The 72,089-nt window shown below is 47.5% G+C and overlaps 1 protein-coding gene across 1 annotated transcript; it reads right to left on the minus strand.

Moving 5' to 3' along the window:
• Positions 1 to 36,490: 36,490 nt before the first annotated feature.
• On the minus strand, positions 36,491 to 54,078 carry dio2 (iodothyronine deiodinase 2). Its single transcript, XM_052016793.1, has 3 exons — positions 52,114 to 54,078; positions 50,488 to 50,601; positions 36,491 to 36,584 (listed from the first exon to the last, which is right to left on the minus strand). The coding sequence occupies exon 1, from the start codon at positions 53,768 to 53,770 to the stop codon at positions 52,973 to 52,975; it is 798 nt and encodes a 265-aa protein (XP_051872753.1). The 5' UTR covers positions 53,771 to 54,078; the 3' UTR covers positions 36,491 to 36,584; positions 50,488 to 50,601; positions 52,114 to 52,972.
• Positions 54,079 to 72,089: the final 18,011 nt, after the last annotated feature.

Consider the following 72,089-nt stretch of genomic DNA (forward strand, 5'->3'; position numbering starts at 1 on the left):
CACTCTACACAAAAGATGCATTCACTATGTTTTTCGATGTACATGTGACTAATAAAAGATATCTTATCTTTTTAATGTTTTCAGGTCAACAGTGGTTTTTCAAGTGAGGAGGGAAGACAACAAAAATCAGCATGGGCAAACATCTCACGCAGGGAAGCTTCAAAACATTGCAATCCTTTTTTCCCCAAAATTTCCAACAATAATTAAAATCAGAAGGAATGAGAGTCTAACGTTTGCAAAAGTTAATTTTTTAGTAATTCAGATGTAGAGATTTACTTACCCTTTAGGAAGGCACTCTAACTTTGTTCAATAACTTCAGTGAGTATCAACCAAGGGCTTTAGCAACATCATACCGCTCCAAATGTGTTTCAGCACAGTACCGTCAGTGAGATACCAGGCTGCTATAGAAGCACGGCAAGGTCCTGATATCCACCTTTAACAGAAGCTACTGGAATTGCTGTTTGATTCACTCTTGGAGCACCGAGAGCCTCAGTGTTACTTCTGCAGCAAGACCTAGCCCAGTTGGATTGACTTCCAGAGGGAGAGGTGGTGAGGAATTGAATGATCATGATGGTCCATCCAACCTCTGCAACCAATCCTGCATCACATCAAACAAACCAAGTTCAGAGAGGCAGAATTTGATGGGTTCAGCTTCCATCAAAGACACAGAAACCATGGTTGAAGGTGGAGCATCTTACAAACAGGATGTTAAACTCTGAGTCCTTGCTCTTTCAGTTTGATGTTAAAGGTCCTGTGGGACTATTTTGAGTTATAGTTAGAGTTATCCCTGGGCATTATTCAACATCATCAAAAAATTAGCACCTCGTCAGGGAATCTTCCTCAGCCTGGGAGACGTACAGGAGTGAGAGAGATCGGTTGGTTGAGTGGTGTCGCAACAACAACCTCGTGCTCAATGTCAGCAAGACCCTGGAATTGCTTGTGGACTTCAGGAAGGGGAAGTCGGGAGAACACACACCAGTCCTCATTGAGGGCTCAGCAGTGGAAAGGGTGAGCAGCTTCAAGTTCCTGGGTGTCAACATCTCAGAGGATCTATCCTGGGCCCAACACATTGATGCAATCACGAAGAAGACACACTAGTGGACCTGCTTCATTAGGAGTTTGAGGAGATGTGGTATGTCACTAAAAGCTCTTACAAATTTCTATAGATGTACGGTGGAGACCATTCTGACTGGTTGCATCACCGCCTGGTATGGAAGCTCCAATGCACAGGATCACAAGAGGCTGCAAAGGGTTTGCAGACTCAGCCAGCTCTATCATGGCAAAAGCCTCCCCACCATTGAGGACATCTTCAAGGGATGGTGCCTCAAGAAGGTGGTATCTATCATCAAGGACCCACACCATCTGGGACACACTCTCTTCTCATTACTGCCATCGGGGAGGAGGTACAGGAGCCTGAAGACCCACACTCAATGATTCAGGAACAGCTTCTTCCCCCCCACCAACAGATTTCTGAACAGTCCATAAACCCATGAACACTACCTTGTTATGCTTTTATTTTTGTACTATTTACTTATTTTTGTAATTTAGAGATCTTATGTCTTTGCACTGTACTGCTGTCGCAAAACAACAAGCTTCATGTCATATAAGTCAGTGATAATAAACCTGATTCTGATTCTGGAGTTAATGGTCCTTTGTGGTTTAAAATTCCTACATCAAGCACCTGTGAAACTATTCTTACCGACTTCAGTCTGAAAGATACACCTCATTTCCTGGTGTCGATGTGCAGGATGCAGACAGCAGGATCTCGAAGAGTATTTCATTAGCTCCAACAAGCTAATAAACAAAGTCAAGGTACAAACCGCAGGACAGGTTCACACTCCCAATAAACCAGTTTTTAAAACCACACATCTTAACATAAACTCATCAAATGACTCTGGGTGATTTTTTTCACCTCAAAACCCATGAAGCTCAGCTAATCAACTGCATTTCCTTTTATAAGGGACTTTCCTGTGGCACCCAGCAAATATTTTACAGAGATTAAAATCTATCACACTCACAACCAGTGATCAGACACAGTCACGCCTTGGTTCTGTGTCTTGTGCCAGTCTTTCCATCCATTTGAACGTAAAAGATTGCAAGCACTGCTGAACTCCTCTGTCATAAGTTCAGAAGTTGGTCCTTGGTTTACAGAAAGAAGCCAAACATGCTTTCTTTCCCCTTTTCCAAAGGAGGTTTATTCAGTGATGACAGCATCGCATTATTACAATACTATAGTATTCTACTGTAAAAGTAACTGGAAACGTAAGGGTTAATAATGTACAGCTGTTATTGCTTCAACCATGGTGTGTCTATAGTTGTGACTGCAAGATGTGCAGGTGCTTGTGTGAAACAAAGAAGTGCTTAAGGCATATCTTGTTTTTTAAAGTCTGCTGTAAGCAACTGTCCATGTATATGCAGCTCTGCATGTAGGCATCTTTAGATTAAGTATAAAGGAGGGGACACAAACCTGTAAATCTTTCAGTGGGGATCAGTACAGAGCTCGAGTTACACTGTTTACTCTTTCCTCTGTATCCCTCACTCCTGCTAGCGTTAAATAATAAAGCACTAATTGTATGCTCCTTAGTTCTGCAGTTGTCTATTACAATGTGGACTGACTTCCACACCACGATTCACAGTATTTGCAGTCAATTGTTTCAAATTATAACGCAGTCATCTCTATCCAGAACTCACTTGAGCCCCTGTGGCGCCACTGGGCCCGGAAGGCCTCCAATGTACCCGTGGATACCGTGTGCTCCTTCTCCAGGGACACAACGGGGGGACAGACGTGACCCCGGAAGAAGGCAGGCAGTCAGCTCGGGCAGAAGCCTCCACTGCCAAACATGCCTGCCCCTCTGGACGACATTCAGACAGAACCAGTTAAGTCGCCGAGAACAATTGCGCCACATGAGTGCCAGACAATGTCTCGGGAAGGCAGTCAACATAATCAAGTGCCCCTCCCATCCTGGTACGTGGATTTCACCCATGGGTTCCACTTGTCCTTCCCACCACCCAAAGACGCACAGGTCGGGAGGTTAATTGGTCGCTGTGAAGATCCCCTCCTCTGTAGGTGAGTGGTAGAATCTGGGGAATGTGGGGAGAATCAAAAAATGGGATTATTATAAATAGGTACTTGATGGTTGGCATGGACTCAAGAAATCTGACAAAAAAAATAGAAAATGCTGGAAACACTCAGCAGGTCATGCAGTTTCTGTGGAGAGAGAAAACCAGAGCTAACATTTCAGGTCTGAGAACTGAATGCTGCCTGACCTGCTGAGAGTTTCCATTTTCTGGGGGTTTTATTTCAGATTTCCAGCATCCACGGTCTTTAAAGACAACCTTAGACTTTCTTTCAACATCAAAGTCACTTCTGGTGAGAAATGTTCAACACAGGAAAGCAGAGTCAATAAACCCAGTCTCGCCACAGCCTTGTCAATTTGAAGCAGTAACCAACCATCAAACATAATTGACCAGTCATCAAAATGTCACAGCAACAGCTCCTTGAGTCAATAGTGTGGGTGAAGGGTTCAGTACAATAGAAATCATAAGAAGTATTGTGATAGTTTTAATAAAAACGGTTGTTTTTGAAATAATCATTACAAGGAAAACAACATATAAATAAAGTTCCAAATTAATTTCACTTGTGGGACACAGGGATCACACAAAGGCCAGCATTTATTACCTGTCTCTGACTGTGCTTGAGAAGATGGTGGTGAGCTCACATCATGCTTTGCTGCTGCCCTGGTGAAGGTGCTCCCACAGTGACGTTGGGTTGGATTTTGACCCAGTGATGGTGAAGGACCGGCAATGTATTTCCCAGGTGGTGCGCGGCTCGGAGGGGAACCTGCAGGTGGTGGTGTTTCCATGCGCCTGCCCTTCTTGGTGGTAGAGGTCACAATGCATTTTGTAGACGGTGCCCACTGTAGACACCGGGCGGAGGTGGAACAGGGACTAAGTGGGCTGCCAGTCAAGTGGGCTTTGTCCCAGGTCTCTCAAGGATCTCCCAGGTGAACCTTAAAAGGTCCCATGACACAATTTCAAGGAAGGGCAAGGGTTTTTTCTGTGGTGTCCCAGCCAACATTAAGGATGGGGATACAGTTAGAGCGTACGACCTCGGGAAAGTGCTTCCATGCACCCGTTGCCTTTGTCCTTCTTGGCAGGCACGGTAGTGTAGCGGTTAGCGTGACGCTACTACAGCGCCAGCGACCCGGGTTCAATTCCGCCCGCTGTCTGTAAGGAGTTTGTGCGTTCTCCCCGTGTCCTGCGTGGGTTTTCCTCCGGGTGCTCCGGTTCCTCCCACATTCCAAAGACGCACGGGTTAGGAAGTTGTGGGCATGCTATGTTGGCACCGGAAGCCTGGCGACATTTGCGGGCTGCCCCAGAACACTCTACGGCAAAAGGTGCATTTCACTGTGTGCTTGTGACTAATAAGATATCTTATCATATCATCATCATAGAAGCTGGCAGTTTTGCAAAGCCTTAATGGTCCTGTAGAAACAGGATCTGCCAAACACCCGACCTCTGCCACCAAGAGGACAAGGGCAGGGTGGAGCACCACCACTTACAGGTTCCCCTCTGAGTGGTACATTGGAAATGCATCAGCGTTCCAATAAATGTGAATGGAAGACACCTGAGTCAGTGCCTGGTGTTCTGTGAACAAATTAGAACATAGAACATGAAATAGCTTTGAGTGAAGGGCCGACACTTGGAGACACAAGGTAAGAGAAGACATCTTTATTAGTCACACAGTGAAATGCACCTTTTGCGAAGAGTCTTCTGGGGGGCAGCCCACAAGTGTCGCCACGCTTTCCAGCACCAACATAGCATGCCCACAACTTCCTAACCCGTATGTCTTTGGAATGTGGGAGGAAACCAGAGCAACCCGGAGGAAACCCGCGCAGACACGGGGAGAACGTACAAACTCCTTACAGACAGTGGCCAGAACTGAATCTGGGTCGCTGGCGCTGTAATAGCATTACACTAACCGCTACACTACCATGCTTGCAGATGCTGGAACCTGGAGCAACAACAAGAGAGAACATAGAACACACAGCACAGGAACAAGCCCTTCAGCCCACAATGTCTGTACCAAAGACAATGCCAAATTAAGCTAAATCTCTTCTGCCTGCACATAAGCCATATCCCTCCATTCCCTGCATATTTATCTATCTAACAGACTCTTAAACACCTCTTTCATATCTGCTTCCACCACCACCCCTGGCAGCCTGTTCCAGGCACCTACCACTCTCTGTGTAAAAAAAACTTGCCCCAAACATCTCCTTTAAACTCTCCCCCTCTCACCCTAAATGCATGTACTCTAGTATTTGACATTTCTACCATTGAAAAAAAAATTCTGGTCGTCTACCTACCTTTGCCTTTGATAATTTTATAAACTTCTATCAGCCTCCGACGCTGCAGAGAAAACAACCAAAGTCTGTCCAAACTCTCCTTGTAGTTCATACCCTCTGATCCAGGCACCATCCTGGTGAACCTCTTCTGCGCCCTTTCCAAAGTCTCCACATTCCTGTAATGGGGAATTGCACACAGGATTCCAAGTAAGTTTGCATTTGTTTCCATGCAGCAGCTAGTGGTGATTCTGGCCTTCCTGACATTGGTTAGTTATTGAACACGATGACAAAAAGCCATTAGTTCCCTTCGCCTTGCATCTCCCTGGCTGTCGGCAAGTCACCTCCACAGGCCGGAGGAAGCTTCAGGGAAGTTCTTCTTCCTGAGCGCACCCAGCATCGTGTTTGGCCCAGACATTGTGGGCCAAAGGGCCTGCTCCTGTGCTATCTTCTATATTCTCTGTGAACACACCGGCAACAATTGGCCACATGGGGGAGTAGAGAGGGAGGTTTGTGGACTGCCTCATTCTGTTACTCCTAGACCTGCACTGTTCAGTCTCCATCAGGAAGATCAAGAGCAGTGATGTCCTTTCAAAGACATGCTCTGGACCATCGGCACCTGCAGGGAGCGGTAAACACAGCCCAGTCCGTCACGGGCTGGTCACTCCCTTCCATTCTGTCCATCATCACGGTGCGTTGCATCAGGAAGGCTGACAGTGTTGTGAAGGATGCCTGTTACCCTGGCCATTCCCTTCTCTCTTCTACCTTCTGGGAGAAGATACAGGAGCCTGAAAGCCCGGATGACCAGACTCAAGAACAGCTTCTTCCCCACTGCTATCGGACTCTTGAACCGATCACCTCTCCCCTTCACATCCCCTTCCTGGTGGTGCTGCCACGGTCTCGGACTCTTAATTCTACCCCTCTCGGTTATTCCGTTATTGTCATTCAGCATTTCTTTTTGCACTACCTCAGTTTGCATTACGGTCTGTGCCCCGTTCTGCTGTTTTGCGCTCATCAATGTATTTATTGCTGTATTTATTATTACCATTTATTTATTATTAAGAAATTCGGCAGGTCCCCATCGACCCTCACCAATTTTCATCGATGCACCGTAGAAAGCATCCGGAAAACATCCTATCTGAATGCATCACGGCTTGGTACGACACCTGCTCTGCCTGTGACTGCAAGAAACTGCAGAGAGTTGTGGACACAGCTCGGCACATCACGGAAACCAGCCTCGCCTCCGTGGACTCCGTCTATACTTCTTGCCTTGGTAAAGCAGCCAACATAATCAAGACCCCACCCACCCCGGACATTCTCTCTTCTCCCCTCTCCCATCGGGCAGAAATACAAAAGCCCAAAAGCACATACCACCAGGCTCAAGGACAGCTTCTATCCCACTGTTATAAGACTATTGAACGGTCCCCTAGTACAATAAGATGGACTCTTGACCTCACAATCTACCTCGTTATGACCTTGCACCTTATTGTCTGCCTACACTGCACCTTCTCTGTAGCTGAGACACTTTATTCTGCATTCTCTACCTCAATGCACTGTGTAATGAATTGATCTGCATGAACGGTATGCAAGACAAGCTTTTCACTGCACCTTGGTACATGTGACAAGAATAAACCAATTCCAGTTCCAACCATGTACACTGTTTACTCTGTGAGCTTCATGTAAGCAAGAAATTTCATTGCTCCTTTGTGTATATGACAATAAACTAAACGAACTAACTAGAATCACAGAGTCATAGAGTTGTACAGCACAGAAACAGGCCCTTCGGTCCACTACGTTCATGCTGATATTTTTGCCTATCTACTCTAATCCCATTTGCCAGCATTACATCCATATCCCTCTATGTCACCCTATTCAAGTGCCTGCCTAAATATCTCTTATACAGTACATAGTAATTGCGTCTGCTTCCACCACCTCCAGCAAGTTCCAGATATCAAACATTCTCTGCGTAAAAACCTTTCTCCTCAAATCCCCTTCAAATCTCCTTGCTCTCACCTTAAACCTATACCCTCTTGTTTTTGTTACCCCTACCCTGGGAAAAAGATTCTCTCTATCCTATCTATGCCTCTTACAATCTTATACACCTCCATCGGGTCACCACTCAGCTCCTTCACTTCAGGGAAAGCAACCCCAGACTTTCCAATCTCTCCCCGTAACTAAAGTCTTCCAATGCAGGCAACGTCCTGGTGAACCTCCTCTGCAGTCTCTCCAGTGCAACCACGTCCTTACTATAGTGTGGTGATTAGAACAGCACGCAGTACTCCAAGTGCAGTCAAATACAAAATAACATCTCAATTTTTATGTCTTATGCCCCAACCTATGAAGGCAAGCATGCCGTATGCCTTCTTCACCACCTTATCTGCCTTTGATGCCACTTTCAGGGATCTATGGACTTGAACCGCAAGCTCCCTCTGTTCATCAGCATTCCTGAGCTCTACCATTTACTGTGTCCTACCCCCACTTGAATCCCAAAAACGCATCACCTCACACATTGGGTTTAAGTTCTACTGGCCAACATTCTGCCCAACAGATCAATGTCCTGCTCCAGCCTTCCTCACTATCCACACCACCACCAATTTTCTTGTCATCCACATACCTCATGATCTACCTTGTTGTGACCTTGCACCTTATTGCACTGCACTTTCTCTGTAGCTGTGACACTTTACTCTGTACTGTTATTGTTTCTACCTGTACTACATCAATGCACTCTGTACTAACCCAATGTAACTGCAGTGTGTAATGAATTGACCTGTAAAATCGGTATGCAAGACAAGTTTTTCACTGTACCTCGGTACAAGTGACAATTATAAACCAATACCAATACCAATACCTGCTAATCATTGATCTTACATTCACCTCCAAGTTGTCAATATATATCACAAACAACAATAGTCCCAGCACCAATTCCTGTGGTACACCAGTAGCCAATCAGAAAAGCCCTCCACCACTACCCTCTGTCACCTTACATCGAGCCAATCTTGGATCCAGTTAGCCAGCTCACTTTGGATCCCATGTGCCTTAACCTTCTCAACCAGCCCATTTCACTTCAAGATCAAGAATTTTTTTCATTTCAGTCGTATTTGGTCCACTCATGATGGTCAAAATTTGAAACTTCCGTGACAAATAATTGGGGTCGGTCAATTTTTAATTTTAGTTGCAGACTCACACGACACAGCAAAATACCCGGAGTCCACATTGACCATTAAGAACCCATCCACATTAATCCCATTTTTACAGCGGCCAATTAACCTACCGATCTGCACATCTTTGGGATGTGGGAGGAAACCAGAGCACCCGCGGGAAACCCACTCAGTCAGAGGAGAACTTGCAAACTCCACACAGACAGCACCGGAGATCAGGATTGAACCCAGGCTGCTGGAGTAGTGAGGGAGCGACTGGGCCACCCTGAAAATCAGAGATTGGTCAATGTCATTAAACAAAAGGGATTCGGGGAATAGATGTAATTTAAAATACATAGGATCATGGAAAACATACGGCACAGCAGAAGGTCGTTCAGTCAACTGTGTGTCTGTACGAGTGACAAATGAACTGCTCAGCCTAATCCCACATTCCAGCACCAGCTCCATCACCTTGTGGGTCACAGCTCTTCAAGGACACACTCACGAACTGTTTAAATATGGTGAGTATTTCTGCCTTTACTGTCCTTTCAGGAGGTGAGACCACTCTGGGTGAATAAAATCCCCAGCTCTCCTCGAATCCTTCTACCAATGGCTTTAAATCTCTGCTTCCTGGCTTTTGAGCCGTCTGCTAAGGGAACTTCTTATTCACTCTATCCAGGCCCTTCATAATTGAAAATACCTCAGCTGTTGCCCAGAGTCTCATCTACTCGAAGGAAAGCAGCCCAAGCCTATTTAATAATTGATTACGGCTGCAATTTTCCAGTCCTGGTACATCCTCGCAAATCTCTTCTACACCCTCTCCAATGCAAACACATATACCACGTAATGTGGTGACCAGAACTGTACACTGTACTCAAATTGTGGGCTAACAAGTGCTGTGCACAGTCCTAGCATAATCCTGCTGCTCTTATATCCTGTGCCTGAGCTAATAAAGGAAAACATCCCATTCATCTTGCTAACCACTTTATCTGCCTGTCTTAAAGGATCTGTGGATGTACAATTTAAAGGTCCCTCTCTTACTCACACTCCTCAGAACCCTCCCAATGTATTCCCTTGCCTTGTTGCTCCTCTCCAAAAGCATTCCCTTCTCTGGATTAAATTCCATTTGCTATTTTCTCATGGCAACTGCTCTGCCCGAGACCACAAGAAACTGCAGAGAGTCGTGGACACAGCTCAGCGCATCACAGAAACCAGCGTCCCCTCCACTGACTCTGTCTACACTTCTCACTGCCTCGGTAGACCAGCCAATATAAAGTACCCCAGGTATTCTCTCTTCTCCCCCTTCCCCTCGGGCAGAAGATACAAAAGCCTGAAAGCACGTATCATCAGGCTCAAGGACAGCTTCTATCCCACTGTTATAAGACTGTTGAACAGTCCCCTAGTACGATAAGGTGGACCCCTGACCTCACAATCTACATTGTTATGGCTTTGCACCTTATTGTCTGCCTGCACTGCACTTTCCCTGTAACTGTAACACTTTATTCTGCATTCTGTTATTGTTTTACCTTGTACTACCTCAATGTACTGATGTGAGGGAATGATCTGTGTGGATGGCATGCAAAACAAAGTTCTTCACTGTACCTCGGTACATGTGGCAATAATAAACTAATTTACTAATTTACTATCTATATCTTCATGCCGTCCCAGACCTAAAACATTGACTGTTCCTCTCTCCACAGATGCTGCCTGACCTGCTGAGTATTTGCAGCAGTTTTTATTTCAGATTTCCAGCTTCTGCAGAACTTTTTTGATTTTAGTTATCACCTTCCTGCAGTCTAAAGCTTTCCTCCTCACTCTGAACCATCCGGCCAACTGTTGTGCCACCTGCAAACTATTTTTATCGTATCACAACAAGCTACGATCTCAACAAACAGCAAAGCAGACCCAAGGGGCTGTAAGTCCCCACCTGCTCCAGTGTTGCTGCCTTCCTGCACTCACCAACTCTAATCTTACCTCCCTTTGAAGCAAGTGAACCTGGATCAGGATAATGCAATATGGCACAATGGCTGGAAGGAAGCACAGCAGGTCAGAGAAAATGATCAACTCAGTTTTGTACGATGGAAAGAATTGGGAATACTCAGTTAGTGTCTGTGGGTGTCACAGGGGTGCATAATAGAGCCACTGCTTCCCAGCTCCAGTGACCCAATTCAATCCTGACCTCTGGTGCAGTCTGTGTGGACTTTGCATGTTCACTCGGTGGGTTTTCAGATGCTTTGGGTCTCCGGTTTCCTCCCACATCCCAAGGACATGTGGGTTGGTCTACTAATTGGCCACCGTAAATTGCTGCGAGAACATCGAAGGTGGAACAATGCATCACAGGAACAGGCCCTTCGGCCCATGATGTCTGAGCCGACCATGATGTCAATTTAAACTGCAGAGTTGCATCTCTATAGAACTCTGGTTAGACCACACTTGGAGTATTGTGTTCAGATCTGGTCACCTCGTTATAGGAAGGATGTGGAAGTTTTAGAGATGGTGGAGAGGAGATTTACCAGGATGCTGCCTGGATTGGAGAGCATGTCTTATGAGGATAGGTTGAGTGAGCCAGAGCTTTTCTCTTTGGAGAGAAGGAGGATGAGAGGTGACTTGATAGAGGTGTACAAGATGATAAGAGGCACAGATCGAGGGGACAGTCAGAGACTTTTTCCCGGGGCGACAATGGCTAACACGAGGGGAAATAATTTTAAGGTGATTGGAGGAAGGTATAAAGGGGGATGTTAGAGGTAAGTTTTTTACACAGAGAGTGGTGGGTGCGTGGAATGCACTACCTGCAGAGATTGTGGGGGAAGATACATTATGGACATTTAAGAGACTCTTAGATAGACACATGAATGATAGAGAAATGGAGGGCTATGTGGGAGGGAAGGGTTAGGTAGATCTTAGAGCAGGATAAAATGTCGGCACAACATTGTGGGCTGAAGGGCCTGTACTGTGCTGTAGTGTTCTATGTTCTATGTCTATGTCTATCTGCTGGCACATATTCAGTAAGTCTCCATTCCCTGCCCGTTCATGTGCCTGTCTAAATGCCTCTTAAACGTTGCTGTCGTATCTGCTTCCACCACCAACCCTGGCAGCCCGTTCCAGGCACCCATCACTCTCTTGCCCCGCACACCTCCTTGAAACTTTCCCCCTCTCACCTTAGTGTGTAGGTGAGTGGTAGAATCTGGGGGGGGGGGGGTGCAGGTAGGGGTTTGAAGGGAATATGGGGAGAATAAAATGGGAGTAGTGTAAAAATGGGGGCTTGATGGTCAACAGGAACCCAGGGTCCCATTTCCACGTTGTGTGACTCAACCAATATGACCTTTATCTGGGAGAACTTTGGGGACAAACACATTGTAAGATGCAGGGCAGTTTTTGCAATAGGTGGAAGACTCACAAGGTAGAATGACAACATGGAACGGGGAGATCAAGGTGAAAGACAGTGGCAATGTGTAAACCACACCGAGCCAAACTGGAGGAGTTTTTCATGGCAAAAGCAGAATCGTTGGAACATAGAACAGTACAGCACAGGAACAGGCCGTTCAGCCCATGATGTTGTGCTAAACTAATTAAGCTTATGATGCCTAATTACACTAATCCCTTCTGCCTGCACATGGTCCATATCCATCCGTTCTCTGTCTGTTCACGTGCCTATCTAAGAGCTTCTTAAGCGCATCTGTCGTATCTGCCTCATTACGGGAAGGATTTGGAGGCTCTGGAGAGGGTGCAGAAGAGGTTTATCAGGATAATATAAGATATCTTTATTAGTCACATGTACATCAAAACGCACAGTGAAATGCATCTTTTGCGTAGAGTGTTCCGGGGGCGCCAACATAGCATTCCCACAACTTGCTAACCCATACATCTTTGGAATGTGGGAGGAAACCGGAGCACCCGGAGGAAACCCACGCAGACACGGGGAGAACGTACAAACTCCTTACAGACAGTGGCTGGAATTGAACCCGGGTCACTGGTGCTGCAATAGTGTTACGCTTACTGCTACACTATGATGCATGTGCTATGAGGAGAGGTTGGACAAACTTAGGTTGTTTTCTCTGGAGTGACGGAGGCTGAGGGGAGACCTGGTAGTAGTTTATAAGATTATGAGAGGCATAGATAGAGTAGACAGTCAGTATCTTTTTCCCACGGTCGAAATGTCTAATACTAGAGGACATACATTTATGGTGAGGGGGGGGGTAAGCTCAAAGGAGATGTGGGGGAAAATATTTTACACAGAGAGTGGTGGGTGTCCTAAATGCTCTGCCAGGGGTGCGCTATCAGCAGATACAATAGAGGTGTTTAAGAGGCTCTTAGATAGGCACATGGATGTGCAGAGAATGGAGGGAGATGAACATTGTGTACGCAGAAAAGACTTGTTTAGTTAGGCTTTTACTGACTAATTTAATTAGTTCAGCACAATGTTGTGGGCCAAAGGGCCTGTTCCTGTGCTGTATGGTTCTATGTTCTATGTTCACTGTTGAGGCTGGAAGGCTATCGTGTGGCCAGTCAGAAGGTGAGGTGCTATTCCTCAAGCTTGCATTGAGGATCAATGGAACAATGTAAGAGGTTGAAGAAACAGGAGTAGGATGGCGAAGTAAACTGACAGGCAACTTTCAGGGCTGTGGGCATAAGGCAGGGGAATGGTCTACCTGGATTTCTCGACAGGAAGCCAGCATGGGGTCACTGGGCCTGAATGGCCTCCTTCTGTCCCCACTCTAACTATGATTCTAAGGACAGGGGATGCCTCTCCAATGCCCTGGCCAATATATAACCCTCAATCACTAGGACAGGTTATCTAGTCATTATCACATCACTGTTTGTGGGATCTTGCTGTGTACAAATTGGCTATCCTGGTGCTACCAGGGTTTAAACATCAGCAGGGCTACGCTGCCTGCAAAACACCATGGGTCAATCTGAAAGGTCTCGGGAAATACGATTCTTTTAATTTTTTAATTAAACTGCACGTTGATAACACTTCCAAAATAAATGAAAATCGATGCGATTGAGCCGTTGATTTGACACTTGTTTCATTCCATGGTCATTTATCACTGCCTCAGACAGCAGATACAAGCAGCCAGGAAACCAGTCCGAAGAACACTCTGAACAAAGTAAACAGTAATATCGCTCAGCACAAGGCCCATGGGTATTTGTTAGTAAATGGAGAGAGAATGAAATGTAAGCTGTACTCGAAGCCTCAGAAGCCCATGTTACACCATTCGCTTATGTAGAGTGACAGAGATAGTTATCCAGCTGGGATCGGCCGAGATCAGCAGCATTCCAGAGATGGATTGAAGCAGGACACACCCCAACACGGTGGTCAGTCTGTCCATAGGATAACCTACCACACTCTGGCATCAACCGAGGGGTATTCACTGGAGCCTTAAATTGGTTACCAAGGGAACAACTTTAATTCAATCCATCTCTCAGGGTTCTGACGGGAATGGCCACTTTTCTGGATTAACTTCTTTCCTAAGTTTACTCTCCAATGAAGTCAATGGTGTGTGATATCATTAAACCCCCATTTACTTTCATCTCCTGGTGTTTCCCTCAATCTAGATATGTTAGTGTTTTCCCTTGTACTATCTCTACATACTGATGTGATGAAATGATCTGTATGGATGGCATGCAGAACAAAGTTTTTCACGGTGATAAACCAATTACCAATTAGTAGGGCTACAATCCCATCTAGAGCACAGAAAGAGGCCATTCAGCCCAACTGGTCCGTGTACAGTACTAATGATCCAACAACAGGTCCTCTCCCTGGCAGTGATTCCTTCTTCATGTACTTGTCCACCTTTCGCTAATATCCATGCATGTTGTGTAAAGTAAATCGTTTATTGTGTATTGTGTTCAGTTCTGGTCGCCTCATTTATAGGAAGGATGTGGAAGCTTTACAGAGGGTGCAGGGGAGATTTCCCAGGATGCTGCCTGGATTGGAGAGCACGTCTTATGAGGATAGGTTGAGCGAGCTAGGACTTTTCTCGTTGGAGAGAAGGAAGATGAGAGGTGACTTGATAGAGGTGTACAAGATGATAAGAGGCATAGATCGAGTGGACAGTCAGAAACTTTTTTCCAGGGTGAAAATGGTTAACACGAGAGGGCATAATTTTAAGGTGATTGGAGGAAGGTATAAGGGGGATGTCAGGGGTAAGTTTTTTACACAGAGAGTGGTGGGTGCGTGGAACGCACTGCCTGCAGAGGTTGTGGGGGCAGATACATTTGGGACATTTAAGACATTCTTAGATAGCCACATGAATGATAGAGAAATGGGGGGCTATGTGGGAGGGAAGGGTTAGATAGATCTTAAGAGCAGGATAAAATGTCAGCACAACATCGTGGGTTGAAGGGCCTGTACTGTGCTGTAATGTTCTATGTTTTATGAAAAGCTCTTAATCTCATTTTGCTGAACTCTCACTCAGTTGCAAGCCAACCTGCATCTCTCATATGTCCAAAACTAATAGCCTGTCCTGTAGCCCAGAACAGAAGAGTGAAGCAACATCTGGTTTAGTCCAAACAGTGAACTTAATCCATTGGGAAATGGAAAACAGAAAACTACAGATGCCTGAAATCTGAAATTAAAACCAACAATACTGGAAACACTCAGCAGGTCAGACAGCCTCTGTGAACATACATAGTCTGGTCTAGACAATTAGTTTAATCTATAACCTGCTGCCAACCAGTACCTAATCTAGATGATTAGTTTACTCTCTTTCATGCTCCAGATCATTACTTTAGTCCATAACCTGGTCTAGATTGAGTATAATCGATAGCCTGGCCTAAAATATTAGATTACTCTATAGCCTGCTGTAGATCATTAGTTTAATCCATTACCCGGTCTAGACCATTAGTTTAATCCATAGCCTGCTGTAAACCATTACTTTAATCCATTACCTGGTCTACATCATTAGTTTAATCCACAGCCTTCTGTAAACTATTAGTTTAATCTATTACCTGGTCTAGACCATTAATTTAATCCATAGACTGGCTCAGGCCGCTGAGTTCTTCAAACCTGGTGAAGACTTGCATTCGGCTTAGGAACAATTAACTCCTGGAGTTCCATCTCCTGAACCTAGCTCCTCCGATGCTTCAGTGGTTAAGAAGTGTGTAGAAGAGAGTGGGTGAGCTGTGAAGAGTCTATGAGGAGTGGTGAACAGGTGAATGAATGGGGAGAAAGTTGGCAGGATATTGGAAGGTTATTCTTCAAAATGGATTGTTATGTCCATATGAAAGAGTGCAGAGTGGCTTCATCTGTGTTGCATCCACTTAACACTGTCTCTATATGGCCCTGACAATATCGAACCCAATTACTAAGGCCCCCAGAGTGGGATTTGAACCCACAACCTCCTGACTTGAGTACGGCCTGTCGCACCACTGCTGGGAAAGCAGCTCTTTATGTGCAGTTGCACAAATGTTCCTGGCAACATCACTTCAATGGGCAACCTTATGAGCAGTGAAAATTTTCCATAAAACTCTCAGGGATTAATAACCTGCAACTCAGGAACTGCTGAGGCCCTTAAAAAGCAACTAAAAGCCCATTGGAGGTTAATAAAGTGATATTGTTACTCTGTCAGTTGTTGCGTGTAATGGCTCTTGTGAGATCCTGGGGCAGAAGTTCTCTATAAAGCAGTTACTCGGGAACATAAGAACACACCACTCAACCCATCAAACCCATTGTGGTGACGTATTAGTGGATCTGTGACCCAGCTCCAAATCCACCAAACCCCATAACACCTGTCAATCTCAGATCTAAAACTAACAACGTTAACTCACATTTGTTGAAGAGGGTTTCAATTTTCTATCACTCACCACTCATTGAAGTGCTTCACTTCTGAAAAAGTTGTCTCCAATTTTTTAACCACCCCCTAACCCTAGACTCCTAAAGCAAGTGGCCATCTTTTTGCAGCTACCATCAGGCAGGAGGTACAGAAGCCTCAAGTGCCACACCACCAGGTTCAAGAACAGCTACTTTTCAACCATTCGGTTCTTGAACCAGCCAGCAAAACCCTAATCACTACAGTTTAGTAACACTATGACCACTTTCACCACTTAGCACTAAATTTGTTTTGTTCTTTCTTGTAAAAATTGTGTATAATTTATGTTTAATTTATGTTTTTCTTGTGAATGCTACTTATCTGATGCTATGTGCCTGTATTGCTGCTGCAAGTAAGTTTTTCAGTGCACCTGTGCACACATGTGCTTGTGCCTATGACAATAAACTTGACCTTGACTTTGAAATAATTTCTTATTCTGTTTAGTTCTGAATCCTTCCTTCATTGGATCTGACCTTAGTTTATGCTGAAGCAGCAAACAAACTGCTGGAGGAACTCAACAGGCCAGGCAGCATCTGTGGAGGGAAATAGACAGTCGACGTGCCTGGATGATGGGTCTCCACCCGAAACGTCGACTGTCCATTTCCACAGATGCTGCCTGACCCATTGAGTTCCTCCAGCATTTTGTTTGTTGCTCCAGATTCTGGCATCTGCAGACTCTTGTGACTGTCTATAGTTTATCCTTAATTATTTTTCTGCTTTAAAACTCTTGTTCATTCGTACCTTACAAAAATGTGATTCAAATATTCTGAGGACTTCTTTATTCTCCATAATATTCATTAATGGCTCTCAATTACTTAGAAGTAGGATTATTCAAATCCCACTTATTTTTCACAGGTGGATACAAAGATATGAATATGAGCAGGAATAGGCCATAGCCTCCCAAGACTGCTCCACTAGTTAATAAGGTCACTGCGGATCTAATTGTAAACTCAACCCTGGATTAACCTTTCACCCCCATGCTTGTCAAGAATATGCCCCAAAAGTATTCAAAGACTCTGCTTCCACCTTCCCTTGCGGAAGAGATGTACTGAGAGATTTTAAAAAACAGTTTCATCTGTGTTAAATGGGTGATCCCTTATTTTTCAAGAACAAACCCTGGTTCTAGACAAGAGAAAACATTCTCTCCACATCATCCCCATCACCATCGAGGACATCTTCAAGAGGCGGTGCCACAAGAAGGCCACACCTATCGTTAAGGACCCTCACCACCCAGGACATACCCTCTTCTCATTACTGCCATCGGGGAGGAGGTACAGGAGCCTGAAGACCCACACTCAATGTTTCAGGAACAGCTTCTTCCCCTCCGCCATCAGATTTCTGAATGGTCCGTGAACCCATGAACACCACCTCGTTATTCTTTCTTTTACATTATTTATTTATTTTTGTAATTTCTAGTAATTTTATATCTTTACACTGTACTGCTGCTGCAAAACAACAAATTTCACATCATATATGTCAGTGACAATAAATCTGATTCTGATTCTGAATCCTGTTAAGACTCTTCAGGATCTTATAAGTTGCAATGAAGTCCCCCTTCACTATTCTAAACTCCAGCAGATACAAGCACAGTCTGAACACCCTTTCCTCATAAGACAACCCGTACATTCCAGGTATTAGTCGGGTAACCTTTCTCAGACATGTCTCCAATGCATTTACATCCTCCCTCAAATAGAGAGACTGATGTTGCTCTCCAGATATGGATTCATCAATGCCCTATACAACTGAAACATAAGATCCCTTCTTTTGTGTTCAATTCACCCAGCATGTACATACTTTTTGTGTGTGTGTGTGTGTGTGTGTGTCTGTCTGTCTGTCTGTCTGTGTGTGTGTCTGTGTGTGTGTGTCTGTATGTCTGTGTCTGTCTGTGTCTGTGTGTCTGTGTGTCTGTGTGTGTGCCTGTGTGTGTCTGTCTGTCTCTGTGTCTGTGTGTGTGTGTCTGTGTGCCTGTGTGTCTGTGTGTGTGTGTCTGTGTCTGTGTCTGTCTCTGTCTCTGTGTCTGTGTGTGTGTGTGCCTGTGTGTCTGTGTGTGTGTGTATGTGTGTGTGTGTCTGTGTGTCTGTGTCTGTGTTTGTCTGTGTTTGTCTGTGTGTGTGTGTGTGTGTGTGTGTGTGTGTGTGTGTGTGTGTGTGTGTGTGTGTGTGCGTGCGCGCATGTACATATGTTTGTGAATACATATGGCACGGTAGCGTTGCAGTTAGCACAACGCTATTACAACTTCAGTGACCTGGGTTCAATTCTGGCCGCTGTCTGTAAGGAGTTTGTACGTTCTCCCCGTGTCTGCATGGGTTTCCTCCAGGTGCTCCAGTTTCCTCCCACATTCCAAAGTTGTACTCGTTAGGAAGTTGTAGGCATGCTATTTTGGCGCCAGAAGCATGGCGACACTTGCAGGCTGCCCCCAGAACACTCTACGCAAAAGATGTATTTCACTGTGTGTTTCGATGTACATGTGACTAATAAAGATCTTATCTTACCTGTGCATTTTTGTGTGTGTACGTATGCTTATGCATGCATCTCTGTGTGTTTCTGGGTGTGTTTCTGTGTCTGAGCACACATGGTGTGTATGGGCACATGTGTGTGTATGTGTGGTGTGTGTGCATTTTGTGTGTATTTATGTATTTTGTGCATGTGTGTCAGTTGTGTGTTTGTGCACAAATGGGCGTGGTGTGTGTGCATGTGTGTGAGTTTTCATGTGTGCACACAAGTGTGTGCATGCACATGTGTGAGTGTGTGTGTGCATTTTTGTGTGTACATATGTGTTTTGTGCACATGTGTGTGTGAGTTTGTGTGCATGAGCATGTGCATGTGTATGCACACAAATGCCTGTCAGATTGCTGCCAGCTGTTCAACAGTTCAACTCCTGGGGGCCTGAACAAGGGAGTCTCACCAGTCCAGAGGAGGAGAATGTTTTGGAGGTGAATTCTCTGCCTCAGAGGGTTGTGGAGGCCAGATCGCTCAAAGCATTTAAGGTGGAGGTAGATACATTTTTGAAGGATGGAGTAAATGAGGGCTATGGGGAACTGGAACTGGAGCTGTGACCTGCGGTAGATCAGCCAGGAACATATTGAATGTCGGGGCAGGATTGAGACCCCAAGTGGTCTACTCCTGCTCTTATTTTCTTGTGTTCTACTTTTTTTTACTCTGTATGAATCGTGGGCATTTTGGATTAACACAAATGTAGCTTGCAAACTGCCGAGCCATTTGGACAGCTCTCAACAGCTGGATTAATCAAAGCTCTTTGTCCTACAGGTACAAGACTGTATCCTGGGGGCACAGCGGACCTGATCACGATCACGAGATGGTGGGGCTAAAGTTCCACAGCTCTGCTGACATACAAGGAGGACCTCCTTGGGGAATGTTGGATACCCAAGGTAACATTAACTCCAGGAGTTCCCTCCTTGCAGTCCGAGGAGCCAAACTTTCAGCTCTAATAATTCGACCCTCCCTCAGTACTGCATACAAGGAGCTACCTCTATTTGGTGCTCAAACCTTTTAGAGTGGGGATTTGAACCCATGACTCTCAGACACCGGGCAGAGAGCGCTAACAACTGAGCCCAACCCAAGTAAGCCAGCCTTTGAACTCATTTGATCTGCCCTCTCTTTTCTCCAAATGAATAGTAAAACAAAGGTTTCGATTTTGACTGAATGCTTCGCTGACCAACAACCATCAGCTTTTTGCAAAAGCACTGTTTGTTAAATAATGAATTAATTTTATTCCCTGGTCCTTATCTAATCCTCTCAGCTGGTCCATAACAGCACAATTTTCATATTCACTTTCTGTTATCAACACATTGTCAACCATATATCGTACTATTTCACTTCCATCATTGCAGTAATAACACAGCACTTGGTGATAATGAAACATCTATTCCACTATTTGCAAGCATTAAAGTACGGCCAAGAAACAGCCTCCTCAGGTAGTGCATTAATATAAAATCCTGTTCTGTGAGTCTTTAGTTCTACCAGGCATTTAGTGTGCAAATATGCAGTGTAAACAGACTTATTCACAACGGCTTTTCATACACTCAGCCACTTCTCAATTCATTTTGAAACTTTTGACAATGAAATCTCCTAAGTGACACTTGCTTGATGTGTTACTTTTACTGAATTTCGTAACACTTTGAACTAAAGAAGGATTTAAATTGAAAGGATTGTCCAGGGATTTTGGAAATTCCATCTATTTAACGTGTAGCTCAAGAAGAAAGACAGGTCTCCTCCTTCCCTGTCACTAATCATAAGCTCAGGTAGGTTCTACGCAGAGTTTTACAGAGGAACAAGAGACAGAGAGGCAGAGGTTTTAGGAGAGGATTCCAGAGCTTGGGGTTTCTGTGGATGAAGGCATATCATTGGTGCAGGAATTAACTTCAGGGATGTGCGAGGAACCAAATTTGGAACAGCTTGAAGGTCTCGGAAGATTGTGGGATTACAGAGGGAGGGAAAGGGAGGGGCATGGACACAGGTCTGGGAATTTCAACATCAAGGAACGGATGGACTGGAAGCCAGTGTGGATCAGGGAGCGCAAGATGTGGGTGGGAATTAAAGTCACCTGCAGCACATCTTTTAAGACGTTTTTTTCGTCATGAATCATACATTCAAATCTCCTGTTTACTTTTGTTTCTGAGTTTGAGGCTAAGTTTTATTTATGAAAGGCGTTCGTTTCGAAAATCAGAATAAAACTGCAGATGCTGGAAATCCGAGATAAAAAAATGCTGGAAAAACTCAGCAAGTCGGTCAGCGTCCCTGGAGAGAGAAACAACTAATGTTTCAGGTCTGGGACCCTTCATCAGAACTGGGAAAGAGAGAGAACACGTTAGTTAAGAAAGGAGAGAATTGATCTGTATGAATGGTATGAAAGACAAGTTTTTCACTGTACCTCGGTACATGCGACAATAATAAACCAATACCAATACATGGGGGAGAGGGACGGGTGGAACTAAGGGGATATCTATGATAGAGTGAGACTTGATGACCTAAAGGGGAGTTGGGATTGGATGATAGAATGGGATGGGAGGAACAAAGGGAATATCTCAGATAGGGTGAGACTAAATAACCTAAAGGGGAATCAGGATCAGATCAAGCCACTTTATCTGTGTAATGTGTTGTTAATGGTAAGGCTGTGGGACATACCCAGCAGGACAGACTATATATAACAAAAGAAAAGGCACAATGGTGCAGTGAGTAGAGCCACTGCCTCCAGACCCAGCGACCTGGGTTCAATTCTGACCTCAGGCCCTGTCTGTGTGGAGTTGATATTAATATTGATATTTATTTATTAGTCACACGTACATCAAAACACACAGTGAAATGCGTCTTTTTGTGTTACTGAGAATGTTCTGGGGGGGGCAGCCCGCAAGTGTCGCCATTCTTCCGGCACCAGCATAGCGTGCCCACAACTTCCTGACCCGTACGTCTTTGGAATGTGGGAGGAAACCAGAGCACCCGGAGGAAACCCACGCAGACACAGGGAGAACGTACAAGCTCCTTACGGACAGTGGTGGGTCGGCACATTCTCCCCATGACCGCGTGGGTTTCCCCTGGGTGTTTCAGTCTCCTCCCACACCCCAAAGACGTGCGGGTCAGTAGGTTAATTGCCTGCTGTCAATTGCTCCTGGTATGTAGTTGCGTGATAGAACCTGAAGTTGATGGGAATGTGGGGAGAATAAAAGGTGAGATTAATGTAGAATTTATGTGAATGGATGGCTGATGGTCAACAGGGATTTGATGGGCTGAAGGGCCTGTTTCCATGCTGCGTCTCCCCATGAAGAACAAAAAATAACTGAGCTAAAAGGATGATAGACAGAAATGGTCAGTCCTGATCCAATATTGAGTCTGAAAAGGTGCAATGTGCCCAGACAGAAGATAAGGTGTTCCTTAAACTTACAATGGGCCTCATTATAATAGTGCAGGAGACCACAGACAGATAGATCAGAGTGGGAGTGGAATGGGGAATTAAAGGGGAGGCAACGAGAAGCTGTAGGTCATTCCTGTGGACCGAACATGGGTGCTCATCAAACCGATCACCCAATCTGTGTTTGGTTTCTCCATTGTAGAGACCACACTGAATGCCGTTCACTAGACTGGAAGAATCTCTGCTTCACTTGGAAGGACTGTGTGGATCTCTGGATATTGGGACGGGAGGAGGTGGAAGGTCAGGTGTTGCATATTTTGCCTGGAGGTCAGTGACCAGCGGTGTTCCGCAGGGATCTGTCCTGCTCTTTGTGATTTTTATAAATGACTTGGATGAGGATGTGGAAGGGTGGGTTAGTGAGTTTGCTGATGATACAAAGGTTGGTGGTGTTGTGGATAGTGTAGAAGGTTGCTGTAGATTACAACAGGATATTGATAGAATGCAGAGCTGAGCTGAGAAGTGGCAGATGGAGTTCAACCCGGATAAGTGTGAAGTGATACACTTCGGGAGATTGAATTTGAAGGCAGAATACAAGGTTAATGGCAGGACTCTTAGCAGTGTGGAGGAACAGAGGGATCTTGGGGTCCATGTCCATAGATCCACCAAGGTTGCCACACAGGTCGATAGGGTTGTTAAGAAGGCATATGGAGAGTTGGCCTTCATTAGTCGGGGTGTTGAGTTCGAGAGCCACGAGGTGATGTTGCAGCTCTGTAGAACTCTGGTCAGACTACACTTGGAGTATTGTGTTCAGTTCTGGTCGCTTCATTATAGGAAGGATGTGGAAGCTTTAGAGAGGGTGCAGAGGAGATTTACCAGGATGCTGCCTGGATTGGAGAGCATGTCTTATGAGGATAGGTTGAGTGAGCTAGGGCTTTTCTCTTTGGAGAGAAGGAGGATGAGAGGTGACTTGATAGAGGTGTACAAGATGATAAGAGGCATAGATCGAGTGGACAGTCAGAGACTTTTTCCCAGGGCGACAATGGCTAACACGAGGGGATATAATTTTAAGGTGATTGGAGGAAGGTATAAGGGGGTTGTCAGAGGTACGTTTTTTACACAGAGAGTGGTGGGTGCGTGGAACACGCTGCCTGCAGAGGTTGTGGCAGCAGGTACACTAGGGACATTTAAGAGACTCTTAGACACATGAATGATAGAAAAATAGGGGGCTATGTGGGAGGGAAGGGTTAGATAGATCTCAGAGCAGGATAAAATGTTGGCACAAAACTGTGGGCTGAAGGGCCTGTACTGTGCTGTAGTGTTCTATGTTCTATCTCCTGCAGTTCCGTGGGGAAAGCTGTCATGAGATAGAAAATGATGGTGAGAATGGAAGGATGAACCTCCTCCTTCCCACCCATATCCCACTGTACCACCACCTCTGGCAGGTCTGTGCAACAGCATTTATCCAATTATCTAATGAAGGCCACGGTTGAATCTGTTCCCAGACAGAGCATTTCAGATCCCAACACTTGGGATTCCTTCATCAATCGCCCTCAGTTTGTGCCATCTGGTTGTTAACCCTTCAACCAAGTTTGGGCTTTAAACACTTACATTAAATTTCCCCTAAAACTGGGGAATATAGAATATAAAACATGAATCAAAGAACAGTACAACACAGGAACAGGACCTTCGGCCTACCATGTCTGTGCCGACCCTGATGCCAAATTAAACTAACCTCATCTGCCTGTATGTGATCCATATCCCTCCACTCCCTGAATGTTCACGTGTTTACCTAAATACCTCTTAAGTGCCATTATCATCTCTGCTTCCACCAGCACCCCTGGCAGCCTGTTCCAGGCACCTACCACTCTCTATGTAAAAAATTTACCCTGCAAATCTCCCTTAAACTTCACCCCCTCCCCCTCCCCCCTCACCTTAAAGCTGTGCCCTCAGTATGTGACATTTCTACCCTGGGAAAAAGACTATCTACCCGATCTAGATCTCTCATAATTTTGTGTACTTGTATCAGGTCTCCCCTCAGCCTCCGACGCCCCAGAGAAAACAAACCAAGTCTGTCCAACCTCTCCTTATAGCTTATGCCCTCTAATCCAGGCCACACCCTGGTGAACCTGCTCTGCACTCTTTCCAAAGCCTCCACATCCTTCCTGTAATGGGGTGACCAGAACTGTACACAATACACCAAGTGCGACCTAACCAAAGTTTTATACAGCTGCAAGGTGACTTCCAAACTCTTCTACTCAATGGCCCAACCTATGAAGGCAACTATGGCATACGCCTTCTTTACCACCCTATCTACTTGTGTTGCCACTTTCAGGGAGCTGTGGACTTGGACCTCAAGATCCCTCTGTACATCAATGCTCTTAAGGGTCCTGCCATTTACTGTGTACATTCCCCTTACATTTGACCTCCCAAAGTGCAACACCTCACACTTGCCTGGATAAAACTCCAAACAGCATCTTTGTGCCTGCCACTTTAATAACACCATCTTCAGTATATCCACAGCGCTGTAACCCCTTACCCCAACAGCTGTTCTGCTGTATCCTGTAACACAGTGCAAGACACTAAATTGTCAAGTTGCAATCAAATCGGTCATTCTCTCTTCTCTCCTCTTCCATCGGGTAGAAGATACAGGAGCCTGAGGTCACGTACCACCAGACTTAAGGACAGCTTCTACCCCACTGTGACAAGACTGTTGAACGTTTCCCTTATACGATGGGATGGACTCTGACCTCACGATCTACCTTGTTGTGACCTTGCACCTTATTGCACTGCACTTTGTCTGTAGCTGTGACACTTTACTCTGTACTGTTACTGTTTTTACTTGTACTACCTCAATGCAGTCTGTACTACCTCAATGTAACTGCACTGTGTAATGAATTGACCTGTACGATCAGTATGCAAGACAAGTTTTTCACTGTACCTCGGTACAAGTGACAATAACAAACCAATACCAATACCAAATCAATTAAATCAATCAAACCTGAGGGAAGTCATCGGAACATCGGGACAATCCTTGTCCATCCAGTGGGATCCCAGGAGCAGTCTTCCCCTGGGGTTGGGCTCCAAGCATGTAGGTGAGATCCAGCGTAGTGCAACGCCCCTCCCATTGGCCGTTGATGCTCACAGGACAGCGGTGACAGCCAATGGGCCCACACCCCGCCCCCTTCACCGCCTGTCAAAGCTGTTACCTAACTTGGATGTTTCTAACTGTCTCTGATAGTTACCCACGTGTCAGGATATCTGGAAAGTATTAACAAGAATTCAAGTCAAATTACTCAAATTAATTCAAATTTTTCACTGACAAGACGCACTCACTTAGAACAATTAAATGCATTTAAACCATCTGAGTTAAATTGAATGCAACATTTAAGAAGCATCTGGACAGAGGCACAGAACACTGTGGACCAAGTCTGGTAAATGGGATTAATAAAGCAGGCATGGTAGTGTAGTGGTTAGCGTAACACTTTACAGCACCACCGACCCGGGTTCAATTCCAGCCACTGTCTGTAAGGAGTTTGTACGTTCTCCCCATGTGTCTGCCTGGGTTTCCTCCGGGTGCTCCGGTTTCCTCCCACGTTCCAAAGACGTACGGGTTAGGAAGTTGCGGGCATGCCATGTTGGCGCTGGAAGCGTGGCGACACTTGCGGGCTGCCCCCAGAACACTCCACACAAAAGATGCATTTCACTGTGTGTTTCGATGCACATGTGACTAATAAAGAGATCTTAATATCAATGCCTATTTGATGGCTGGCATGGATGTGCTGGGCCGAAGGGTCTCTTTCTGTGCTGTCTGGGTCTATGGCTCTATGAATAAAAAGATCTGAGCTCCCTCCACTGGTTTCAGTGGGGCAATTTTACTTCCTTCCCCTCCCTCCCCTTCCCTCCTCTGCCCCCTCCTCCTCCTCCTCCCCTCTTCCTTGTCCTCATCTCTTCCTCCTCCGTCCCTCCTGCTCCCCCTCCTCGCCCCCTCCCTTTCTCCCCCAACATGCCCTCCACCCACTCCTCACTCACCCTCCACTCCTGGTGGAGCCCCACATCTCCTCCCATCGCACTACCCCCTCCCCTCCTCTCCTCCTTCCCCCCACAACCTCGCCCCTCTCCCCTCCCCCATCATCTTACCTCCTTCTCTCCTCCTCCCTGCCTCCATCTCCCCCCCCCCCAATCCCTCCCCCTCCCCTCCTTACAGTCTTCCTCAGCACAATACAAAATACTATAAATACCAACAATTTGCTGTTTTAAGACTCGGGGCTCTCCTCGATGAGTTTTGTGGCTGCAGGCCCCGTTACCATGGTAATGTGTCCAGGCTGCTTCACTGTTCGAAACTCATTAAAGGCTTTGGGGACCTGAACGTCCAGAGATATCTAACGCAATTTTTTTAAGCAAGATCTTTTCAAATATAATTTTCGCAGATATTATACAGGAAGAGCTCAACCACACCCAGCTGGAACATGGAACAGTACAGCACAGGAACAGCCCCTTCGGCCCACAATGTCTGTGCCGACCATGATACCAATCTGCACAGGACCTATGTCCCTCCATGCTTATCTGCCTGTCTAAATGCCTCTTAAACATTGCTGTTGTATCTGCTTCCACCACCAACCCTGGCAGCACGATCCAGACACCTACTACTCTCTGTGCAAACGACTTTCCTCATAAATCTCCTTTAAACACCCTCTCTCACCTTAAATGCATGCCCTCTAGTATTTGGCATTTCCACCCTGGGAAAAAGACTCTATCTACCCTATCTTTGCCTCTCATAATTTTATAAACTTCTATCAGGTCTTCCTTCAGCCTCCAACACTCCAAAGAAAACCCAAGTTTGTCGAACCTCTCCTTGTGGTTCATACCCTCTAATCCAGGCAACATCGCTTCTGCACCCTCTCCAAAGCCTCCACATCCTTCCTGAACTAGGGTGACCAGAACTGCACACAATACAGACAGAGAAACTCCCACTGTTGAGGCAGTGAGAGGTCCCACATCATAGACAGAACGAAGGTGTTTGGGCGTCAATTGACCAGACAAGTGGAGAGTTACTCATCAGACTCTTGTGTGCCTTGGAGATGGTGGAAGGCTTTGGGGGTGTCAGGAGTTGTCATGGGATACCCAGGCTCTCTCGTCCAATTCTCACAGATTGATCTGTGAGCCCACAATAACTTACTTCCACTGGCAAGGTGCTGAGTCCCTGCCCCAACGGTGCACACAGCCCAAACTCTCCATCCCTCAGTCTCAGCACCAGCTGCTTTAGAGCTCCCTCTGCTGTCAAACAAAACAGCTTACAACTGCACCCAACCTCTTCCTGAACCTGGGAGGCCCCAAAACTCTGTAGGCAGTGCAGCACTCCTTGTAGGCTGACACGCTTCATCTCGTGGGAAGTCGCAGAGGTCGGTTGGTGCACAGCAAGCTGCCAGGAATCGCAAGTGAATAAACTCAGACTGGTGGTATTTGAGTGGGGGAATAAGTGTTGGCTGTAATTCAGGGTTAACTAGAGTCAGGAATGGTACCGGAGGACTGGAAAATCGAAAATGTCACAGCTCTTTAAGAAGGGAGGGGGGGGGGAGGCAAAAGACAGGAAGTTTTTAGCCAGTTAGCCTGACTTCGGTGGTTGGTAAGACGTTAGAGTCCATTATTAAGGATGATGTTTCGGGGTCCTTGGAAGCACATGATAAAGTAGGCCGAAGTTAGCATGGTTTCCTTAAGGGGAGATCTTGCCTGACAAATCTGTTGGAATTCTTTGAGGAAGTAACAGGCAGGATAGACAAAGGAAAGTCAGTGGATGTTGTTTACTTGGATTTTCAGAAGGCCTTTGACAAGGTGCCGCACATGAGGCTGCTAAACAAGATAGGAGCCCATGGTATTACAGGAAAGGTACCAGCATGGAGAGAAGATTGGCTGACTGGCAGAAGGCAAAGAGTGGGAATAAATGGGGCCTTTTCTGGTTGGCTGCCGGTGACTAGTGGTGCTCCACAGGGAACGGTGCTGGGTCCGCTACTTTTCACGTTATGTGTTAATGATCTGGATGACGGAATTGATGGCTTTGTGGCCAAGTTTGCGGACGATACAAAGATAGGTGGAGGGGCAGGAAGTGTTGAGGAAGCAGGGAGTCTGCAGAAGGACTTGGACAGGTTGGGAGAATGGGCAAAGAAGTGGCGGATGGAATACAGCGTAGGGAAGCGTACGGTCATGCACTTTGGTAGAAGGAATGAAGGCGGAGATTATTTTCTAAACGGGGAGAGAATTCAGAAATCGGAGGTGCAAAGGGACTTGGGAGTCATAGTGCAGGATTCCCTAAAGATTAACCTGCAGGTTGAGTCGGTAGTAAGGAAGGCAAATCCAGTGTTAGCATTCATTTCAAGAGGACTAGAATATAAAAGCAAGGATGTAATGCTGAGGCTTTATAAGGCTTTGGTCAGACCACATTTGGAGTATTGTGAGCAGTTTTGGGCCCCGTATCTAAGGAAGGATGTGCTGACATTAGAGAGGATCCAGAGGAGGTTTACAAGAATGATCCTGGGAATGAAAGGGTTAACATATGAGGCGTGTTTGATGGCTCTGGGCCTGTACTCACTGGAGTTTAGAAGGATGAGGGGGGAATCTCATTGAAACCTGCTGAATATTGGAAGGATAGAGTGGATGTTTCCAGTAGTGGGATAGTCCAGGACCAGAGGACACAGCCTCAGAATAGAAGGACGTCCCTTCAGAACAGAGATGAGGAGGAATTTCTTCAGCCAGAGGGTGGTGAATCTGTGGAATTCATTGTCACAGATGGCTGTGGAGGCCAAGTCATTGGGTGTACCTAAAGCGGAGGTTTTTTTTTAAATTTTATTTAAAACGAGTCCACCCCATCCATTTTTTAAAAAATGCTGTGGAGGCCAAGTCATTGGGTGTACCTAAAGCGGAGGTTTTTTTAAAATTTTATTTAAAACAAGTCCGCCCCGTCCATTTTAAACCCAAATTAACCTACCCATACATCTTTGCAATGTGGGAGGAAACCGGAGCACCCAGAGGATACCCACGCAGACACGGGAGAACGTACAAACTCCTTACAGACAGCAACAGGGATCGAACCCTGATCGCTGGCGCTGTAATAGCGTCACGCTAACTGCTACGCTACTGTGGTTCTTGATTAGTAAGGGCATCAAAGGTTACAGGGAGAAAGCAGGAGAATGGTGGTGAGAGGGAAAAATAAATCAGCTATGATGGAATGGAAGAGCAGACTCGATGGGCCGAATGGCCTAATTCTGCTCCTGTGTCTTATGGTCTTATGTACATGATAACTGGAGACACAAGACACTGCAGATTTTTAGCAGTTCATAAGAATATGAGAGGCATAGATGGAGTAGACAGCCGGTATCTTTTTCCCAAGGTCAAAAAGTCTAATACCAGAGGGCATGCATTTAAGGTGAGAGGGGGTAAGTTTAAAGGAGATGTGTGGGGCAAGTTTTTTACACAGAGAGTGGTGGGTGCCTGGAATGCGCTGCCAGGGGTGGTGGTGGAGGCAGATACAATAGAGGCTTTAAAAAGGCTCTTAGGTAGGGAATGGAGGGAGACAGACATTTTGCAGGTAGAACGGATTAGTTTAGTTAGGCGTTTAACTACTAGTTTAATTAGTTCGACACAACATCCATGGGCTGAAGGACCTGTTCCTATGCTGTACTGTTCCATGTAGATGCTGGAATCTGGAGCAACAAACAATCTGCTGGAGGAACTCAGTGGGTCGAGCAGCATCTGTGGGGGGAGAGGAATTAGAAACATAGAAAACATAGAAAAACTACAGCACAATTCAGGCCTTTCGGCCCACAAAGCTGTGCCGAACATGTCCCTACCCTAGAAATTACTAGGCTTACCCATAGCCCTCTATTTTTCTCAGCTCCATGTACCTATCCAACAGCCTCTTAAAAGACCCTATCGTATCCGCCTCCACCACCATTGCCGGCAGCCCATTCCACACACTCACCACTCTCTGAGTAAAAAACTTACCCCTGACATCTCCTCTGTACCTACTCCCCAGCACCTTAAACCTGTGTCCTCCTGTGGCCACCATTTCAGCCCTGGGGAAAAGCCTCTGACTATCCACCCGATCAATGCCTCTCATCATCTTATACACCTCTATCAGGTCCCCCCCTCATCCTCTGTCGCTCCAAGGAGAAAAGGCCGAGTTCCCTCAACCTGCCTTCATAGGGCATGCTCCGCACTTCAGGCAGCATCCTAGTAAATCTCCTCTGCACCCTCTCTATGGCCTCCACATCCTGTAGTGAGGCGACCAGAACTGAGCACAGTACTCCAAGTGGGGTCTGACCAGGGACCTATATAGCTGCAACATTACCTCTCGGCTCCTAAATTCAATTCCCCGATTGATGAAGGACAATACACCATATGCCTTCTTAACCACAGAGTCAACCTGCACAGCTGATTTGAGCGTCCTATGGACTGTCCTGATCTGAAACACCAACAATTCCTTTACCTCCCCCCCCCCACCCCCACCCCCACCCCCACCCCCCCCCCCCCCACAGATGCTGCTCAACTCGCTGAGTTCCTCCAGCAGATTGTTTATTGCTCTGGGGTAACTGCCCTTCTCTTCTTCAGGACAGGGCACTGGCACCTCTTACCTCAAGCCACAGGAACAGGCAGAGCCTCAGCTTGAATCTCATCTGAAATTTGTCGCCTCTGACAGAGTAGCCCTCCCTGAGTACCACACTGGGAGTGCCAGGCTGGAGTCTGCAGCCCAAGTTTTCGGAGTGGGACTCAAACTCACAACCTTAGGTTTTCACTGGCATCCCCAACAGTGATGACCAACTGGGAAAAAATATCTCCATCAGACACATCAAAATCCAGAAAGGCTGTGGAGGCTTCGTGATTGAATCATAGAATTATACAACACAGAAACAGGCCCTTCAGCCCCTCATCTCCATGACGACCCTTGTCTATACTTGTCCCATTTACCCACATTTGATTCAAGTGCTTGTCTGGATGCTTCTTAACTGCTGTAGGAGTCTCTGTCTCCACCACCTCCTCAGACAGCAGGTTCCAGACTCCAACCAATCTTCTGTGTGAGAAAAGATTTGCACTCAGAACATGGAACACAGAACAGTACAGCACAGGAACAGGCCCTTCGGCCCACGATGCCTGTGCCGAACACGATGCCAAACTGAACTAAATCCCCTCTGCCTGCACATGATCTATGTCCCTCCATTCCCTGCGTATTCATGTGTCTGTCTAAAAGACTCTTAAATGCCTCTATCGTATCTGCTTCCACCACTACCCCTGGAATCATAGAGTAATACAGCACGGAAACAGTCCCATCTTGTCCATGCTGCCCACCAAGATGCTCCCATTTGCCAATTCCCTGGCCGCCCATTCCAGGCACCCAACTCCCTCTGTGTAAAAAAACTTTCCCCGAACATCTCCCTTAAACTTTCCCCCTGTCACCTTAATTGTATTCCCTCTGGTATTTGGCATTTCTACCCTGGGTAAAAGTCTACCCTATCTATGCCTCTCATAAGTTTAGGAACTTCTATTGGCCTCTGACGGTCCAGAAAATACAACCTAAGTTTGTCCAACCTCCCCTTTTTGCTCATACCCCCCCAAATCCAGGCAGCATCCTGCTGAACCTCTTCTGCACCCTTTCCAAAGTCCCCACATCCTTCTTGTAATGGGGTGACCAGAACTGCACACAATACTCCAAGTGCGGCTTAACCAGAGCTTTATACAGCTGCACTTCCTTCCTCTAAGAGCACTCAGCGCCCCAGCCAATGAATGCAAGCATGCCGTACGCCTTCTTCACCAACTTACCTTTATCCCCTCGACACCTACCGATCACCCTCTTGTCCTAGTCAACCCCCACCTTGGGTAAAAGATTTTTCCTATCTATCCCCCTCATAATTTTGTAGACCTCTATCAGGTCACCCCTCAGCCTGCTCCAGGGAATTAATTCAAACCACAGTTCTGGATATTCAGGGAACCGAGGGATACGGGGATAGTGCAGGAAAATGGTGCTGAGGGGAAGATCAGCCATGGTCTTGGTGAATGATGAATGGAAGAGCCAAAAGCTCACCAATCCTAATGTTCTTGTGTAAAATATGGAAATTTCTAGAGCTGCCAGTTTGCTGGTGTGTAGAGTGATCTGGATACAGTTTCCCAGCTAGTGGATTGTTAGTGACCCTAGTTTCCATGGACTATTTCAGGACCTCACTTTACTCTGCACCATTACTTTACTCATCCAAGTACGTAGTTCCCTGAAAGCAGCATCGCAGATAAAATGGGTGGTGAAGAAGGCATTTGGCACGCTGGCCTTCATCGCTCAGGGCATCGTGTATAAAGAGTTGGGAAGTTATGTTGCAGTTGTACAAGATGTTAGTGGGACCACACGGAGTATTTTGTACAGTTTTGGTCGCCCTGTTATCGGAAAGACATCATTAAAATGGAAAGAGTACAGGGAAGATCTACGAGGATGCTGCCACAACTTGAGAGCCTGAGTTATAGGGAGAGGTTGGGCAGGCTGGGACTTTATCCCTTGGAGGGTAGGAGAATGAGGGGTGACTTTATAGAAGTGTATAAAATTATGAAGGACATAGATAGGGCAAACGCACAGTCGTTTTCCCGGGGAAAGGGAATGAAAAACTAGAGGGCATAGGTTTAAGGTGAGAGGTGAATGATTTAAAAGAGACCTGAGGGGCAACTTCTTCATACAGAGGGTGGTGCGTATATGGAACAAGCTGCCAGAGGAAGTGGTTGAGACAGGTACAATAATAATATTTAAAAGATGTTTGTATAAGTACGTGGATAAGGAGGGGTTTAGAGGGACATGGGCCAAACGTGGGCAAATGGGACTAGTTTGGTGGGCACCATGGTCGGCATGGACCAGTTGGGCCGAAGGGCCTGTTTCTGTGCTGTAGGACTGTAATTGTGACTCTTTACCCCTCTCCACATGCGTCACCTGTTTTACCTGCTGTGTACACAAGGCTTCTGTATCCATCTCTTCCTATCTTACACTTGACAGCCTAATAATTTTTTTGAAGAAAAGGTTGAGAGCTCGCTTGATCACTGGATGTTGATTCATGGGCCTCATGGCACTTCTTACCAACTAGGCTGGAATACAATTGATTGACCCACACTCGGTCTCCCCCTTTCTCCTCTGCACGTAGTTTATGCCTGGCACTCTGGTTATGCAAAAGTTTCATCATTACTGAGCTATTGGGGCTGATATTCAGCCACTTTTATTCACACTCTCTCTCTCTCTCTCTCTCTCTCTCTCTCTCTCTTTCTCTCTCTCTCTCTCTATCTCTCTCTCTCTCTCTCCCCGTCTCTACCCCCTCTCTCCATCTCTCTCCCCCCTCCCTATCTCACCCCTCTCACTCCCCCTCCCCCTCTCTTTCTCCCCTTTCTCTCCCTCTCTCCCCTCTCCCTCTCTCTCCCCTTCTCTCTCCCACTCTCTCCTTCCACCTCTCCCCCTCTCTATCTTGCCCCTTCACTCCTCCCTATCACACTCCCTCCCCGCTCTCCCTCCCCATCTCTCCCCCCTCCCCCCTCTCTCTCTCCCCCTCTCTCCCTCTCTCTCTCCCTATCCCCTCTCTCTCCCCCTCCCTTCCTCTCTCTCCCCCTCTCTCCCTCCCTATCTCTCTCTTCCACTCCCTTCCTCTCTCTCCCCCTCTCCCCATTTCACTCTCCCTCTCCCCATCTTTCTCCCTTTCACACACACACACACACACACACACACACACACACACACACACACACACACACACACACACACACACACACACACACACGGCTGTCTTTAATCTGTAAACACAATCCCAAGGACAATCAATTATTCCTTCAGCTCACTAAAATCATTATTACCTTAGAAGCTGTTCAATAGCATGGTGATCAATCACTTTTCTTCTCTCAATACTTTTGTTTGCATTGAAAAGATATCACTCACGTAGAACACAGAACCAGACCCACACAATGCCCTACCCTTCTTCAGCTCACACCATCAATGTTCCTTCACTGTTACTTGTTCCTGCAGGTCCCCTCTCTCTCCCTCTCCATCTCCCTTTCTCCCCCTCCATCTGTCTCTCACTCTCTCCCCCCCCCCCACGTCTCCCCGTCTCTCTATTTCTTGCCCCTTTCTCTCCCCCCTCCCTATCTCTGTCTCTCTGCCTCTCCACTCCATCTCTATCTCTCTCACCCCTCCCTCTCTTTCTCTCCCCCGACTCTCCCTGCCTCTCCCTCCCCCTCTCTCTGCCTCCCTCCACCACCTCCCTGGAGTGGAGGCTGAGGGGAGAGAAGTTTATAAGATTATGAGAGGCATAGATAGAGTAGACAGCCGATATCTTTTTCCCACAGTCGAAAAGTCAAAGACCAGAGGGCATGCACTTAAGGTGAGAGGGGGTAAGTTCAAAGGAGATGTGTGGGGCAAGTTTTTTACACAGAGAGTGGTGGGTGCCTGGAAATGCGCTGCCAGGGGTGGTGGTGGAGGCAGATACGATAGAGGCATTTAAGAGGCTCTTAGATACACATGTGGATGTGCAGAGAATGGAGGGAGATGGACATTGTGCAGGTAGAAGGGATTAGTTCAGTTAAGCATTTAATTACTGGCTTAATTAATTCGGCACAACATTGTGGGCCAAAGGGCCTGTCCCTGTGCTGTACTGTTCTATGTTCTATGTTCCTTCTCAGAGGGAGATGGGGAATTGTTTATCCTCCAACCAACAGATGTCCATATATTTCCGTATTTCCTTCTGTGGGAGAAGGAGACCACTTCAGGGTCATCAAACTTGTGCCTGAAATGATGACCTGATTGTGCTGCATGTGGGATCTTGCTGTGTCCAATTTGGGCAACTAGTAATTGGTTTAATATTCTCATATATATCAAGATACAATGAAAAGCTTCTGTCTGTGTGCCGTCCACACAGATCATTCCGTACACAAGTACATCCAGGTAGTAGAAAAGGGGGAGAAAACAGATGCAGAATGTAGTATAGTATGTCTATTGTTATATGACATACAAGGAGACCCTTCAGCCTATCGAGTCTATACTGGCTCTCAGAGCAATCCCACTAAACCTCTTCCCTCATTTTTTTTCCCCTGGAACCTATTCTCTCCCACACTCCCATCAACTTGCTCTTGGTTCTGCTGCCGCCAACTAGACCAGTGGCAATTTGCAAGAACCAATCAACCCTCACGTCTTTGGGATGTAGGAGGAAGCCCACGCGGTCACAAGGAGAACGTGCAAACTCCACACAGGCAGCACCCGAGGTCAGGATCGTAACCTAGGTCTGAAGTTGTGCAGCAACCATGCCAATGCTGCAGCAGCGTGCTCCTCATCTGTAACATTACGCAGTTTGTGTCTCTCCACGGACACTGACGGACCTGCTGAGTATTCGCTGCAGTCTCTTTTCTTTCAATTTTCCAGCAAATGTGGTATTCCTCAGCTCGAGCATCTGGTCTTTTCATAGAACATTACAGCACAGTACAGGCCCTTCAGCCCACAATGTTGTGCCGACATTTTATCCTACTCTAAGATCTATCTAACCCTTCCCTCCCACATAGCCCCCCATTTCTCTATCATTCATGTGTCTATCTAAGAGTTTCTTAAATGTCCCTAATGTATCTGCCCCCACAACCTCTGCCGGCAGTGCGTTCCACACACCCACCACTCTCTGTGTAAAAAACTTACCCCTGACATCCCCCTTATACCTTCCTCCAATCACCTTAAAATTATGTCCCCTCGTGTTAGCCATTGTCGCCCTGAGAAAAAGTCTCTGACTGTCCACTCGATCTATGCCTCTTATCATCTTGTACACCTCTATCAAGTCACCTCTCATCCTCCTTCTCTCCAAAGAGAAAAGCCCCGGCTCGCTCAACCTATTCCCCTATTATTCTCCCCACATTCCCATCAACTCCCCCTGAGATTCTACCATGCCCTGACGCACCAGGGGCAACTTACAGCAGCCAATTAACCGACTAAAATCTGCACGTCTTTGGGATGTGGGGGGAAACCAGAGCACCTGGGGAAACTCATGCAGTCACAGGGAGAACATGCAAACTCCACACAGACAGTGCCCGAGGTCAGGATTGAACCCGGGTCTCCGGTGCTGTGAGGCAGCGGCTCTACCAGCTGCGCCACTGGTAGAGCTGTGTGAATAGCTGTGAAGAAATTCTGTCAGGTAACGAACAGAAAGAAAACCAGGAGATTATATGAGGGAAACAGCAATAGAGGGACTGTGGTCGACTGGTGGAGTGGGAGAAGATTCATCTGAAGTAGAAGGAACCACACAGGCTGGCTGAGAAAGAGTGAGCTTACCCCAGGCTGAACATTCTGTGGGAATAAACGAGCCTATGAAACTGGCAGCATCATGGTGTGGTCAGCAGAGCTGCTGCCTCACAGCTCCAACAACCTGGGTCCAATCCTGACCTCCGACACTGCCTGTGTGGATTTTAAGATAAGATATCTTTATTAGTCACATGTACATCGGAACACACAGTGAAATGCATCTTTTTGCGTAGAGTGTTCTGGGGGCAGCCCGCAAGTGTCACCACGCTTCGGGCACCAACATAGCATGCCCACAACTTCCTAACCCGTACGTCTTTGGAATGTGGGAGGAAACCGGAGCACCTGGAGGAAACCCACGCAGACACACGGGGAGAATGTATAAACTCCTTACAGACAGCAGCCAGAATTGAACCCGGTTCGCTGGCACTGTAATAGCGTTACGGTAACCACTACGCCACCGTTTGCACGTTCTCCCTGTGTCTGTGCGGGTTTCCTCCAGGTGATCCAGTTTCCTCCCACATCCCAGAGACGTACGGGTTGGTAGGCTAAATGGCTGCTGTAAATTGCCCCTAGTATGTAGAGGAGTGGTAGAATCTGCAGGGGGGGGTGGTGGTTGACGAAATTGTGGGGGACAATATGTCACAAGGAAAATTTGTGGAGGATTAGGATTGCTCTGTCAGCTAGCATTGACTCCATGGGCTTGTTTGAGGCAAGGGCGAGAATTTTAAGCAAAAAGGCAGACTCAGCGGGTCAGGCAGCATCTGTGGAGGGAAATGGACAGTCAATGTTTCGGGTGGAGACCCTTCATGTGACTTGCTGTGTCTGTGAGCCAGCATGGTGTGGGTAGGTGAGCACAGGGGCGATGAGTGGGGTGTAAGTGGGGTCATCAGCAACAGAGGTTACTACAGGTCAACAGATGGACCATCTCCAAAGCTCAGCAAGGATATCTGGGAGTCCCTGAGGAGCACTCACTATTTTAGTCACAGAGTCACAGAGCATGGAAATGAACCACCCAATCTCGGCTGCCCATCAAGTCTGTATGTGTCTTCATCCCATTTCCCAGCACTCAGCCTGTGACGTTCTGTCCCTCAGCAAACCAGTGCTCATCAAAATACGATGTAAATGTTGTTGGAGTCTCTGCCTCCACCATTTACAAAAACATTGCCAGGACTCAAGGGGTTGTGCAGGATGGGACTTTGTTCCTTGGAGCGTAGGAGACTGAGGGGTGACCTTACAGAGGTGTATAAAATCATCAGGGGCATAGATAGGGTGAGTGCACTCGGTCTTTTTCCCAAGGAAAAGGAACCAAAGACTAAGGGGCACAGGTTTAAGGAAGGACGGGAAAGATTTAAAAGGGACCTGAGGGGCAAATTCTTCACATCGAGGGTGGTGGGTATATGGAACGAGCTGCCGGATGAAGTGGTTGAGGCAGGTACAATTACAATATTGAAAAGACATCTGGATGAGTACGTGGATAGGAGGGGTTTAGAGGGCCAAACGTGGGCAAATAGGACTAGCTTGGATGGGCACCATGTTCAACATGGACAAGCTGGGCTGAAGGGCCTGTTTCTATGCTGTATGACTCAATAAGCCCCTCAGTAACCTCCTCTGGCACCGACACCCCTTCCTGTCCCTGTAACCCCCTCCAGCCCCTATACCCCTCCCCGTCTCTGGAACCCCCTCCAAACCCTACAACTCTCCCCGTCTCTGTACCCCCTCGAGCCCCTACACCCCTCCCTGTCCCTGTAACCCCCTTCAGCCCTTATACCCCTCCCCGTCTCTGTAACTCCCGCCAGCCCCAACACTCTTCCCCGTCTCTGTGACCCCCTCCGGCCCCTAAACCCCTCCCTATCTCTGTAACTCCCTCCAGCCCCTACCCTCCCTATCTCTGTAACCCCCTCCAGACCCTACACCCCTCCCTGTCTCTGTACCCCCTCGGGCCCTACACCCCTCCCTGTCCCTGTACCCCCTGGGGCAGTATGTTCCAGATTCCAACTACCTACTTCTAAACCCCGTCTAAAACTCTCACCACTTCCCCTAAACCTGTGCCCTTGGACACATCTGCTGAGGGCTGAGGATTCTCCCTGTCTACCTGCTCTAGGCCTGACATAATTTATTATTTTCATTATATTCCTGCTGTTTACACATCAGAGGCACTTATAGTCAAGAGTGTAATGCTGTCTAGCAGAATGTAATCAATGCTGTAAGAATTATTGATCAAAGTATTGGTCCTTCAGTTCCAAGCTGGCTTATCTAAAGCACACAGGAGCAGTCAAAAGGCACCGTATCCATCCAACAAACTCCTGTCTCCATGGCAACGTTGAATCTCGCACTGTCTGCTGTTGCTCTCCCCCCAGCCCCGAACCTTCAACGCTTTTGTATTCTGCTCTTCTCCACAACCGATGGCCCACCTCCAGTTCCTCCCTTAAGCGAGGGAGGTTGGGGCGGCATAGTAGTGGGTTCAATCCCAACTTCGGGTGCTGTCTGTGTGGAGTTTGCACCTTCTCCCTGTGACCATGTGGGCTACCCCCTGGGTGCTCTGGTTTCTTCCCACATACCAATCTCTCTCTCTCTCTCTCTTTCTCTCTCCCCACCCCCCCCCCCCATCTGTCTCTCTATCTCTGTCTCTGTCTCTCTCTCACATACCCCACTACTGCCTCCTCTAGCACCGACCACACCCAGTCCAGGAATAAAACGGCCAAAATTCCACTCTACTGAAGTCAGAAGACTTGGATATTGGGCCAGATGTAAAACTAGGATTGGGAATAGGGAGTGGGAAGAGAGGAGAGAAAGGGAGGTCTCTCACCCTTCACCACTGATATCACAAACAGTTCTTTAGATTTAAAAGAGCCAATGATTGCAGGTTTGAACCAGGAAATTATCAAGAATTCTTGCAACATTAGATCCCAGGTGCTATATGGTATTGGTTTATTATTGTCACTTGTACCAAGGTACAGTGAAAAACTTGTCTTGCATACTGATCGTACAGATCAATTCATCACACAGTGCAGTTACCTTGGGTTAGTGCAGAGTGCATTGGTGTAGTACAGGTAAAAACGATAACAGTACAGAGTGAAGTGTCACAGCTACAGAGGAAGTGCAGTGCAATAAGGTGCAAGATCACAACAAGGTAGATTGTGAAGTCAAGAGTGCATCTCATCGTATAAGGGAACCGTTCAATAGTCTTATCATAGTGGAATAGAAGCTGTCCTTGAGCCTGGTGGTACGTGCCCTCAGGCTCCTGTATCTTCTACCTGATGGAAGAGGAGAGAAGAGAGAATGACCCAGGTGGGTGGGGTCTTTGATTATGCTGGCTGCTTCACCAAGACAACGAGAGGTAAAGACAGAGTCCAAGGAGGAGAGGCTGATTTCCATGACATGCTGGGCTGTGTCCACAACTATAGAAGGACGTGATTGTGCAGGAGAGAGAGCAGCAGAGGTTCGCCAAGATGTTGCCTGGATTGGAGCACATTAATTATGCAGATTGGATAGTCTGGGCTTGTTTACTTTGGAGCAAAGGAGGCTGAGAGGTGACCCGATGGAGGTACATTGGTATTGGTATTGGTTTATTATTGTCACTTGTACCGAGGTACGGTGAAAAACCTGTCTTACATATCATTTGTACAAATCAATTCATTATATAAGATTACGAGAGGCATATTTTGGGTCGATAGAAAATATCCATGGTAGAGGTAACAAAAATAAGACGGCATAGGTTTAAGGTGAGAGGAAGGAGTTCTAAAGGAGATCTGAGGGATCATACTTTTTTTACACAGAATGTTTGATATCTGGAACTCGCTGCCAGAGGAATTGGTGGAATCAGATACAATCACTGCATTTAAGAGATATTTAGACAGACATTTAAATAGGCAAGGCATAGAGGGATATAGTGCCCAATGTGGGTAAATCCTGCTGTTATCAGACTATTGAACGGTCCCCTATTACGATAAGATGGACTCTTGACCTCACCATCTACCTCGTCATGACCTTGCACCTTATTGTCTGCCTGCACTGCGCTTTCTCTGCAGCTGTGACACTTTATTCTGCACTCTTATCGTTTTCCCCTGTACTACCTCAATGCACTGTTGTCATGAAATGATCTGTATGGATGGCATGCAATACCAAGGTTTTCGCTGTACCGTGTGACAATAATAAACCAATTTACCAAATGGGATTGGTGTAGATGGGCGAAAAGGTTGGCAATGGATGTGTGGGCCGAAGGGCCTGTTTCTGTGCTGTACACCACTATGACTCTACTTGCCCTCTTTGGTTAATGGAAAAGGTCCAGTGTCACTGTATTATTAGAATTACCTCTGGTGTCCTGGCCAGTTTTTAATCCCTCGACCAACATTTCTAATAAGCAATGTCTGGTCATTACAACATTCAGTTGGCGGGATCCAGCAGTGCACAAATTGACCACTGACTTTCCTACCTAACCACAGAACCAACCCTTGGGGACGTACTTCACTGGCTGTAATACATATCGGAATGCCGAGCTCGTAAAAGGCTCTTCAGAACTGAGTTTTACAGTGAATAGGTGTGCAGCCAAACCACAGGTGAGGGGCGGGGGAGACAGTGAGGGTTGGGGGAGCATCACCAGGAGGAAGGAGAACCAGCGAGCCCCGGGTATCTGAGATAAAGACAGATGCTGTTCGAGAGGCCAGTCAGCATCTGAAAAGGAAAAGCACGGACCTGATCCAGACTCGTTGTGAAGCCAGGAAGTTTTCAGCTTCAGATGTTGAGTTGAAGAAAAATGTTTGCCCCCCCCCCAGGGAGATGTGGGTCTGAAACTCCCTGCACAGGCAGAAATTCTTTAGAAACGACCTGGGCCATCCCAAGGGGATGGGACTAGCAGGGGTCAGGACCGAGAGTACAATGGTAGAAGCATCGGAACAAGGAATGGGTGGGTGGGGGATTCAGGCCCTTGCCCATGCCGACCCAATTAAAAGTGAACATACTTGATCTGCCTCTCCCCTGCGATCCAGATCCAGCAATCTCAGCCCTAGTAACCCAGAAACCACAGCTGAAGAGGGAAGGACATTTCAAAGTTCCTTCATGGTTGTTGAAACAACTCTTTCCTCAAATTACTGTCCAATTTATGACTGGGAGGGCGACAGGGAAAAATCAGACCCCTTGCACAGGGGATCTGACTGAGAGGGGGGACGGGGAACATTCAAACCCCTTGCCCAGGAAGGGACAGATACAAATTTTCACCTGTGCTGGAGCTGCACTGAATCCACCTCGCCACCAGGTGGTGGAGCGCACCTGAACCTGTGCACAACTTGCCATTATCATTCATTCATTGGCAGTTGCGGCTACCTTTGGCAAGGGCAGCACTTAATGCCCATCCAAAGATCTCCAATCCAATATACGTTAATTAAAGATCCAATGGAGGCCAATCTGCCTGTTATCTCCAAATGCTGCAGGAGTGGTCTGTCTCCTAGAAGTCCTGAGGCCCCTGTGCGGTTGGATAAGGAGGTCCTGTTTCTTTTAGACCATAAGACAAAGGACCGGAAGTCGGCCATTCAGCCCATCGAGTCTGCTCTGCCATTCTATCATGAGCTGATCCATTCTCCCATTTAGCCCCACTCCCCCGCCTTCTCACCATAACCTTTGATACCTATCAATCCCTGCCTTAAATACACCCAATGACTTGACCTCCACAGCCACCCGTGGCAACAAATTCCACAGATTCACCACTCTCTGGCTAAAGAAATTCCTCCTCATCTGTGTTCTGAATGGGCATCCTTCAATCCCGAAGACGGGCCCTCTTGTACTAGACTCCCCTACCATAGGAAACAACTTTGCCACATCTACTCTGTCCAGACCTTTTAACATTCGAAATGTTTCTATGAGGTCCCCCCTCATTCTTCTGAACTCCAAGAAGTACAGCCCAAGAGCCGTCAAACGTTCCTCATATGGTACCCTCTCATTCCTGGAATCATTCCAGTGAATCTTCTCTGAACCCTCTCCAATATCAGCACATCCTTTCTTAAATAAGGAGCCCAAAACTGCACACAGTAACCACAACCTTCACAACCCCAGGACATCTCAAAGCATTTCAAGCACAATGAAACTTTCTGAGCAGTAGCAACCATTGTAATGTAGGGAACCCAGCAACCAACTTGTGCATCGAGACACAAGAGAGTGTGGACACTGGGAAAAAACAAACTGCTGGAGGAACTCAGCATCTGTGAAGGCAGAGGGATGGTCGACATTTCGGGTTGAGACCCTGCATCGGGACTCAGTGTGTAGAGGGAAGATAGCCAGTATAGAGAGGCAAGAGGGTGTGCACCCAGCTCCCATACTCAGCAATGTGATTAAATTGTGTTGCAGATATATGGTAATTATCTGTGTGAGATCGCTGATTGTCTTTGTCACACATCAAGAATACTTTATTGGCTGTAAAGCACTTTGTGATATCCCAAGATCGTAAAAGGCGCCATGAAAATGCACTTCTTATTATGCTTTAACTTCAATGATATAACTTTAATGTGTAAAGTTAAATCTCTTGTCCAATCAGATGCAATGGAATGTTGAAAAGAGAAACGCAATTAATTAGTTCATGGACTCACCTTATTTGTAACGTGAACTGTACTGTATAATCATTACAGTCGTACAGCATGGAAAGAGGCCCTTCCGCCCAAATGGTCCATGATACCCCATCCAAGCTGGTCCGATTTGCCAGTGTTTGGCCCATAACCTTCTAAACCTTTCCTATCCATGTATGTGTCCAATTATCTTTTTAAAGTTGTTATTGTACCTGCATCAACCACCTGTGTAATTAATCATTATCCATATAATTAATTGTAATCAGTAATTGGGTTATTATTGTCACGTGCCGAGATGCAGTGAAGAGCTTTTGTCTGCGTGCCATCCTGACAGATCATTCCGTACATAAGTACATCACAGTAGTACAAAAGGGAAGGAAACAGAATGTGGAACATAGTGTTACTGTTACATAGAAAGTACAGTGCAGGTAGACAAGTAAAGTGCAAGGGCCATGATGAGGTTTATTGAGAGATCAAGAGTTCATCTTTAGCAGATAAGAGATCCATCCCCAGAGTCTTATAACAACAGGATAGAAGCTGTCCTTGAGCCTGGTGGTACGTGTTCACAAGCTTTTGTATACACCACTCATCCACAGACAGCAGCCCAGAGGTGGTGCTTGAGAAGAGGTTGTGCCCAATATAGTCCCATGGCAGGAGAAGGATTGCCACTGAGTTGAGGAGAAATTAGAACATAGAACATAGAACAATTACAGCACAATTCAGGCCCTTCAGCCCACAAAGCTGTGCCGAACATGTCCCTACCTTAGAAATTACTAGGCTTACTCATAGCCCTCTATTTTACTCAGCTCCATATACCGATCTAACAGTCTCTTGAAAGACCCTATTGTATCAGCCTCCACCACCATTTCCGGCAGCCCATTCCATGCACTCACCACTCTCTGAGTAAAAAAACTTACCCCTGACATCTCCTCTATATCTACTCCCCAGCACCTTAAACCTATGTCCTCTTGTGGCCACTAATTCAGCCCTGGGGAAAAGCCTCTGACTATCTAGCCTATCAATACCTCTCATCATCTTATACACCTCAATCAGGTCCCCCCTCATCCTCCATCTCTCCAAGGAGAAAAGGCCAAGTTCCCTCAACCTGCTTTCATAGGGCATGCTCCACATCCCAGGCAGCATCCTTGTAAATCTCCTCTGCACCCTCTCTATGGCTTCCACATCCTTCCTGTAGTGAGGTGACCAGAACTGAGCACAATACTCCAAGCGGGGTCTGACCAGGGACCTATATAGCTGCAACAATACCTCTCGGCTCCTAAATTCAATTCCCCGATTGATGAAGGACAATACACCATATGCCTTCTTAACCACAGAGTCAACCTGCGCAGCCGCTTTGAGTGTCCTATGGACTCGGACCCCAAGATCCCTCTGATCCTCCACACTGCCAAGAGTCCTACCATTAATACTATATTCCGCCAACATATTTGACCTACCAAAGTGAACCACTTCACACTTATCTGGGTTGAACTGCATCTGCCACTTCTCAGCCCAACTCTGCATCCTATCTATATCCCTCTGTAACCTCTGACAGCCCTCCAAACTATCCACAACACTCCCAACCTTCGTGTCATCCGCAAACTTACTAACGCACCCCTCCACTTCCTCATCCAGGTCATTTATAAAAATCATAAATAGTAAGGGTCCCAGTACAGATCCCTGAGGTACACCACTGGTCACTGACCTCCACTCAGAATATGACCCCTCAACAACCACTCTTTGCCTTCTGTGGGCCAGCCAGTTCCGGATCCACACTGCAATGTCCCCTTGGATCCTATGTCTCCTCACCTTCTCCATAAGCCTTGCATGGGGTACCTTATCAAACGCTTTACTGAAATCCAAATACACTACATCTACTACTCTCCCTTCATCGATGTGCTTAGTCACATCCTTAAAAAATTCAATCAGGCTCTTAAGGCAGGACCTGCCCTTAACAAAGCCAAGCTGACTATTCTTAATCATATTATACCTCTCCAAATGTTCATAAATCCTGCCTCTCAGGATCTTCTCCATCAGCTTACCTCAAAGACTCACCAGTCTATAATTTCCTGGGCTATCCCTACTCCCCTTCTTGAATAAGGGAACAACATCCACAACCCTCCAATCTTCCGGAACCTCTCCCGTCTCCATCGACGACGCAAAGATCATCGTCAGAGGCTCCACAATCTCCTCCCTCGCCTCCCACAGCAGCCTGCGGTACATCTCATCCGGTCCCAGCGACTTATCTAACTTAATGCTTTCCAAAAGTTTCAGCACCACCTCTTTTCTAATATCTACATGAAGGTCATGTAGAAATTACTTAGAGGGTCATGAATCTTTGGAATTCTTTGTGAGTGCTCTGTGTCAAGGATGAGATCCAAGGATATTTGGACATAAGGGGATTCAGAGACTGTGGGGATTGAGTGGGAAGGTTGAGCTGAGGGTCAGCAGTGATCTTCATGAATGCCAGGTCTGAGGCACTACACAGCTTTCTCTGCTTCTGCTGCTTGTGGTCTGACATTCTTGGAGGTTCAACATGCTCTCAGATCCAGAGAATAACTCAAGCTGCAAACCAGCTTGTGGGGCAGGCATGGTAGTGTAGCAGTTAGCGTAAGGCTTTACAGCGCCAGCGACCCAGGTTCAAATCCAGCCACTGTCTGTAAGGAGTTTGCATGTTCTCCCCGTGTCTGTGTGGGTTTCCTCCGGGTGCTCCGGTTTCCTCCCACATTCCAAAGACGTACAGGTTAGGAAGTTGTGGGCATGCTATGTTGGCACCGGAAGCGTGGCAATACTCGCGGGCTGCCCCCAGAACACTACACAGAAAGATATATTTCACTGTGTGTTTCGATGTACATGTGACTAATAAAGAAATCTTATCAATCAAAGGATCCGCTGGTAATTGGACGTGTCAGAGTTGAACATACTCCAGGAATGGTTGAAAAAAGATTCGCTGCCTCAGTAGAGCAGCCAGCATAATCGTAGACCCCTCCCACCCCAGACATTCTCTCTTCTGCTCTCCCATCAGGCAGAAGATACAAAAGCCTGAAAGCACCTACCACCAGGCTCAAGGACAGCTTCTATCCCGCTGTTAGACTATTGAATGGACCTCTTGTACACTCTTGACCTCACAATCTACCTCATCACAGCCCTTGCACCTTATTGTCTGCCTGCACTGCACTTTCTCTGTAACTGTAACACTTTACTCTGGTATTGCTTTTCCCTTGTACTACCTTGATGTATTTATGTTTTGAAATGACCTGGATTGATGACTTTCAAAGCTTTTCACTGTATCTCAGTTCCAATTCCAAGATTAAGATGTAACTTTCCAATTCATCAGTTCAAGCCCAACTGCTGACTCTGAGTCACTGCTTGTTACACTGGGACGGAAACCACAGGAAATGTGCGTTCTGTGTGCGTGCTGTCATTAGTGCGATTTTTGCTGGAACGAAAGATACGGTCTGAGTCACCACTCATTGCTGGATAATTTGCACCCTCTCTCACTAGCCTGGTTAAATTCGGGAGTTTGCAAACAATCTCCCTGTGTGTCACAGACGTGCCAGATCTGTGCCTTGCACAGGAACACACGTGCTCACAGAAAATTTCTGTTGTAGGGTGTGAGGACCCCCTCCCCTTAACAAATGTTTGTTTTAATCCTTTGTGGGACGTGGGCAATGCTGGCAAGACCAGCATTTATTGCCCGTCCCTGACTACCCAGGAGAAGATGGCAGAGAGCTGTCAGTTTGAACCACAGCAGTCCTTCTGGTGAAGGTACCCCAACAGTGCAATTGGAGCAAACTCAGTGCAGCGGGGTGACCCTCTTAAATAACTGGGGGTGGGCTACACACACACACACACACACACACACACACACACACACACACACACACACACACATGGCCAGCATGGTGCATCCGTGAAGTGTATCCTGTCTCCTGGTTCAGCGTGATCTGACACACGCTCCTGGCCTTGGTGGGGAATCCAGAGAGGTCACATCGCCGGCGAATAACCTCCAGCGTGCTCCATACTTTCCCTCAGGGTACAAGGGTCATAGGTCTGACCTGTGGGGGGTGTTCTGCCAGCTCTCAATCCTGATAAGTGCGAGGTGTTGCATTTGGGAAGTCAAACCTGGGTAGGGCTTGTGCAGTGAATGGTGGACCCCGGGGAGCGTGGTGGAACAAGAGGAACCTCGGAGTACAGGTACATGGTTTGCTGAAAGTGGTATCATAGGTAGACACAGAGATGAAGATGGCGTTTGGCATTCTGGCCTTCATCAGTCAGGGCACTGAGTATTAGAGTTGGGACGTTATGTTCCATTTGTACAAGACGTTGGTGAGGCCACACATGGAGCATTGTGTACAGTTTTAGAACATAAAATAGTGCAGCACAGAACAGGCCCTTCAGCCCACAGTGTTGTACTGACATAGCTAATCCCTCCTACCTACAGAATGCCCATATCCTCCATTTTCCTCTCATTCATGTGCCCATCCAAGCTCCTCTTAAAAGCCCCCAATGAATTTGCCTCCATCACCCTATCAGGCAACGCATTCCAGGCATCCACCACTCTCTCAATAAAAAATGTACCCCTCATGTCTGTCCTGAACCTACCCCCCTCACCTTAAATACATGCCCTCTGGTATTGGATCGCTCAATAATGGGAAAGAGATATTGCTTGTCCACCCGATCTATGCCCCTCATAATTTTATACACTTCCAACAGATCACCCCTCAGCCTCCGCCGCTCCAGAGGAAAGAGCCCAAGTTTGTCCAGCCTCTCCTGATAGCACATGCCCTCTAATCCAGGCAGCATCCTGGTAAACCTCCTCTGCACCCTGTCTGAAGCCTCGACAACCTTCCTATAGTGAGGTGACCGGTTTTGGTCGCCTTGTTATAGGAAGAATATCATTAAGCTGGAAAGAGTGCGGAGAAGATTTACAAGAATATTGTCAGGACTCAAGGGTCTGAGTCATAGGAAGAGGTTGGGCAGGCTGGGACTTTATTCCTTGGAAGGTAGGAGGCTGAGGGGTGGTCTTGGTGTATAAAATCCTGAGGGGCACAGATAGGGTGAATGCACTCAGTCTTTTTCCTAGGGAAAGGGAACCAAAAACTAGAGGGCACAGGGTTAAGGAGAGAGGGGAAAGACTTAAAAAGGATCTGAGGGGCAACTTCTTCAGAGTCATTGAGAGATACAGGACAGAAACAGGCCCTTCAGCCCACTCAGTCAGTGCTAACCCTCAACCACCCATTTACACTGGTCCCATTTTATTCTCCCCACTTTCACATCAACCTTCCCACCCCCCCCCCCCCAGATTCTACCACTCATCCACACACTAGGGGGAATTTACAGCGGCCAATTAACCCACCAACTCGCACACCTTTGGGATGTGGGAGGAAACCGGAGCACCCAGGGGAAACCCACACGGTCACAGGGAGAGCGTGCAAACTCCACACAGGCAGTGCGGCAGGTCAGGATTGAACCAGGGCCACTGAAGCTGTGAGGCAGCGGCTCTACTAGCTGCGCCAGTGAGACGGCAAAAGTTAGGGAGTTGACAGAGGCCCCCTTCGCTCGCTGATGTCTGTAATGCCCCATGTTCAAGCTCCCCCTTCTCCCCGCCTGCAACTCCACGCTTCCGGCAGCCAGTGGAGTGAAAATCTGTGAGGATCAGTGACGGCTACTGAAGTTAAACGGGATTGAGCCGTGCTGGCTCCTGTCCAATCACTCTGGCTCAGCCACAAACAGAGTGTGCAGTCCTGTTCTCGTCACCGGGCTGCAGGAACGGAGCGAGGACCTTGGAGAGGGTGCAGGATCGACTCTGGAATGACGGACTTTCAAACCGGAAAAGCAAGAATTGTTCTCTCCAGAGCGGAGATAGTTGAGACATAGTTTGTTGGGGTTATTTCAATTCATGAGGGATCAGAACGGTACAGGACAGGAACAGGCCCTTTGGCCCACGGTGTTGTGCCAAACTAATTAAACTAATGAGGCCTAATTAAACTAGTCCCTTCTGCCTGCACATGGTCCATATCCCTCCATTGTCTGCACATTCATGTGCCTATCCAAAGGCCCCTTAAACGCCTCTTTTGTATCTGCCTCCACCACCACTCCTGGCAGCACATTCCAGGCACCCACCACTCTCTGTGTAAAATACTTGCCCCGCACATCTCCTTTGAACTTTCCCCCTCTCACCTTAAATGTATGCCCCCTGGTATTTGATACTTTGACCCCGGGAAAAAGATACCGGCTGTCTACTCCATACCTGTCATGATCTTATAAACTTCTGTTAGCTCTCCCCTCAGCCTCCGCCGCTCCAGAGAGAACAACCCAAGCTTGTCCAACCTCTCCTTATAGCTCATGCCCCCTAATCCAGGCAGCATCCTGGTGACTGAAGGGCAGGAACCAGAAGAGGAGTGGGAAAAGTTTTGTTGGCTCAGCAAACATAGGTCACTTCCCAGAAGGCCATTGGAAACAGATTTATTCACTGCTTTGTAAAGGGAGTTGGAACAAGAGGTGGGAAAATACACAAATCGGGTGGCCGCTTCGTCGAGCACCTTCGCTCCGTCCGCCGCAACAGCCAGGGTCTCCCGGTGGCCACCCACTTCAATTCCACATCCCACTCCCACACCGACGCGTCTATCCACGGCCTCCTCTACTGCCACCTTGAGGCCAGACACAGGTTGGAGGAACAACACCTCATATTCCGCCTTGAGAGTCTCCAACCCGATGGCCTCAACATCGATTTCTCCAACTTCCAGTAACCCCTCCCCTCTTCTCCCCCTTTTTTGTTGTTTGTTTTTCCTCCCCCCCCCCACTTCGTCTTCCCTCATCCCTGTGGCCCCCTCCCCCCCTCCTCTTTCCTCTTCTCCCACCTTACTCATCACCAGTCCATCCTTTCCCCGTCCATCCATTCCCCACCTCCTCCCCTTTATTCCACGGTCCACTGCCCTCTCCTACCGGATTCCTTCTTCTTCAGCCCTTTGCCTCTTCGACCGATCACCTCTCAGCTTCTTACATCCCCCTCCCCCACCCTCCTACCTTCCCCCTCTCGCCTGGACTCACCCATCCCCTGCCAGGCTGTGCTCCTCCCCTTCCCCCCACCTTCTTATTCCGACTTCTGCCCTCTTCCTTTCCAGTGCTGACGAAGGATCTTGACCCAAAACGTCGACTGTTTATTTCCCTCCATAGATACTGCCTGACCTGCTGAGTTCCTCCAGCATTCAGTGCATGTTGCTATGGGAAGGAGCTAGGAGTAGATTATTCCATCAGAACTGGCACATGCTTAGTGGGCTGAATGGCCTCTGTGCTGGATTTGGTGGCATAGTGGTTACGTCATTGGATTAGCTGCCAGAGTTCTGGACCATTGCTCCTTAGAGATGAACGTCAATCCCACCATTTAGTACAGATAATTGAATTATTTAGAAAAGTAGCTTCAGTAACAGTAACTGTGAAAGTACAGGCTTGTCAGCTGAACCCGTCTGGGTCACCAATGTCCTTTGGGGAGGGGCCACCCTTACCTGGTCTCTATGTGACTCCAGTCCCCCCAGTGTGGTTGGATGTCAGCAGCCTCTTCGGCTGAGCAGGGATTAGGGATGGATGGTCGGTGTTGACTTTCCCTGTAGTGACCCATACTGTGAACAAATAAATAAATAATGTTCACGCTCATGGATTCAGGCTGTCATTCCTGCACAATACTGAGGGAGTGCTGTCTGCCATCTTATGAGTGACACAGCACGGAAACAGGCCCTTCGGCCCAACTGGTCCATGCCGACCAAGATTCCCATCTAAGCCAGTCCCATCTGCCCGTGTTTGGCCCATATCCCGCAAAACCTTTCCTATCCATGTACCCGTCCAACTGTCTTTTAAATGTTGCCTCAACCACTTCCTCTGGCAGCTAGTTCCATATATCCCCCTCAGGTCCCTTTTAAATCTTTCCCCTCTCACCTTAAACCTATGTCCTCTAGTTTTTGGTTCCCTTTCCCTCAGAAAAAGACCGAGTGCATTGACCCTATCTATGCCCCTCGTGATGTTTTACATCTCTATAATGTCACCCCTCCCAGTACACCTCTCAGTACCCTCCAAGGAATAAAGTCCTAGCCTGCCCAACCTCTCCCTATAACTCAGGCCCTCAAGTCCTGGCAACATCCTCATAAATCTTCTTTGCGTTCTTTCCAGCTTAATGACATCTTTCCTGTAACAGGGCGACCAAAACTGCACACGGTACTGCAGGTGTGGCCTCACCAACGTCTTGTACAACTGCAATGTAAAGTCTCAACTCCTGTACTCAGTGCCCTGACTAATGAAGGCCAGTGTGCCAAACACCTTCTTCTCAACCCTATAATGCCACTTTCAGGGCAACCTTTTCTATCCGTGTACCTGTCTAAATGCCTCTTAACGATTGTCATTGTACCCACCTCTACCGCTTCCTCTGGCAGCTCGTTCCACAGAACCACCACCCTTCAAAAAAAAACTTGCCCCATCCCTTACGTCTGAGATCGAGCATCTCATCTGCTCCCTCAAGTGGATGTTGTAGTGTTTCGGAAAAGACCGGGGAAGTTCTCCCGTTTCTGAGCCACTACTTAACCCTCAGCTACCCAACCACCCCAAAACAAAGACAAATTATCCAATCATTCACCATGCTACAGTTTGCGGGATCTTGCTATATGCAAGTTGGCTACATTACAACAATGACAACACTTCAAAAAATACTTCGAAGCACTTTGAGAGATCCTGGGGATACTGTGCCATATAAATGCAGGCCATTGATTTTTGTTACATAAAGAAGATCGTGTAATTTTGTTTTATGAATTGATAGCGCGGCAGGTACGTTACGAGATCTCTTTATTACAATGCCGAGCAAAGTGCACTCTGCAATAGCACCACAGATCGATTTTAAGTATATAAATATATAGACATACAAAATTAACCTCAGCCAGTCATACACCATCGACAAACTTCAGTCAGAGCGGGAGACGCTGTGGGCTGGAGGTGGGCTCCTTTCTCTTCCAACAACTGACAAAGTGGTGAACTCGTTCGTCAGTTATCTTCATGCTGTGAGCCCAGCTCCAACCCACTACACCACCTCCACTGCACACGTACACCAGATAGAATGCACAACTCAATAACTTAAAAGAGGCGCTCACCTTAGACATAAACCCGCAGTTAAGGGCAACACTCGGCGATAAAAGGGAAACACAGACGCTGAAGAAGTGAAAACTTCATGCAACTCATTAAAAGAATAAAGGCACCACTTAAAAACTAAAGAAGGGAATGTCCTGATGTTCGAACGCAATGTCAGGATAATTAAATAATAAAGTCAATGTTCAGAACAAAAACCTTGACTTTCAGCTCGATTTGCTTTGGTATTTTCCACTTGCAAAGCAATTTTCGTGATGTTAGTTGGAGCTTCTTTTAACACGATTCTCGTGACTTGTGTTAAATTTTCCGCTTTCTCGACGTTCCTCTTGAAGTAAGGCTCACTCAGCGGAGGACAGTTCCACCAAGGCTGACATCAAATGCCCAGATGAAGGGTCTCGACCTGCAACGCCGACAGTCCGTTTCCCTCCACAGACGCTGCCCGACCCGCTGAGACATCTCAGTGTGACATCCGAGGCCCGTTCCTGAGCTGCCCCTGAGGAGGTGGTGGCGAGGCTGCCTTCTTGGACTGCTGAGGTCTCTCTGGTGAAGGTCCTCTCACACCGCTGTCAGGAGGGGGGGCGGGTCCCAGGGACGAGACCCAGGGCGAGTTGGGGTGGGGGGAACCTGCGGGCGGTGGTGCTCCCAAGGGCCTGCTGCCCTTGTCCCTCTCGGCGGTAGATCGGAGATGTGCAATGGGAGCAACCAAGGTAGATCGGCCACCCAGCAGCCAACAGCCTCAGCTTTGGGACTGGGTAAAGGGGGGGAGGGGGCGACTCTGGATAGGATTGGGTAAAGGGGGGGGGGCGACTCTGGAGCCCACTGCCCTTGCCCCGCTGGGTGAAGGCAGCCGTGGCCCCCTACTCCTTACTCCTTGCCCCCTCGGTGCCTCTCCAGCCAGCCCCTGACCCCGGCCAGGCTGTAGAAGAAGGGCCCTTTGCCCCCAAGGTGGGCAACCTTCTCGTCCCACACGATGCAGAAGCGCTCGAAGGAGACGCCGTAGGCCCGGTTGGCCTGGTTGTCCATGGAGTCGGCCACCACCTGGCACCAGGGGGCCAGGTGGAAGTGGCGGAGGAGGAGGGAGGCGGCGGAGCAGCGCTCGGCCAGAGTCCGGTGGCGCGGCAGCTGGAAGGGGGAGGTGGCGGCCCAGCCATCCGAGGGGTGGGCCTCATCGATGTAGACCAGGAGGAAGTCCGCCGCCGCCGCGTACTCCTCGGCCAGTCGGCGGAAGGCGGGCAGCGCCGCCACGAAGGGGGGTCACGTGGCCGAGCCGAAGTTGACCACCAGTGGCCGTCCGGGCCTGGCCAAGTCCAGAAGCCGGCAGGAGGTCCTGCCTCCAGCTTCCCCCTCCTCCTCCTCCTCCTCCTCCTCCTCCCCCCCCCTCCTCGGGCTCACCCGCACCACCTGGGAGTTGGGGGCCGCCCCGCCCAGCTTCACCCGCTTCAGCGCATCCAGCAGGAAGCTCCTCCACACTGACCGTAGTCCCACCATGGTTAGCATGCGCCGTCCGCCGCCCCGGTCCTCGGCTGGGCTCGAACCGCTCAACAAGCCCACCACCTGTTTGATGAGCAGCACAGAGTCATAGACGGCCAGGAAGAGACAGTTGGAGAAAAACCCGGGGAGGATCTGGAGCCTGATCAGGAGGTCCACACTCAATAAGCCCATGACGTCTCTTCACGGGATGGGCTAGCTTTCCTCAATGCTTTGGAAAAGTCTCTCTCTCTCCCTCTCTCCCTCTCAACTTCTTGCTCTCTCTCTCTTCTTCTATATCTGCTCCATCCTACTCGTTCAACCGCTCCATGCAAGGCACCATGGCCTGGGACTCGGAACGAACCCTCTCTTTCTCCCTCTGCCTCCGGCCAGTGAGGATGCAGACGAGGAGGGAGAAGCAGAACGAAGGCAGGCTCTGCTCCACAGCAAGTTCAGCCCTGGAAACTTCGCTCACACAGGTCTCCCAGGCTCAGCTCTGCTGAGGCTTGCTGTGAGCCTGCCCTGACGGCAGGCGAGCTGGCTTTATATACCCAGCTGCTGCTGATTACTGTGGCTTCGCAAAGCAGCACTAATCTCTGCTGAAGATCGTGACGTGGTCTGCTCGCTGAGTGAGAAAAGTTTGCCCAGTAACGAAAAAAAAGGAGGCATGTCCTTTGTAAAACAAACAATCAGACTGTTGCTCCTCGGAAGAAGCAGCCTATTGCAGTGGGAAAGAGTAAAATCAGGCTTTCAGTTTTGGAGCTTCTGCTGATCTTTCGACCTGCTTTTGCTGGTGGGCTGCATTTGTCAAGGTTTCAAAGAGAAATTTCAGTAAAGGTTTTGAATTTCTATAGCACCATTTGGGATGTGTCTCCGTGCTTCATGTGGTGACGCAGGCCAGCCACACACAGTAAGCTCACACAAACAGCAACACACTCATGGCCTCTTGTCAGGCAGTCCCTCGGGGCTGAGGGGGGACTTGCCCCCCACCCCCCAGCCCCCCCGCTCTGGTTTGGAGGTGGCTGACGAGGGCAGTGTGGTATTGGTATTGGTTTACTAGTGTCGAGGTACAGTGAAAAACTTGTCTTGCATACCGATCATACAGGTCAATTCAGGACAATACAGGCAACCACAGACTCTTCCACGGACAGAGCAGAGGGTGGTTTGTGAGGTAGTTTGCTCCTTTGTCCTTTACACTGGGGCTGATCTTGATGAAGATCTCAATACCATTCCGAATGTGCCTTCGCCGCCTTGCATGGTCCTGGACCAGACAACGTCAGAGGAGAGAGTAGGAAGGGTGCAATGTTTTTGAGGACATTTTGAGTAAATCCCTGAATCTTTTCCTCTAACTGTCAGGTAATCATCGCAGGTCGGCAGTTCCACCCAGTCCATCTGCACGGTCCGTTGTTTCAGGAAGGCTAACAGCATCGTCAAGGCTGCCTGGCCATTCCCTCTTCTCTCTCCAACCTTCTGGGAGAAGATCCAGGAGTTATAGAGTACTACAGCACAGAAACAGGCCCTTCAGCCCATCTAGGAGCTTGGAAACCTCAGATGATCAGACTCATGAGCAGCTTCTTCCCGCTGATGCTGTCACGTTCGCAGTTCTACCTCTCTCAGCTATTCCATTGTTGTCTCTTTTGCACTTTCACTACTTCAGATTCAACTCAGGTCGAGTTTATTGTCACGTGCACAAGTACGCATGTGCACAGGTGCAATGAAAAACTTACCTGCAGCAGCATCACAGGCACATAACACTAGGGACACAGCATTCACAGGAAAAACATATGTTATACAAGAATTGTACAAGAAAGGACACCATTAGAACCAAAAAATAAGTCCACTGTAGTGCAAAGTGGTCAGAGTGCTCATGGTGTTGCTATACTGAGGTAGTGATTAAGGTTGTTCGGGTTGGTTCAAGAACCGAATGGTTGAAGGGAAATAGCTGTTCCTGAACCTGGTGGTGTGGGACTTCAGGCTTCTGTACCTCCTGCCCGATGGTAGCTGAGAGAAGATAGCATGGCCTGGGTGGTGGGAATCTTTGAAGCTAAATGCTGCATTTTTGAGGCAGCGTCTCCTGTAGACACTACTGATGGCAGGGAGGGATGTACCCGTGAGGTACTGGGCTGAGTCCACTACACTCTGCAGCTTCTTGCGTTCATATACATTTGAATTGCCATACCAGACCGTGATGCAACCAGTCAGGATACTTTCAACAGTACATCTGTAGAAGTTTGTTAGAGTGTTCGGTGACAAGCCGAACCTCCTCAACCTCCTAAGAAAGTAAAGACGCTGGCATGCCTTCCTTGTGACTGCATCAAAGTGCTGGGCCCGGGACAGGTGATCCGATTTGAATGATATCAATGTCTCTCTCATTCAATGTCACAACCTTACAACTTTGCGCCAGTGACTGTCATTCCCATGCAAGGTTTCTGCCACATGAAGTCACACCAATGCAGGTGTGCTCCTGCCAAGGAAAAAGTACAAATGCCAGTGAAAATCCTTGAGTCAAAACCTTCCCTCCTTCTGGGGCTGGGGGTAGAACAGGTCACCTGTCATCAGCTGTTCGTGTGTCTCCTCACTAGAGCTGCGCTTTGCGTCACAGAAGTGGTTCTGCTGGCACGTTGAGCTGATTTGGTGTCAGCTGTGGGTTTACTGTGGGGTCCACACAAGCTTTATAACCATTGGGCAGGGCAGAAGGAGCCTCCTATTAATGTTTTCCGTAAAAAAAAATGGCACTTCTGACAGTGCAGCACTCCCACAGGGAGCCTTAAGCTGGAACTCTGGAGTGGGACTCAGTTATTCCAGATGAATATTATCTGATGTTCCAGGTAGTGTTATCTCCCCCTCCCAACCTTCCGTTGCTGGTGGTCTGACTCCCTGCATCTGTCAATCCTCTGTCCGTCAGGGGCAACTGGGGGCAGGCAATGAAATGCTGCCTCAGACTACGAAACCCACAAATGAATGAAAAAAGGGAGCTTTAATTCACTACATTTCCAATCACTTTAATAGCTTTTGCCACATTGTTTTTGTCATTCTGCTAGAAAGAAAAGCTCCCCTTGACTGTCACATGTTAGGCAGGAGTAAAGAAAGAACTCATTGTAAGTTGTGGAAATCAATTCCCAGATCAAGCTCTTTAAGTGTGGCTGTAGAGCAGCAGTTGCAGGGGAACAACACCACTCACACATGCCCCATGTCTTCCACAGCAACAATCATTCCATTCTTTCCCCTGCCTCTGCTGCACAGATCACAGAGTCACTGAGTCAGAGGTCATTGAGTTGTACAACATAGAAACAGGCCCTTCGGCCCATCATGTCCCTGCCAGCCATTTTTCCCATCTACACTAATCCAATCAGGTCCGTACCTTCTATGCCTTGACTGTATGTCTGTCCAAATGCTTCTTAAACGTAGTAATTGTAGATGATTCCACGAGCTCCTCTGGCAGCACATTCCAGATATCAGCCACTCTCTGTGTACGTAAACTTACCCCTCAGATCACCTTCTTCATCTCCAAACATTCTGGGTTCAAGCCCCACTCCAGAGATCTGGGCACTGATTTCAGACTCACTCCTTGGTGTAACGGCAAGGGACTGCCACATTGTCAGAGATGTTGTCCTCCAGATGGGACATCTGCCCTCTCAGCTGACAGAATCTATGGCACTATTATGAAGAACGGGAGAGTTATTTGTAACAATAATGATCTGCTTAGATTGGTCACATTTCTTAGTTTTGTGGGAGCTTACTGCACATAAATTGGCTGTTGTATTTTCTACAACAGTGTCAGCACTTCAATAACTAACATGGGTTGGAAAGACACTGAACACTTTGCTCTTCTTAATATCAACATGCCCTAGAATATCAACATATTGCTTCCCACTCTCATTATCACCCGTCCTTCTCCTTGTTGAATACCGATACATAGGACATAGAACATTACAGCACAGTACAGGCCCTTCAGCCCACGTTGTGCCGACATTTTATCCTGTTCTAAGATCTATCTAACCCTTCCCTCCCACATAGCCCCCTATTTTTCTATTATTCATGTATCTATCCAAGAGCCTCTTAAATGTCCCTAATGTATCTGCCCCCACAACCTCTGCCGGCAGTGCGTTCCATGCACCCACCACTCCCTGTGTAAAAAATTTACCCCTGACATCCCCCTTCTACCTTCCTCCAATCACCTTAAAATGATGTCCCCTCGTGTTAGCCATTGTCACCCTGGGAAAAAGTCTCTGACTGTCCACTCGATCTATGCCTCTTATCATCTTGTACACCTCTATCATTCCAGGCATAAATCCTGTCCTTTGTCCTTGAGTGGACCTTCCCTTTCCCTTGCTATCCTCCTGCTCATAATAAATGTATAAAATGACTTGATATAAGATTCCAATGACATTTTATGGCCACCTTTAGCCCTCCTAATTTCTTGTTTAAGCTCTTTCCTATCTCCTTTATATTCGTCAAGGACCGTGTCCGATTTCAGCTTCCTAAACCTTAAACGTGCTTCCTATTCCTCTTTGACTAAACTTACAAAATCTCTTATCCAGTTTCTCAAACCTTGTCATCCTTATTTTTCATTCTCACAGGAACATACTAATCCTGAACTCCAGCCAGCCAGACTTTAAAAGGCTCCCGCATGTCTGATATGGATTTATCCCCAAACAACCACTCCCAATCTACTCTCCCCAGTTCCTGCCTCATACTGTTGTAATTAGCCTTCCCAATTTAGCACTTTTACCCAAGGATCAGTCTTATCCATAACTGTCTTAAAACATAGAGAATTATGATCGCTGTTCACAAAATGCTCCCCACTGAAACTTCGATCTCCTGGCATGCTCATTCCCCAGTACAATGCTGGGTCTATATTCTTTGGAGTTTAGAAGAATGAGGGGTGATTTAAAATATATAAGATCCTGAGGGGGCTTGACAGGGTAGATGTTGAGATGCTTTCACTAGCGGGAGAGTCTCAATCGCAGGGACATAGTTACAAGAGAAGGGGCCAGTCATTTAAAACTGAGGTGTGCAGAAATTTCTCACAGAGGGCAGTGAATCTCTGGGATTCTCTACCCTGAGGGCTGTGGAGGCCTGATCATTAGAACTAAATAAGATGGAAGAAGATAAAATTTTGAAAGTTTGGGGGATTGAGGTCTATTGGGAACTGGCACAGAAGGAGTTGAAGCATGGGGCAGATCAGCCATGATCGTATTGAGTGGCGGGACAGGCTTGAGGGGCTGAGTGGCCTACTCCTGCTCCTATTTACCTGTGCTTTTGCCTCATACTTTTATACACTTTCAGGATGTGGCAAGGCCAGCATTTATTGACCATCCCTGATTGCCCTGGGGTAGGTAATGGTGAATCACCTTCTTGAACCACTGGTGAAGATATCCCCACAGCGCAGAGAAAGGGGGGTGTTCCAGGATTTAGACCCAGTGATAATGAAGGACAGTGATATTTTCCCATCAGGCTGATGTTAAACTTGGAGGGGAACCTGGAGATGGTGGCATGTTTCTCAACATTGATGGTTCGGGGTAATCCTCTTGGATTACCCTGAACTAGTAAATGCCCTGCATTTTGGGGATTGAACACACCGTTCGTCAGTGGTAAAGGGAACGGATGCTTTTGGTGATGGATGGGATACGAATCAGGCAGCCTACCTTCTCCTGTGTGCTGTTGAGTTTCTTGAGAGTGGTTGGAGCTGCAATCATCCAAGCAAGTGGAGCACATTTCATCACACTCCTGACGTATCTCATCAATGGTGAAAAAGCTTTGGGCTGTTGGGAGGTGAGACACTCACCCCATGATACCCAGCCTCTGAATGCCTTCCGAACTCAGTGCATTGCTGGTTGGCTCTGTCAATGATCGATGTCACCAATACATCACCAATAGCTTGTCCTGTTCCAATCATGCAGACACCATGGTCAAGGAAGCAGACCAGCATCTCTACCCCAGGAAGCTGAAGAAATTCAGTACGTCCCCATTGACTCTCACCAACTTTTATCGATGCACCATGGAACAGGTGAGGAGCGCCACTTGCGGGCTGCCCCCAGCACATTCTCAGTAACGCAAAAAGACGCATTTCACTGTGTGTTTCAATGTACATGTAACTAATAAATAAACATCTTACATCTTAGAAAACATCCTATCCGGATGCATCACGGCTTGGTACAGCAACTGCTCTGCCCATGACTGCAAGCAACTGCAGAGAACTGCAGATGCATCTCAGCACATCACGGAAACCCGCCTCCCCTCCATGGACTCTGTCTGCACTTCTTGCTGCCTCGGTAAAGCAGCCAACATAATCAAAGACCCCACCCCCCCCCGGACATTCTCTCTTCTCCCCTCTCCCATCGGGCAGAAGATACAAAAGCCTGAAAGCACGTACCACCAGGCTCAAAGACAGCTTCTATCCCACTGTTATAAGACTATTGAATGGACTTCTTAAGATAAAAGATATCTTTATTAGTCACGCTTCCGGCGCCAACATAGCATGGCCACAACTTCCTAACTCATACGTCTGTGGAATGCGGGAGGAAACCGGAGCACCTGGAGGAAACCCAAGCAGACACGGGGAGAACGTACAAACTCCTTACAGACAGCAGCCGGAATTGAACCCGGGTCACTGGCGCTGTAAAGCGTTAAGCTAACTGCTACACTACCGTGCCTGCCCATATGGGGAGCAACAGAAACCTTGGCCTGTATCTGACATCCCACACCCACTGTGGCTGAATGTGGATTAGAGTTACTGCATAAACAAGACAGCCAGCAAAGGGCACTCAATGCCTGTCTCGCCAACAGCACCCAAATTCTGAGAACGATTTATTTTTATAAAGTGTTTACTCACGTTCCAGGAACTGAAGGTTCTCAGTTAGTGTTGCTTTGCTCCAAAGATCACAGCAAACACACAAAGGGTTTTTTCTCTGAAATACATTGAGTAATCGCTCCCTTTCTTCAATTTGCTGCCCTATAAAAGGGTTTCATCATCACTGTGGTGTCATGTTGGATTTCCTTGGCTGAACTTCAAGCCATCGATCCTGCTCTTCAAACACACATTGCGAACCGTTCCCACACCTGTCTGTGTGCAGTCAACATTATCTCCCACCACCTACCTACAACTCCTCCCCTTCATGTTTACTGAAGCCCTGTAACTCACAGGGTTCACCAAGCGCCACCATCCCTGTGCCAGTGGCAGAAACCACGGCCACATCCGTGAAGAGGATCAGACTCAGCTTTATTATCACTGACTTACATGACATGGTTTGTTGTTCTGCGGCAGAAGTACAGTGCAAAGACATAGAACTACTATAAATTTTTTAAAAATAGTGCAAGAAGAAAGGAATAACAAGGTAGTGTTCATGGGTTCATGGATCGTTCAGAAATCTGATGGCGGAGGGGAAGAAGCGTTCCTGAATCACTGATTGTGGTCTTCAGGCTCCTGTACCTCCTCCCTGATGATAGTAACGAGAAAGGGGTGGTGAGTGTCCTTATGATGGATGCCGCCTTCTTGAGGCACTCCCTCTTGAAGATGTCCTCGATGGCGGGGAGGGTTGTGCCCGTGATGGAGCTGGCTGAATCTACGACCCTCTGCAGCCTCTTGTGATCCTGCACATTGGAGCCTCCATACAAGGCAGTGATGCAACCAGTCGGAATGCTCTCCATTGTACATCAATGGAAATCTGAGTGGAGATGGCTCAAGAGGAACTGCTGGCTAGAATGAGGGCCACCTACATGCTAGAGGAGGACATGGTGTGTGAAAGAAGCCCTTTGGTCTGCCCGAAACTTGTTGGTCTTCCAGTGCAGTGGGATGTCCTTGAGGGAATGCTGCTGACTGGCACATTCCAGGCTGCAGGAGTCCGTGCTGAGGGACGCACTGAAGCTCGGTGCAGCCAATGCAAAGGTTCTGTAGGAATGACCACAGTCTGGGCTCCTTCCACTACCGCACGTGAAGGGGCTGAGTCGAGTGAGGAAGCCCCTCAGACACTGAAATGGTGCATCGCCCCAGGTGGTCACATGAGTGGCAATGGTGCTATGGCTTAAAAGTGTTAACACCACTGACTTTATTGACCATGAATGCAAGAAGTTTTGCACCGTTTATTCTTCTGTATATATTTTTTATTATGAATAAAGTTTATTTTTGAAATAAAAATTAAAAAACTGTAGTCCAGCAGCATAAGATAAGATTTCTTTATTAGTCACATGTACATCAAAACATACAGTGAAGTGCATCTTTTTGCGGAGTGTGCTCTGGGGGCAGCCCGCAAGTGTCGCCATGCTTCCAGCGTGGGATTCTCACCAAAACACTGACCTGCCTCTTCACCCTTCACTCTTCATCCACTGATTCACTTTTAACAGTAAACCAGATTAGAGGAACTCAGCAGGTCCACCATCATCTATTGGTGGGGGGTGGGGGTGGTAGGAATTGTCGACATTTTGGGTCGAGACCTTCCATCCGGACTCAACGCCGGGTTTCGACCCGAAACGTCGATGATTCTTTTACCTTCCCCACAGATGCTGCCCGACCTGCTGAGTTCCTCCCGCAGATTGTGTGCTCCAACATCTGCAGTCTCTTGTGTCTTCACCTTAACAGATCCTTCTCCTCGATCCTGTCGGGCACAAGGTTGACTGTTGCCTCTCCCTACTCCACAGGCTGGAATTTACTGTGGAACGTTCTGACATAAAAATGTAATTTTAAGTTGAAGCGGCTTCAGGCCGATGTGTAAAAGCCATTCCCACAGAGGTGGATGAGTTATGGGTCCAGCTTTGGCACACCGCCCCAGTGAGCACTAACTACCACTGCACCTCATCCACATTGGCTGTTCCCCAGTGCTCAGGTTTGGCACTGCATGTTAGTGGACCAATAACCATGTGTATCAGTGGGGCAGGGACATACCAACCCAATGGACCCTGATCTCACCCAATAGACATGGGAATTTCCAGTGGGATTCAATGGAATACCAGTTAGATTCATTTCCCAGCTTGACAGGGTGAATGAGCACTTTTGTGCTCAATGTTAATATGAAACGTCCACAAGTAAAGTACCAGAGTCATACAGCACGGAAACAGGCCCTTCGGCCCAACGTCCATACTGACCAAGGTGTCCACCTAAGCTAGTCCCATTTGCCCGCATTTGGCCCATATCCCTCTAAACCTTTCCTATCCGTACTTATCCAAATGTCTTTAAAATGTCGTTATTGTACCTGCCTCAACCACTTCCTCTGGCAGCTCGTTCCACATACGCACCACCCTCTGCGTGAAGAAGTTGCCCCTCAGGTCCCTCTTAAATCTTTACCCTCTCACCCTAAACCTATGCCCTCTGTTTTTGGTTCCCTTTCCCTGGGGAAAAAGACTGAGTGCGTTCGCCCTATCTATGCCCTTCATGATTTTATACACCTCTACAAGGTCACCCCTCATTCTCCTGCGTTACAAGGAATAAAGTCCTTGCCTGTCCAACCTCTCCCGATAACTCAGGCCCGCGAGTCCTGGCCTCGATCTCTCTGCATTTTTTCTAACTTAATGACAACTTTCCTATAACAGGGGTGACCAAAATTGTACACAATTGTAAACAAAACTGTACACAATAAGAGGTAAAGGAAGTCAGAAACCAAATAGAAATTATTTAACAGGTCAGACAGCTTGAGCAGAGGTTAATGCCTCAGTGTTACCATCTTCCATCAGAACATGAAGCATAACCAGGAGACAGACCAGAGTGAAGCTCTTCCAACACTCACTGTGTCCGTTGGCACTGGATTTGAGTCTGTTCCAGGGCCGTCACCACCCAGTCCGCACTGACGCTTCACCACAGGACTGAGGGAGTGCTGAACTAACACAGGTGGCATCTTACAAACAAGGTGTTAAAGGTGAAACAATTCTGAAATCAAACAACTTGAAGGTGTTGTAAATCTGAAAATAAAACACAGAAAGTTTTGGAGACACAAGAGAGATGTACATGTAATAAAGAAATCTTATCTTATCTCAGCCCAAAATGTCGACTGTTCATTTTCGTCCATAGATGCTGCCTGACCCATCAAGTTCCTCCAGCACTTTGTGTGTGTTGCTGCAAAAAACATTGGAAACACTCAGCAGGTCAAGCCATATCTGTGGATTGCATTAAATCACTAAATCAGGTATCTGGGTTTACCTTGAGGCCCTTTGTGAAACTTGCTGTGTTTCAGTACAACATTTTGGAAGCACTTTATCAGCCATTAAACATGTTCTGAGGCTGCAGAAAGGTGCTATAGAAATGCAAGTTTTTTGTTCAGCCCAGCAGACACTGTTAAAGACACACAGGTTAACAGCACAAGCAAAAGTGCAGTGTCAGAGTGGTATCAGGGACTACGTTGTGGGAGCACCAATGAGAAAGGACTTTCTATCCAAATCTCCAAACATCCACCAATCAGATTGCACCTTCCCACTGACAGGGCAGGGGATCAAACACACCTCAGGTGTGTCAGAGCTCAGGCACAGCCTGACCTGGAATATCCACACAGGCAGAGATAGTACTGGCCAGCTCGTCCTCTCGCTGAAAAAGTCAGAATCCTGCCAAGCTGTTGATTGCTAAAGCTGATTTTTTTTTCTCTCATCATCACAGACCAATGCCATCTCTGACAAAATCTGGAGGTAGACAATGTAGAACATCGAACAGTAGAGCATAGGAACAGGCCTTTAAGTCCACAATGATGTGCCGAACTAATTAACCAATGACACCTAATCCCTTCTGCCTGCACACAGTCCACATCCCTCCATTCTTTGCACATTCATGTGCCTATCTAAGAGCTTCTTAACTGCCTCTATAGTATCTGCCTCCACCACCACCCCTGGCAGTGCATTCCAGGCACCCACCACTCTCTGTGTAAAAAAACTTGTCCTACACATCTCCTTTGAACCTTCCCCCTCTCACCTTAAATGCAAGCCTTCTGGTATTAAATATTTCGACCCTGGGAAAAAGATACCAGCTATCTACTCTATCTATGCCTCTCATAATCTTATAAACTTCTATCAGGTCTCCCCTCAGCCTCCGTCACTCCAGAGAAAACAACCCAACTCTGTCTATCCTCTCCTTCTAGCACATGACCTCTAATCCAGGCAGCATCCCGGTGAACCTCTTCTGTACCCTCTCCCAAGCCTCCACATCCTTCCTGTAATGGGGACGACCAGAATTGAATGCAATAGTCCAGCTGCAGCCTAACCAGAGTTTTATAAAGCTGCAACATAACTTCCTGACACTTGAACTCAATGCCTCGACTAATAAAGGCAATACTGCTTACTTTTGCAGGTTCTTGCTCCAAACACCTGCCCCCTCCTCTCTCTCCATCTCTGGGCACCCACCACAGTACGTGTTGGCACAGCGAGTCCTGTCGCAACAAAGTCAAACATATACTTGCCACAAACATCGATTCTGATGGGTCATTGAGGGCAAAGTGACACAAAACTGGCAAGACAACCAGGGCTAAAATCTGATTAAGGATCACCTCTTCACCACTCAACTGTCTGCCCTGCTAGACTGACGTGAAAACTTAAGAGCACACTTGGGTTGAATAAACTTTGTTCATTTTCTCTGGAGCAGTGGAGGCTGAGGGGAGACATAGAAACATAGAAACAGAAAACTACAGCACATTCAGGCACTTCGGCCCACAAAGCTGTGCCGAACATATTCCTGCTCTAGAAATTACTAGGCTTACCCATATCCCTCTATTTTGTTCAGCTCCATGTACCTATCTAACAGTGTCTTGAAAGACCCTATTGTATCCGCCTCCATCACCGTTTCCGGCAGCCCATTCCACGCACTCACACTCTCTGAGTAAAAACTTACCTGACATCTCCTCTATATCTACTCCCAGCACCTTAACCTATGCCCTCTCGTGGCCACCATTTCAGCCCTGGGGAAAAGCCTCTGACTATCTACCCGATCAATACCTCTCATCATCTTATACACCTCTATCAGGTCCCCCCTCATCCTCCGTCTCTCCAAGGAGAAAAGGCCGAGTTCCCTCAACCTGCTTTCATAAGGCATGTGCCGCATTCCAGGCAGCATCCTTGTAAATCTCCTCTGCACCCTCTCTATGGCTTCCACATCTTTCCTGTAGTGAGGTGACCAGAACTGAGCACAATACTCCAAGTGGGGTCTGACCAGGGACCTATATAGCTGCAACAATACCTCTCGGCTCCTAAATTCAATTCCCCGATTGATGAAGGACAATACACCATATGCCTTCTTAACCACAGAGTCAACCTGCGCAGCCGCTTTGAGCATCCTATGGACTCGGACCCCAAGATCCCTCTGATCCTCCACACTGCCAAGAGTCCTACCATTAATACTATATTCTGCCAACATATTTGACCTACCAAAATGAACCACTTCACACTTATCTGGGTTGAACTGCATCTGCCACTTCTCAGCCCAACTTTTCATCCTATCTATATCCCTCTGTAACCTCTGACAGCCCTCCAAACTATCCACAACACCCCCAACCTTCGTGTCATCCGCAAACTTAGTAACCCACCCCTCCACTTCCTCATCCAGGTCATTTATAAAAACCACAAATAGTAAGGGTCCCAGTACAGATCCCTGAGGTACACCACTGGTCACCAACCTCCACTCGGAATACGACCCTTCAACAACAACCCTTTGCCTTCTGTGGGCCAGCCAGTTCTGGATCCACACTGCAATGTCCCCTTGGATCCCATGTCTCCTCACCTTCTCCATAAGCCTCGCATGGGGTACCTTATCAATTGCCTTGCTGAAATCCATATACACTACATCTACTGCTCTCCCTTCATCAATGTGTTTAGTCACATCCTCAAAAAATTCAATCAGGCTCATAAGGCAGGACCTGCCCTTGACAAAGCCATGCTGACTATTCCTAATCATATTATACCTCTCCAAATGTTCATAAATCTTGCCTCTCAGGATCTTCTCCATCAGCTTACCAACCACCGAGGTGAGACTCACCGGTCTATAATCCCCTGGGCTATCCCTACTCCCTTTCTTGATTAAGCGAACAACATCTGCAACCGTCCAATCTTCTGGAACCTCTCCCGTCTCCATCGACGACGCAAAGATCATCATCAGAGGCTCCACAATCTCCTCCCTCTCCTCCCAAAGCAACCTGGGGTACATCTCATCCGGTCCTGGCGACTTATCTAACTTGATGCTTTCCAAAAGTTTCAGCACCACCTCTTTTCTAATATCTACAAGCTCAAGCTTTTCAGGCCGCTGCAAGTCCCCACTACAATCCCCTAGATCCTTTTCTGTAGTGAATACTGACATAAAGTATTCATTAAGTACCTCCGCTATTCCTTCCGGATCCATACACACTCTCCCACTGCTGCACTTGATAGGCCCTATTCTTTCGCATCTTATCCTCTTGCTCTTCACATACTTGTAGAATGCCTTGGCGTTTTCCTTAATCCTGCCCACCAAGGCCTTCTCATGTCCCCTTCTGGCTCTCCTAATCTCTTTCTTAAGTTCCTTCCTTTTAGCCTTGTACTCTTCCAGATCTCTAACATTACCTAGCTCTCTGTACCTTTTGCAAGCTTTTCTTTTCCTTTTGACTAGATTTATTACAGCCTTTGTACACCACGGTTCCTGTATCCTCTCGTGACTCCCCTGTCTCATTGGAACATGCCTATGCAGAACTCCACACAAATATCCCATGAATATTTGCCACATTTCTTCCGTACTTTTCCCAGAGAACATCTGTTCCCAATTTAATATTCCAATTTCCTGCCTGAGAGCCTCATAATTCCCTTTACTCCAAGTAAACGCCTTTCTAGTCTGTCTGTTCCTATCTCTCTGCAGTGCTAACGTAAAGGAGATAGAATTATGATCACTATCACCAAAATGTTCACCCACTGAGAGATCTGACACCTGACCAGGTTCATTACCCAATATCAAATCAAGCACAGCCTCTCCTCTTGTAGGTCTATCTACATATTGTGTCAAGAATCCTTCCTGAACACACCTAACAAACTCTTCCCCATCTAAACCCCTCACTGTCTGGAGATGCCAATCGATGTTTGGGAAATTAAAATCCCCCATCACAACAACTCTGTTATTCTCGCACCTTTCTAGGATCTGCTTCCCTATCTGCTCCTCAATATCCCTGTTACTATTGGGTGGCCTATAAAAAACACCCAGTAAAGTTATCGACCCCTTCCTGTTCCTAACCTCCACCCACAGAGACTCCGTAGACAATCCCTCCACAACATCCACCTTTTCCACAGCCGTGACACTCTCTCTGATCAACAGTGCCACTCCCCCACCTCTTTTGCCTCCCTCCCTGTCCTTTCTGAAACATCTAAAACCCGGCACTTGAATCAACCATTCCAGCCCCGGAGCCATCCAAGTCTCCGTAATGGCCACCACATCATAGCTCCAAGTATTGATCCAAGCTCTAAGCTCATCTGCCTTGTTCACAATACTCCTTGCGTTAAAATAGACACATCTCAAACCTGTCTGAGCACGTCCCTTCTCTATCGCCTGCCCATGGCACCCACTCCTAGCCTCCTCCACTCGAGAGCCAAACACCTCCTCCCCAGTCTCTTCAGTATGGAACCCTGCCCCCCCCCCCCCAACAATTCTAGTTTAAACTCTCCCCAGTAGCCTTAGCAAACCTCCCTGCCAGGATATTGGTCCCCCTGGGATTCAAGTGCAACCGTCCTCTTTGAACAGGTCATACCTGCCCAAAAGAGGCCCCAATGATCCAGAAAACTGAATCCCTGCTCCTTACTCCAATCCCTCAGCCACGCATTTAACCTCCTCCTCATTCTGTTCCTATACCCACTGTCGCTTAGCACAGGCAGTAATCCGTAAATTACTACCTTTGAGGTCCTGCTTCTCAACTTCCTTCCTAATTCTCTATAGTCTCTTTTCAGGACCTCATTCCTTTCCCTACCTATGTCATTGGTACCAATATGTACCATGACCTCTGGCTGTTCTCCCTCCCCCTTCAGGATATCTTGGGCATGATCTGAAACATCCCGGACCCTGGCACCTGGGAGGCAAACTACCTTCCAAGTTTCTTTCTTGCGTCCACAGAATCGCTTGTCTGCCCACCTAACTATAGAGTCCCCTATCCCTAGTGCCCTCCTCTCTCCTTCCCTACCCACCTGAGCCACAGGGCTGGACTCTGTGCCAGAGACACTGCCACTGTTGCTTCCCCCAGGTAGACTGTCTCCCCCAACAACACTCAAACAGGAGTACTTATTGTCAAGGGGTACAGCCACAGGGGTACTCTCTAGTACCTGACTCCTCCCCTTCCCCTTCCCCCTCCTCTTCCCCTTCTCCCTCCTGACTGTGACCCAATTGCCTGATTCTGATGGTCCCGGTGTGACCACCTGCCTATAACTCCTCTCTATCACCTCCTCACTCTCCCTGACCGGACGAAGGTCATCGAGCTGCATCTCCAGTTCCTTAACACGGTCCCTCAGGAGCTGCAGCTCGACACACCGGGCGCAGTTGTGGCCTTCCTGGAGGCAGGGAGACTCCTGGAACTCCCACATCTGACACAGAGTACAGGATACCACACTCATACCCCTTCCGTAACTCAAGTCACCTACCTTTCCTTTCCCCTTCAGCCAAAGCCCAGAACACTCTGCTCCCTCTCACTCTGCTGCCCGCTCCAACGCTGCCCGCTGGATGTGGCGCCTTACCTGCTGATGTCACACGCCTGCGCAGTCCAATCCCCACTATTCCCGACTAAAACTTATTTAAAAACTTATAAAACAGAACCTTACTCAACTAAACCTTACAATAAAAACTCTATACAAAAAAAAAGGAAAACTTATCTGTCCCGAAGTCCCAACCTCTACCGAAGCGAAACCCACGAAACCTGATAGAAATTTATAAAATGATGAGAGGCATAGATAGACAGTCAGAGTCGTTTTCCCCAAGGTAGGAATGTCAAATACTAGAGGACATGCATTTAAGGTGGGAGGGGGAAAGTTTAAACAGAGAGTGGTGGGTGCCTGGAACAGGCTGCCAGGGTTCGTGGTGGAAGCAGATACGATAGTGGCATTTAAGATGCAGGATGAGCCAGGTAGGCTGAATGGCCTGTTTCTCTGCTGTTCAATCTCTGTAATCCTGAGGTGCATAGTGAAGAGAAATTCAAACCTTACATGCACTTCTTGTGGAACATTTACAGATGAATATGCAAACAAGTCTTATATGTGTGTGTCTTGTACAATGGTGGCATTTAAGAGACTGTTTGGTAGACACATGGACACACAGGGAATGGAAGGATGTGGATCATGTGCAGGCAGAAGGGATTTAGTTTAACACACAAAGCACTGAAGAAACTCCAGCAAGAGCCTTGAGTAAGGCAAGACCCTTAACAGTGTGGAAGAGCAGAGAGACGTTGGGGTGCAAGTCCATGACTCACTGAAAGTGGCTACACAGGTAGACAGGGTGGTGAAGAAGGCTTATGGAATGCTTGCTTTCATTAATCGTGGTATTGAGTACAGGAGTCGAGAAGTTATGATGCATCTCTATAGAACTCTGGTTAGGCCGCATTTAGAGTATTGCGTGCAATTCCGGTCACCTCACTATAGGAAGGATGTCGAGGCTTTGGAGAGGGTGCAGAGGAGGTTTACCAGGATGCTGCCTGGATTAGAGGGCATGTGCTATCAGGAGAGGCTGGACAAACTTGGGATCTTTTCTCTGGAGTGGCGGGGGCTGAGGGGTGATCTGTTGGAAGTGTATAAAATTATGAGGGGCATAGATCGGGTGGACAAACAATATCTTTTTCCCCATTATTGAGCGATCCAATACCAGAGGGCATGCATTTAAAGTGAGGGGGAGTAGGTTCAGAACAGATGTGAGGGGTAAGTTTTTTTACTGAGAGAGTGGTGGATGCCTGGAATGCGTTGCCTGATAGGCTGGTGGAGGCAAACTCATTGGGGGCTTTTAAGAGGGGCTTGGATGGGCACATGAATGAGAGGAAAATGGAGGGATTATGGGCATTCTGTACATAGGAGGGATCAGCTATGTCAGCACAACAATGTGGGCCGAAGGGCCTGTTCTGTGCTGTGCTGTTCTATGTTCTAACTCAGTGGGTCAGGCAGCATCTATGGAGGGAGATGGACAGTCGACATTTTGGGTCAAGACCCTTCAAAAGGATCCTTGAAGGGTCTCAACCTGAAATGTTGACTGTTTACTTCCCTCCGCAGATGGTGCCTGACCTGCTGAGTTCCTCCAGCATTTTGTGTGTTGCTCCACATTCTGGCACCTGCAGTCTCTTGTGTTCCCCAGAGACTTACTTTAATTTGGCACCGTGTTTGGTGCAGACATTGTAGGCCAAAGACCCTGTTCCTGGGCTGTGCTGTTCAATGTTCTATGTAAGAGCAGGAGTTAAGTCATACAATAAGATCATAGCTGATCTGGTCTTGGCCTCAGCCCCAGTTTGTTGGCCAGTCCCTGTGTCCCTTGCCTCCCCCCCCCCCCCCCCCCGGACCAATAATCTCCAGATGGAGGTGGCTGCATCAAACCCTGGTGGGGGTGTGCAGATCCACGTGGGTCAGGGAGACAAGGAGGGCAGAGGGGGAGAGGGTATATCATGTTGGGGTAATGGGAGTGGAGGAAGGGGAATGCATTGAGTTAAAAGAAGTTGAAGTGAATGCTGCTCATCCCCTCCCGCACAGGGTCCTAGTGGTCACTGCTACTGGATACAGAGCAAGTTTTATTGGTATCGGTATTGGTTTATTATTGTCACTTGTACTGAGGTACAGTGAAAAACTTGTCTTGCATACTGATCGTACAGGTCAGTTCGTTACACAGTGCACTGAGTTAGTACAGAGTGTATTGAGGTAGTACAGCTAAAAACAATAACAGTACAGAGTAAAGTATCACAGCTACAGATGAAGTGCAGTTGGCAAGTTCCAAAGGGAAAGTCAGCTGCAATCAGTAACCAATGGTGGAACAAGAAGTCAGATAGAACATAGAACAGAGAACATTACAGCACAGTACAGGCCCTTCGGCCCACAATGTTGTACCGACATTTTATCCTGCTCTAAGATCTACCTAACCGTTCCCTCCCACATAGCTCCCCATTTCTCTAACATTCGTGTGTCTATCTAATGTCCCTAATGTATCTGCCCCCCACCACCTCTACCGGCAGTGTGTTCCACGCACCCACCACTCTCTGTGTAAAAAAACTTATCCCTGACATCCCCCTTATACCTTCCTCCAATCACCTTAAAATTATGCCCCCTCGTGTTAGCCATTGTCGCCCTGACAAACTCAGGGCTCGCTTTTGTCAAGTGGTGACCATGTAACCACTGAACATTAATGTACCTAGAATAGAATTTGTAACCTGCATTCTTATAGCCTCCACAATCCACCACAGTAACAGCAGTCGTAGCGTAAACATATTCAATTATGAGAAACTCACTGCAGCTTCAAAATGTATTGCTCCACACGGGGCTTCACAACGATCACGGTACAGTTACGGACCAACACATTACCTGCTTGTGTGAACTCGTCATGACAAAAAATTGGCTGCCAGATCTCCTCAAAAGACCTTTCCAG

This window comes from Pristis pectinata, chromosome 1 (genome assembly GCF_009764475.1).
Source record: "Pristis pectinata isolate sPriPec2 chromosome 1, sPriPec2.1.pri, whole genome shotgun sequence".
NCBI classification, from domain to species: domain Eukaryota; kingdom Metazoa; phylum Chordata; class Chondrichthyes; order Rhinopristiformes; family Pristidae; genus Pristis; species Pristis pectinata.